We start from the raw sequence: 70,151 nt of genomic DNA, 5'->3' as shown, positions 1-70,151 counted from the left end.
TTCAGCAGAGGCGATTTTGCTACCACACGTCAGCAGCTCCTCTCCCTCAGAGTGCTGTTCCTGCGTAGACTAGGAAAAGCCACCACGTTCCCAGCTTAGGAGAGGCTCTTTTCCTAGTTGGTTTCAACCGTGAGAGAGCCAGAAGGGCTGATCTCCACCAGTCGGGCTGCACAGCCTGAGTGCTTCGGGTAGGGCAGTCCTGAGCCAATGTGCCACCTTAGGAATGCAAGCCAAGTTTCCTTGCCACAGGAAGGCACACCGAGGCCTGGTGTTTTCTCTATGAAACTGACGTGGGCTTGAAGGGTGAGGCCTTTACAACAATGTGTATGGAGGTACTCGATTTGGGCTGCCTGGTGAAAGAACCTGCGCTCACCAGCACCCTGAGTACCTTTCCTGAACTTTGATTCCTAGCTGGGTGAACTCGCCCTTCGGTGGCTAGATGGGACCAAACGTGTTAAGCTTGTGGGGAAAGCCTTTGACCAATGGCCAATATGCTTGTGCTTGTGCGAGGGTTACGCATGCACTTGCCAACACAGGGTTTTTACCTTACCATAAGCTGTCCCTTTGGGCTGAAGCAGGCGGCGTGTGTGGATCACAGCCAGGGAAGCAGGACCTCAGGGGAGTCTGCCAACAGACTGCCCTCCAGTATAGCCAGCTGAGAAAAGGTGGCAAGGCTGATGGATCCCGCTTACAACGAAATGTTTTTCTTCAGCAGAGGAGATTTTGCTACCACACGTCAGCAGCTCCTCTCCCTCAGAGTGCTGTTCCTGGGTAGACTAGGAAAAGCCACCACGTTCCCAGCTTAGGAGAGGCTCTTTTCCTAGTTGGTTTCAACCGTGAGAGAGCCAGAAGGGCTGATCTCCACCAGTCGGGCTGCACAGCCTGAGTGCTTCGGGTAGGGCAGTCCTGAGCCAATGTGCCACCTTAGGAATGCAAGCCAAGTTTCCTTGGCACAGGAAGGCACACCGAGGCCTGGTGTTTTCTCTATGAAACTGACGTGGGCTTGAAGGGTGAGGCCTTTACAACAATGTGTTTGGAGGTACTCGATTTGGGCTGCCTGGTGAAAGAACCTGCGCTCACCAGCACCCTGAGTACCTTTCCTGAACTTTGATTCCTAGCTGGGTGAACTCGCCCTTCGGAAGCTAGATGGGACCAAACGTGTTAAGCTTGTGGGGAAAGCCTTTGACCAATGGCCAATATGCTTGTGCTTGTGCGAGGGTTACGCAGGCACTTGCAACACAGGGTTTTGACCTTACCATAAGCTGTCCCTTTGGGCTGAAGCAGGCGGCGTGTGTGGATCACAGCCTGGGAAGCAGGACCTCAGGGGAGTCTGCCAACAGACTGCCCTCCAGTATAGCCAGCTGAGAAAAGGTGGCAAGGCTGATGGATCCCGCTTACAACGAAATGTTTCTCTTCAGCAGAGGAGATTTTGCTACCACACGTCAGCAGCTCCTCTCCCTCAGAGTGCTGTTCCTGGGTAGGCTAGGAAAAGCCACCACGTTCCCAGCTTAGGAGAGGCTCTTTTCCTAGTTGGTTTCAACCGTGAGAGAGCCAGAAGGGCTGATCTCCACCAGTCGGGCTGCACAGCCTGAGTGCTTCGGGTAGGGCAGTCCTGAGCCAATGTGCCACCTTAGGAATGCAAGCCAAGTTTCCTTGCCACAGGAAGGCACACCGAGGCCTGGTGTTTTCTCTATGAAACTGACGTGGGCATGAAGGGTGAGGCCTTTACAACAATGTGTATGGAGGTACTCGATTTGGGCTGCCTGGTGAAAGAACCTGCGCTCACCAGCACCCTGAGTACCTTTCCTGAACTTTGATTCCTAGCTAGGTGAACTCGCCCTTCGGAGGCTAGATGGGACCAAACGTGTTAAGCTTGTGGGGAAAGCCTTTGACCAATGGCCAATATGCTTGTGCTTGTGCGAGGGTTACGCAGGCACTTGCAACACAGGGTTTTGACCTTACCATAAGCTGTCCCTTTGGGCTGAAGCAGGCGGCGTGTGTGGATCACAGCCTGGGAAGCAGGACCTCAGGGGAGTCTGCCAACAGACTGCCCTCCAGTATAGCCAGCTGAGAAAAGGTGGCAAGGCTGATGGATCCCGCTTACAACGAAATGTTTCTCTTCAGCAGAGGAGATTTTGCTACCACACGTCAGCAGCTCCTCTCCCTCAGAGTGCTGTTCCTGGGTAGACTAGGAAAAGCCACCACGTTCCCAGCTTAGGAGAGGCTCTTTTCCTAGTTGGTTTCAACCGTGAGAGAGCCAGAAGGGCTGATCTCCACCAGTCGGGCTGCACAGCCTGAGTGCTTCGGGTAGGGCAGTCCTGAGCCAATGTGCCACCTTAGGAATGCAAGCCAAGTTTCCTTGCCACAGGAAGGCACACCGAGGCCTGGTGTTTTCTCTATGAAACTGACGTGGGCTTGAAGGGTGAGGCCTTTACAACAATGTGTATGGAGGTACTCGATTTGGGCTGCCTGGTGAAAGAACCTGCGCTCACCAGCACCCTGAGTACCTTTCCTGAACTTTGATTCCTAGCTAGGTGAACTCGCCCTTCGGAGGCTAGATGGGACCAAACGTGTTAAGCTTGTGGGGAAAGCCTTTGACCAATGGCCAATATGCTTGTGCTTGTGCGAGGGTTACGCAGGCACTTGCAACACAGGGTTTTGACCTTACCATAAGCTGTCCCTTTGGGCTGAAGCAGGCGGCGTGTGTGGATCACAGCCTGGGAAGCAGGACCTCAGGGGAGTCTGCCAACAGACTGCCCTCCAGTATAGCCAGCTGAGAAAAGGTGGCAAGGCTGATGGATCCCGCTTACAACGAAATGTTTCTCTTCAGCAGAGGAGATTTTGCTACCACACGTCAGCAGCTCCTCTCCCTCAGAGTGCTGTTCCTGGGTAGACTAGGAAAAGCCACCACGTTCCCAGCTTAGGAGAGGCTCTTTTCCTAGTTGGTTTCAACCGTGAGAGAGCCAGAAGGGCTGATCTCCACCAGTCGGGCTGCACAGCCTGAGTGCTTCGGGTAGGGCAGTCCTGAGCCAATGTGCCACCTTAGGAATGCAAGCCAAGTTTCCTTGCCACAGGAAGGCACACCGAGGCCTGGTGTTTTCTCTATGAAACTGACGTGGGCTTGAAGGGTGAGGCCTTTACAACAATGTGTATGGAGGTACTCGATTTGGGCTGCCTGGTGAAAGAACCTGCGCTCACCAGCACCCTGAGTACCTTTCCTGAACTTTGATTCCTAGCTAGGTGAACTCGCCCTTCGGTGGCTAGATGGGACCAAACGTGTTAAGCTTGTGGGGAAAGCCTTTGACCAATGGCCAATATGCTTGTGCTTGTGCGAGGGTTACGCATGCACTTGCCAACACACGGTTTTTACCTTACCATAAGCTGTCCCTTTGGGCTGAAGCAGGCGGCGTGTGTGGATCACAGCCAGGGAAGCAGGACCTCAGGGGAGTCTGCCAACAGACTGCCCTCCAGTATAGCCAGCTGAAAACAGGTGGCAAGGCTGATGGAACCCGCTTACAACGAAATGTTTCTCTTCAGCAGAGGAGATTTTGCTACCACACGTCAGCAGCTCCTCTCCCTCAGAGTGCTGTTCCTGGGTAGGCTAGGAAAAGCCACCACGTTCCCAGCTTAGGAGAGGCTCTTTTCCTAGTTGGTTTCAACCGTGAGAGAGCCAGAAGGGCTGATCTCCACCAGTCGGGCTGCACAGCCTGAGTGCTTCGGGTAGGGCACTCCTGAGCCAATGTGCCACCTTAGGAATGCAAGCCAAGTTTCCTTGCCACAGGAAGGCACACCGAGGCCTGGTGTTTTCTCTATGAAACTGACGTGGGCTTGAAGGGTGAGGCCTTTACAACAATGTGTATGGAGGTACTCGATTTGGGCTGCCTGGTGAAAGAACCTGCGCTCACCAGCACCCTGAGTACCTTTCCTGAACTTTGATTCCTAGCTGGGTGAACTCGCCCTTCGGAGGCTAGATGGGACCAAACGTGTTAAGCTTGTGGGGAATGCCTTTGACCAATGGCCAATATGCTTGTCCTTGTGCGAGGGTTACGCAGGCACTTGCAACACAGGGTTTTGCCCTTACCATAAGCTGTCCCTTTGGGCTGAAGCAGGCGGCGTGTGTGGATCACAGCCTGGGAAGCAGGACCTCAGGGGAGTCTGCCAACAGACTGCCCTCCAGTATAGCCAGCTGAGAAAAGGTGGCAAGGCTGATGGATCCCGCTTACAACGAAATGTTTCTCTTCAGCAGAGGAGATTTTGCTACCACACGTCAGCAGCTCCTCTCCCTCAGAGTGCTGTTCCTGCGTAGACTAGGAAAAGCCACCACGTTCCCAGCTTAGGAGAGGCTCTTTTCCTAGTTGGTTTCAACCGTGAGAGAGCCAGAAGGGCTGATCTCCACCAGTCGGGCTGCACAGCCTGAGTGCTTCGGGTAGGGCAGTCCTGAGCCAATGTGCCACCTTAGGAATGCAAGCCAAGTTTCCTTGCCACAGGAAGGCACACCGAGGCCTGGTGTTTTCTCTATGAAACTGACGTGGGCTTGAAGGGTGAGGCCTTTACAACAATGTGTATGGAGGTACTCGATTTGGGCTGCCTGGTGAAAGAACCTGCGCTCACCAGCACCCTGAGTACCTTTCCTGAACTTTGATTCCTAGCTGGGTGAACTCGCCCTTCGGTGGCTAGATGGGACCAAACGTGTTAAGCTTGTGGGGAAAGCCTTTGACCAATGGCCAATATGCTTGTGCTTGTGCGAGGGTTACGCATGCACTTGCCAACACAGGGTTTTTACCTTACCATAAGCTGTCCCTTTGGGCTGAAGCAGGCGGCGTGTGTGGATCACAGCCAGGGAAGCAGGACCTCAGGGGAGTCTGCCAACAGACTGCCCTCCAGTATAGCCAGCTGAAAACAGGTGGCAAGGCTGATGGATCCCGCTTACAACGAAATGTTTCTCTTCAGCAGAGGAGATTTTGCTACCACACGTCAGCAGCTCCTCTCCCTCAGAGTGCTGTTCCTGGGTAGACTAGGAAAAGCCACCACGTTCCCAGCTTAGGAGAGGCTCTTTTCCTAGTTGGTTTCAACCGTGAGAGAGCCAGAAGGGCTGATCTCCACCAGTCGGGCTGCACAGCCTGAGTGCTTCGGGTAGGGCAGTCCTGAGCCAATGTGCCACCTTAGGAATGCAAGCCAAGTTTCCTTGGCACAGGAAGGCACACCGAGGCCTGGTGTTTTCTCTATGAAACTGACGTGGGCTTGAAGGGTGAGGCCTTTACAACAATGTGTATGGAGGTACTCGATTTGGGCTGCCTGGTGAAAGAACCTGCGCTCACCAGCACCCTGAGTACCTTTCCTGAACTTTGATTCCTAGCTGGGTGAACTCGCCCTTCGGAGGCTAGATGGGACCAAACGTGTTAAGCTTGTGGGGAATGCCTTTGACCAATGGCCAATATGCTTGTGCTTGTGCGAGGGTTACGCAGGCACTTGCAACACAGGGTTTTGACCTTACCATAAGCTGTCCCTTTGGGCTGAAGCAGGCGGCGTGTGTGGATCACAGCCTGGGAAGCAGGACCTCAGGGGAGTCTGCCAACAGACTGCCCTCCAGTATAGCCAGCTGAGAAAAGGTGGCAAGGCTGATGGATCCCGCTTACAACGAAATGTTTTTCTTCAGCAGAGGAGATTTTGCTACCACACGTCAGCAGCTCCTCTCCCTCAGAGTGCTGTTCCTGGGTAGACTAGGAAAAGCCACCACGTTCCCAGCTTAGGAGAGGCTCTTTTCCTAGTTGGTTTCAACCGTGAGAGAGCCAGAAGGGCTGATCTCCACCAGTCGGGCTGCACAGCCTGAGTGCTTCGGGTAGGGCAGTCCTGAGCCAATGTGCCACCTTAGGAATGCAAGCCAAGTTTCCTTGGCACAGGAAGGCACACCGAGGCCTGGTGTTTTCTCTATGAAACTGACGTGGGCTTGAAGGGTGAGGCCTTTACAACAATGTGTTTGGAGGTACTCGATTTGGGCTGCCTGGTGAAAGAACCTGCGCTCACCAGCACCCTGAGTACCTTTCCTGAACTTTGATTCCTAGCTGGGTGAACTCGCCCTTCGGAGGCTAGATGGGACCAAACGTGTTAAGCTTGTGGGGAAAGCCTTTGACCAATGGCCAATATGCTTGTGCTTGTGCGAGGGTTACGCAGGCACTTGCAACACAGGGTTTTGACCTTACCATAAGCTGTCCCTTTGGGCTGAAGCAGGCGGCGTGTGTGGATCACAGCCTGGGAAGCAGGACCTCAGGGGAGTCTGCCAACAGACTGCCCTCCAGTATAGCCAGCTGAGAAAAGGTGGCAAGGCTGATGGATCCCGCTTACAACGAAATGTTTCTCTTCAGCAGAGGAGATTTTGCTACCACACGTCAGCAGCTCCTCTCCCTCAGAGTGCTGTTCCTGGGTAGGCTAGGAAAAGCCACCACGTTCCCAGCTTAGGAGAGGCTCTTTTCCTAGCTGGTTTCAACCGTGAGAGAGCCAGAAGGGCTGATCTCCACCAGTCGGGCTGCACAGCCTGAGTGCTTCGGGTAGGGCAGTCCTGAGCCAATGTGCCACCTTAGGAATGCAAGCCAAGTTTCCTTGCCACAGGAAGGCACACCGAGGCCTGGTGTTTTCTCTATGAAACTGACGTGGGCTTGAAGGGTGAGGCCTTTACAACAATGTGTATGGAGGTACTCGATTTGGGCTGCCTGGTGAAAGAACCTGCGCTCACCAGCACCCTGAGTACCTTTCCTGAACTTTGATTCCTAGCTGGGTGAACTCGCCCTTCGGTGGCTAGATGGGACCAAACGTGTTAAGCTTGTGGGGAAAGCCTTTGACCAATGGCCAATATGCTTGTGCTTGTGCGAGGGTTACGCATGCACTTGCCAACACAGGGTTTTTACCTTACCATAAGCTGTCCCTTTGGGCTGAAGCAGGCGGCGTGTGTGGATCACAGCCAGGGAAGCAGGACCTCAGGGGAGTCTGCCAACAGACTGCCCTCCAGTATAGCCAGCTGAAAACAGGTGGCAAGGCTGATGGATCCCGCTTACAACGAAATGTTTCTCTTCAGCAGAGGAGATTTTGCTACCACACGTCAGCAGCTCCTCTCCCTCAGAGTGCTGTTCCTGGGTAGACTAGGAAAAGCCACCACGTTCCCAGCTTAGGAGAGGCTCTTTTCCTAGTTGGTTTCAACCGTGAGAGAGCCAGAAGGGCTGATCTCCACCAGTCGGGCTGCACAGCCTGAGTGCTTCGGGTAGGGCAGTCCTGAGCCAATGTGCCACCTTAGGAATGCAAGCCAAGTTTCCTTGGCACAGGAAGGCACACCGAGGCCTGGTGTTTTCTCTATGAAACTGACGTGGGCTTGAAGGGTGAGGCCTTTACAACAATGTGTTTGGAGGTACTCGATTTGGGCTGCCTGGTGAAAGAACCTGCGCTCACCAGCACCCTGAGTACCTTTCCTGAACTTTGATTCCTAGCTGGGTGAACTCGCCCTTCGGAGGCTAGATGGGACCAAACGTGTTAAGCTTGTGGGGAAAGCCTTTGACCAATGGCCAATATGCTTGTGCTTGTGCGAGGGTTACGCAGGCACTTGCAACACAGGGTTTTGACCTTACCATAAGCTGTCCCTTTGGGCTGAAGCAGGCGGCGTGTGTGGATCACAGCCTGGGAAGCAGGACCTCAGGGGAGTCTGCCAACAGACTGCCCTCCAGTATAGCCAGCTGAGAAAAGGTGGCAAGGCTGATGGATCCCGCTTACAACGAAATGTTTCTCTTCAGCAGAGGAGATTTTGCTACCACACGTCAGCAGCTCCTCTCCCTCAGAGTGCTGTTCCTGGGTAGGCTAGGAAAAGCCACCACGTTCCCAGCTTAGGAGAGGCTCTTTTCCTAGTTGGTTTCAACCGTGAGAGAGCCAGAAGGGCTGATCTCCACCAGTCGGGCTGCACAGCCTGAGTGCTTCGGGTAGGGCAGTCCTGAGCCAATGTGCCACCTTAGGAATGCAAGCCAAGTTTCCTTGCCACAGGAAGGCACACCGAGGCCTGGTGTTTTCTCTATGAAACTGACGTGGGCTTGAAGGGTGAGGCCTTTACAACAATGTGTATGGAGGTACTCGATTTGGGCTGCCTGGTGAAAGAACCTGCGCTCACCAGCACCCTGAGTACCTTTCCTGAACTTTGATTCCTAGCTAGGTGAACTCGCCCTTCGGAGGCTAGATGGGACCAAACGTGTTAAGCTTGTGGGGAAAGCCTTTGACCAATGGCCAATATGCTTGTGCTTGTGCGAGGGTTACGCAGGCACTTGCAACACAGGGTTTTGACCTTACCATAAGCTGTCCCTTTGGGCTGAAGCAGGCGGCGTGTGTGGATCACAGCCTGGGAAGCAGGACCTCAGGGGAGTCTGCCAACAGACTGCCCTCCAGTATAGCCAGCTGAGAAAAGGTGGCAAGGCTGATGGATCCCGCTTACAACGAAATGTTTCTCTTCAGCAGAGGAGATTTTGCTACCACACGTCAGCAGCTCCTCTCCCTCAGAGTGCTGTTCCTGGGTAGACTAGGAAAAGCCACCACGTTCCCAGCTTAGGAGAGGCTCTTTTCCTAGTTGGTTTCAACCGTGAGAGAGCCAGAAGGGCTGATCTCCACCAGTCGGGCTGCACAGCCTGAGTGCTTCGGGTAGGGCAGTCCTGAGCCAATGTGCCACCTTAGGAATGCAAGCCAAGTTTCCTTGCCACAGGAAGGCACACCGAGGCCTGGTGTTTTCTCTATGAAACTGACGTGGGCTTGAAGGGTGAGGCCTTTACAACAATGTGTATGGAGGTACTCGATTTGGGCTGCCTGGTGAAAGAACCTGCGCTCACCAGCACCCTGAGTACCTTTCCTGAACTTTGATTCCTAGCTAGGTGAACTCGCCCTTCGGAGGCTAGATGGGACCAAACGTGTTAAGCTTGTGGGGAAAGCCTTTGACCAATGGCCAATATGCTTGTGCTTGTGCGAGGGTTACGCAGGCACTTGCAACACAGGGTTTTGACCTTACCATAAGCTGTCCCTTTGGGCTGAAGCAGGCGGCGTGTGTGGATCACAGCCTGGGAAGCAGGACCTCAGGGGAGTCTGCCAACAGACTGCCCTCCAGTATAGCCAGCTGAGAAAAGGTGGCAAGGCTGATGGATCCCGCTTACAACGAAATGTTTCTCTTCAGCAGAGGAGATTTTGCTACCACACGTCAGCAGCTCCTCTCCCTCAGAGTGCTGTTCCTGGGTAGACTAGGAAAAGCCACCACGTTCCCAGCTTAGGAGAGGCTCTTTTCCTAGTTGGTTTCAACCGTGAGAGAGCCAGAAGGGCTGATCTCCACCAGTCGGGCTGCACAGCCTGAGTGCTTCGGGTAGGGCAGTCCTGAGCCAATGTGCCACCTTAGGAATGCAAGCCAAGTTTCCTTGCCACAGGAAGGCACACCGAGGCCTGGTGTTTTCTCTATGAAACTGACGTGGGCTTGAAGGGTGAGGCCTTTACAACAATGTGTATGGAGGTACTCGATTTGGGCTGCCTGGTGAAAGAACCTGCGCTCACCAGCACCCTGAGTACCTTTCCTGAACTTTGATTCCTAGCTAGGTGAACTCGCCCTTCGGTGGCTAGATGGGACCAAACGTGTTAAGCTTGTGGGGAAAGCCTTTGACCAATGGCCAATATGCTTGTGCTTGTGCGAGGGTTACGCATGCACTTGCCAACACACGGTTTTTACCTTACCATAAGCTGTCCCTTTGGGCTGAAGCAGGCGGCGTGTGTGGATCACAGCCAGGGAAGCAGGACCTCAGGGGAGTCTGCCAACAGACTGCCCTCCAGTATAGCCAGCTGAAAACAGGTGGCAAGGCTGATGGAACCCGCTTACAACGAAATGTTTCTCTTCAGCAGAGGAGATTTTGCTACCACACGTCAGCAGCTCCTCTCCCTCAGAGTGCTGTTCCTGGGTAGGCTAGGAAAAGCCACCACGTTCCCAGCTTAGGAGAGGCTCTTTTCCTAGTTGGTTTCAACCGTGAGAGAGCCAGAAGGGCTGATCTCCACCAGTCGGGCTGCACAGCCTGAGTGCTTCGGGTAGGGCACTCCTGAGCCAATGTGCCACCTTAGGAATGCAAGCCAAGTTTCCTTGCCACAGGAAGGCACACCGAGGCCTGGTGTTTTCTCTATGAAACTGACGTGGGCTTGAAGGGTGAGGCCTTTACAACAATGTGTATGGAGGTACTCGATTTGGGCTGCCTGGTGAAAGAACCTGCGCTCACCAGCACCCTGAGTACCTTTCCTGAACTTTGATTCCTAGCTGGGTGAACTCGCCCTTCGGAGGCTAGATGGGACCAAACGTGTTAAGCTTGTGGGGAATGCCTTTGACCAATGGCCAATATGCTTGTGCTTGTGCGAGGGTTACGCAGGCACTTGCAACACAGGGTTTTGCCCTTACCATAAGCTGTCCCTTTGGGCTGAAGCAGGCGGCGTGTGTGGATCACAGCCTGGGAAGCAGGACCTCAGGGGAGTCTGCCAACAGACTGCCCTCCAGTATAGCCAGCTGAGAAAAGGTGGCAAGGCTGATGGATCCCGCTTACAACGAAATGTTTCTCTTCAGCAGAGGAGATTTTGCTACCACACGTCAGCAGCTCCTCTCCCTCAGAGTGCTGTTCCTGCGTAGACTAGGAAAAGCCACCACGTTCCCAGCTTAGGAGAGGCTCTTTTCCTAGTTGGTTTCAACCGTGAGAGAGCCAGAAGGGCTGATCTCCACCAGTCGGGCTGCACAGCCTGAGTGCTTCGGGTAGGGCAGTCCTGAGCCAATGTGCCACCTTAGGAATGCAAGCCAAGTTTCCTTGCCACAGGAAGGCACACCGAGGCCTGGTGTTTTCTCTATGAAACTGACGTGGGCTTGAAGGGTGAGGCCTTTACAACAATGTGTATGGAGGTACTCGATTTGGGCTGCCTGGTGAAAGAACCTGCGCTCACCAGCACCCTGAGTACCTTTCCTGAACTTTGATTCCTAGCTGGGTGAACTCGCCCTTCGGTGGCTAGATGGGACCAAACGTGTTAAGCTTGTGGGGAAAGCCTTTGACCAATGGCCAATATGCTTGTGCTTGTGCGAGGGTTACGCATGCACTTGCCAACACAGGGTTTTTACCTTACCATAAGCTGTCCCTTTGGGCTGAAGCAGGCGGCGTGTGTGGATCACAGCCAGGGAAGCAGGACCTCAGGGGAGTCTGCCAACAGACTGCCCTCCAGTATAGCCAGCTGAAAACAGGTGGCAAGGCTGATGGATCCCGCTTACAACGAAATGTTTCTCTTCAGCAGAGGAGATTTTGCTACCACACGTCAGCAGCTCCTCTCCCTCAGAGTGCTGTTCCTGGGTAGACTAGGAAAAGCCACCACGTTCCCAGCTTAGGAGAGGCTCTTTTCCTAGTTGGTTTCAACCGTGAGAGAGCCAGAAGGGCTGATCTCCACCAGTCGGGCTGCACAGCCTGAGTGCTTCGGGTAGGGCAGTCCTGAGCCAATGTGCCACCTTAGGAATGCAAGCCAAGTTTCCTTGGCACAGGAAGGCACACCGAGGCCTGGTGTTTTCTCTATGAAACTGACGTGGGCTTGAAGGGTGAGGCCTTTACAACAATGTGTATGGAGGTACTCGATTTGGGCTGCCTGGTGAAAGAACCTGCGCTCACCAGCACCCTGAGTACCTTTCCTGAACTTTGATTCCTAGCTGGGTGAACTCGCCCTTCGGAGGCTAGATGGGACCAAACGTGTTAAGCTTGTGGGGAATGCCTTTGACCAATGGCCAATATGCTTGTGCTTGTGCGAGGGTTACGCAGGCACTTGCAACACAGGGTTTTGACCTTACCATAAGCTGTCCCTTTGGGCTGAAGCAGGCGGCGTGTGTGGATCACAGCCTGGGAAGCAGGACCTCAGGGGAGTCTGCCAACAGACTGCCCTCCAGTATAGCCAGCTGAGAAAAGGTGGCAAGGCTGATGGATCCCGCTTACAACGAAATGTTTTTCTTCAGCAGAGGAGATTTTGCTACCACACGTCAGCAGCTCCTCTCCCTCAGAGTGCTGTTCCTGGGTAGACTAGGAAAAGCCACCACGTTCCCAGCTTAGGAGAGGCTCTTTTCCTAGTTGGTTTCAACCGTGAGAGAGCCAGAAGGGCTGATCTCCACCAGTCGGGCTGCACAGCCTGAGTGCTTCGGGTAGGGCAGTCCTGAGCCAATGTGCCACCTTAGGAATGCAAGCCAAGTTTCCTTGGCACAGGAAGGCACACCGAGGCCTGGTGTTTTCTCTATGAAACTGACGTGGGCTTGAAGGGTGAGGCCTTTACAACAATGTGTTTGGAGGTACTCGATTTGGGCTGCCTGGTGAAAGAACCTGCGCTCACCAGCACCCTGAGTACCTTTCCTGAACTTTGATTCCTAGCTGGGTGAACTCGCCCTTCGGAGGCTAGATGGGACCAAACGTGTTAAGCTTGTGGGGAAAGCCTTTGACCAATGGCCAATATGCTTGTGCTTGTGCGAGGGTTACGCAGGCACTTGCAACACAGGGTTTTGACCTTACCATAAGCTGTCCCTTTGGGCTGAAGCAGGCGGCGTGTGTGGATCACAGCCTGGGAAGCAGGACCTCAGGGGAGTCTGCCAACAGACTGCCCTCCAGTATAGCCAGCTGAGAAAAGGTGGCAAGGCTGATGGATCCCGCTTACAACGAAATGTTTCTCTTCAGCAGAGGAGATTTTGCTACCACACGTCAGCAGCTCCTCTCCCTCAGAGTGCTGTTCCTGGGTAGGCTAGGAAAAGCCACCACGTTCCCAGCTTAGGAGAGGCTCTTTTCCTAGTTGGTTTCAACCGTGAGAGAGCCAGAAGGGCTGATCTCCACCAGTCGGGCTGCACAGCCTGAGTGCTTCGGGTAGGGCAGTCCTGAGCCAATGTGCCACCTTAGGAATGCAAGCCAAGTTTCCTTGCCACAGGAAGGCACACCGAGGCCTGGTGTTTTCTCTATGAAACTGACGTGGGCTTGAAGGGTGAGGCCTTTACAACAATGTGTATGGAGGTACTCGATTTGGGCTGCCTGGTGAAAGAACCTGCGCTCACCAGCACCCTGAGTACCTTTCCTGAACTTTGATTCCTAGCTAGGTGAACTCGCCCTTCGGAGGCTAGATGGGACCAAACGTGTTAAGCTTGTGGGGAAAGCCTTTGACCAATGGCCAATATGCTTGTGCTTGTGCGAGGGTTACGCAGGCACTTGCAACACAGGGTTTTGACCTTACCATAAGCTGTCCCTTTGGGCTGAAGCAGGCGGCGTGTGTGGATCACAGCCTGGGAAGCAGGACCTCAGGGGAGTCTGCCAACAGACTGCCCTCCAGTATAGCCAGCTGAGAAAAGGTGGCAAGGCTGATGGATCCCGCTTACAACGAAATGTTTCTCTTCAGCAGAGGAGATTTTGCTACCACACGTCAGCAGCTCCTCTCCCTCAGAGTGCTGTTCCTGGGTAGACTAGGAAAAGCCACCACGTTCCCAGCTTAGGAGAGGCTCTTTTCCTAGTTGGTTTCAACCGTGAGAGAGCCAGAAGGGCTGATCTCCACCAGTCGGGCTGCACAGCCTGAGTGCTTCGGGTAGGGCAGTCCTGAGCCAATGTGCCACCTTAGGAATGCAAGCCAAGTTTCCTTGCCACAGGAAGGCACACCGAGGCCTGGTGTTTTCTCTATGAAACTGACGTGGGCTTGAAGGGTGAGGCCTTTACAACAATGTGTATGGAGGTACTCGATTTGGGCTGCCTGGTGAAAGAACCTGCGCTCACCAGCACCCTGAGTACCTTTCCTGAACTTTGATTCCTAGCTAGGTGAACTCGCCCTTCGGAGGCTAGATGGGACCAAACGTGTTAAGCTTGTGGGGAAAGCCTTTGACCAATGGCCAATATGCTTGTGCTTGTGCGAGGGTTACGCAGGCACTTGCAACACAGGGTTTTGACCTTACCATAAGCTGTCCCTTTGGGCTGAAGCAGGCGGCGTGTGTGGATCACAGCCTGGGAAGCAGGACCTCAGGGGAGTCTGCCAACAGACTGCCCTCCAGTATAGCCAGCTGAGAAAAGGTGGCAAGGCTGATGGATCCCGCTTACAACGAAATGTTTCTCTTCAGCAGAGGAGATTTTGCTACCACACGTCAGCAGCTCCTCTCCCTCAGAGTGCTGTTCCTGGGTAGACTAGGAAAAGCCACCACGTTCCCAGCTTAGGAGAGGCTCTTTTCCTAGTTGGTTTCAACCGTGAGAGAGCCAGAAGGGCTGATCTCCACCAGTCGGGCTGCACAGCCTGAGTGCTTCGGGTAGGGCAGTCCTGAGCCAATGTGCCACCTTAGGAATGCAAGCCAAGTTTCCTTGCCACAGGAAGGCACACCGAGGCCTGGTGTTTTCTCTATGAAACTGACGTGGGCTTGAAGGGTGAGGCCTTTACAACAATGTGTATGGAGGTACTCGATTTGGGCTGCCTGGTGAAAGAACCTGCGCTCACCAGCACCCTGAGTACCTTTCCTGAACTTTGATTCCTAGCTGGGTGAACTCGCCCTTCGGAGGCTAGATGGGACCAAACGTGTTAAGCTTGTGGGGAATGCCTTTGACCAATGGCCAATATGCTTGTGCTTGTGCGAGGGTTACGCAGGCACTTGCAACACAGGGTTTTGCCCTTACCATAAGCTGTCCCTTTGGGCTGAAGCAGGCGGCGTGTGTGGATCACAGCCTGGGAAGCAGGACCTCAGGGGAGTCTGCCAACAGACTGCCCTCCAGTATAGCCAGCTGAGAAAAGGTGGCAAGGCTGATGGATCCCGCTTACAACGAAATGTTTCTCTTCAGCAGAGGAGATTTTGCTACCACACGTCAGCAGCTCCTCTCCCTCAGAGTGCTGTTCCTGCGTAGACTAGGAAAAGCCACCACGTTCCCAGCTTAGGAGAGGCTCTTTTCCTAGTTGGTTTCAACCGTGAGAGAGCCAGAAGGGCTGATCTCCACCAGTCGGGCTGCACAGCCTGAGTGCTTCGGGTAGGGCAGTCCTGAGCCAATGTGCCACCTTAGGAATGCAAGCCAAGTTTCCTTGCCACAGGAAGGCACACCGAGGCCTGGTGTTTTCTCTATGAAACTGACGTGGGCTTGAAGGGTGAGGCCTTTACAACAATGTGTATGGAGGTACTCGATTTGGGCTGCCTGGTGAAAGAACCTGCGCTCACCAGCACCCTGAGTACCTTTCCTGAACTTTGATTCCTAGCTGGGTGAACTCGCCCTTCGGTGGCTAGATGGGACCAAACGTGTTAAGCTTGTGGGGAAAGCCTTTGACCAATGGCCAATATGCTTGTGCTTGTGCGAGGGTTACGCATGCACTTGCCAACACAGGGTTTTGACCTTACCATAAGCTGTCCCTTTGGGCTGAAGCAGGCGGCGTGTGTGGATCACAGCCAGGGAAGCAGGACCTCAGGGGAGTCTGCCAACAGACTGCCCTCCAGTATAGCCAGCTGAAAACAGGTGGCAAGGCTGATGGATCCCGCTTACAACGAAATGTTTCTCTTCAGCAGAGGAGATTTTGCTACCACACGTCAGCAGCTCCTCTCCCTCAGAGTGCTGTTCCTGGGTAGACTAGGAAAAGCCACCACGTTCCCAGCTTAGGAGAGGCTCTTTTCCTAGTTGGTTTCAACCGTGAGAGAGCCAGAAGGGCTGATCTCCACCAGTCGGGCTGCACAGCCTGAGTGCTTCGGGTAGGGCAGTCCTGAGCCAATGTGCCACCTTAGGAATGCAAGCCAAGTTTCCTTGGCACAGGAAGGCACACCGAGGCCTGGTGTTTTCTCTATGAAACTGACGTGGGCTTGAAGGGTGAGGCCTTTACAACAATGTGTTTGGAGGTACTCGATTTGGGCTGCCTGGTGAAAGAACCTGCGCTCACCAGCACCCTGAGTACCTTTCCTGAACTTTGATTCCTAGCTGGGTGAACTCGCCCTTCGGAGGCTAGATGGGACCAAACGTGTTAAGCTTGTGGGGAAAGCCTTTGACCAATGGCCAATATGCTTGTGCTTGTGCGAGGGTTACGCAGGCACTTGCAACACAGGGTTTTGACCTTACCATAAGCTGTCCCTTTGGGCTGAAGCAGGCGGCGTGTGTGGATCACAGCCTGGGAAGCAGGACCTCAGGGGAGTCTGCCAACAGACTGCCCTCCAGTATAGCCAGCTGAGAAAAGGTGGCAAGGCTGATGGATCCCGCTTACAACGAAATGTTTCTCTTCAGCAGAGGAGATTTTGCTACCACACGTCAGCAGCTCCTCTCCCTCAGAGTGCTGTTCCTGGGTAGGCTAGGAAAAGCCACCACGTTCCCAGCTTAGGAGAGGCTCTTTTCCTAGTTGGTTTCAACCGTGAGAGAGCCAGAAGGGCTGATCTCCACCAGTCGGGCTGCACAGCCTGAGTGCTTCGGGTAGGGCAGTCCTGAGCCAATGTGCCACCTTAGGAATGCAAGCCAAGTTTCCTTGCCACAGGAAGGCACACCGAGGCCTGGTGTTTTCTCTATGAAACTGACGTGGGCTTGAAGGGTGAGGCCTTTACAACAATGTGTATGGAGGTACTCGATTTGGGCTGCCTGGTGAAAGAACCTGCGCTCACCAGCACCCTGAGTACCTTTCCTGAACTTTGATTCCTAGCTAGGTGAACTCGCCCTTCGGAGGCTAGATGGGACCAAACGTGTTAAGCTTGTGGGGAAAGCCTTTGACCAATGGCCAATATGCTTGTGCTTGTGCGAGGGTTACGCAGGCACTTGCAACACAGGGTTTTGACCTTACCATAAGCTGTCCCTTTGGGCTGAAGCAGGCGGCGTGTGTGGATCACAGCCTGGGAAGCAGGACCTCAGGGGAGTCTGCCAACAGACTGCCCTCCAGTATAGCCAGCTGAGAAAAGGTGGCAAGGCTGATGGATCCCGCTTACAACGAAATGTTTCTCTTCAGCAGAGGAGATTTTGCTACCACACGTCAGCAGCTCCTCTCCCTCAGAGTGCTGTTCCTGGGTAGACTAGGAAAAGCCACCACGTTCCCAGCTTAGGAGAGGCTCTTTTCCTAGTTGGTTTCAACCGTGAGAGAGCCAGAAGGGCTGATCTCCACCAGTCGGGCTGCACAGCCTGAGTGCTTCGGGTAGGGCAGTCCTGAGCCAATGTGCCACCTTAGGAATGCAAGCCAAGTTTCCTTGCCACAGGAAGGCACACCGAGGCCTGGTGTTTTCTCTATGAAACTGACGTGGGCTTGAAGGGTGAGGCCTTTACAACAATGTGTATGGAGGTACTCGATTTGGGCTGCCTGGTGAAAGAACCTGCGCTCACCAGCACCCTGAGTACCTTTCCTGAACTTTGATTCCTAGCTAGGTGAACTCGCCCTTCGGAGGCTAGATGGGACCAAACGTGTTAAGCTTGTGGGGAAAGCCTTTGACCAATGGCCAATATGCTTGTGCTTGTGCGAGGGTTACGCAGGCACTTGCAACACAGGGTTTTGACCTTACCATAAGCTGTCCCTTTGGGCTGAAGCAGGCGGCGTGTGTGGATCACAGCCTGGGAAGCAGGACCTCAGGGGAGTCTGCCAACAGACTGCCCTCCAGTATAGCCAGCTGAGAAAAGGTGGCAAGGCTGATGGATCCCGCTTACAACGAAATGTTTCTCTTCAGCAGAGGAGATTTTGCTACCACACGTCAGCAGCTCCTCTCCCTCAGAGTGCTGTTCCTGGGTAGACTAGGAAAAGCCACCACGTTCCCAGCTTAGGAGAGGCTCTTTTCATAGTTCGTTTCAACCGTGAGAGAGCCAGAAGGGCTGATCTCCACCAGTCGGGCTGCACAGCCTGAGTGCTTCGGGTAGGGCAGTCCTGAGCCAATGTGCCACCTTAGGAATGCAAGCCAAGTTTCCTTGCCACAGGAAGGCACACCGAGGCCTGGTGTTTTCTCTATGAAACTGACGTGGGCTTGAAGGGTGAGGCCTTTACAACAATGTGTATGGAGGTACTCGATTTGGGCTGCCTGGTGAAAGAACCTGCGCTCACCAGCACCCTGAGTACCTTTCCTGAACTTTGATTCCTAGCTGGGTGAACTCGCCCTTCGGTGGCTAGATGGGACCAAACGTGTTAAGCTTGTGGGGAAAGCCTTTGACCAATGGCCAATATGCTTGTGCTTGTGCGAGGGTTACGCATGCACTTGCCAACACACGGTTTTTACCTTACCATAAGCTGTCCCTTTGGGCTGAAGCAGGCGGCGTGTGTGGATCACAGCCAGGGAAGCAGGACCTCAGGGGAGTCTGCCAACAGACTGCCCTCCAGTATAGCCAGCTGAAAACAGGTGGCAAGGCTGATGGAACCCGCTTACAACGAAATGTTTCTCTTCAGCAGAGGAGATTTTGCTACCACACGTCAGCAGCTCCTCTCCCTCAGAGTGCTGTTCCTGGGTAGGCTAGGAAAAGCCACCACGTTCCCAGCTTAGGAGAGGCTCTTTTCCTAGTTGGTTTCAACCGTGAGAGAGCCAGAAGGGCTGATCTCCACCAGTCGGGCTGCACAGCCTGAGTGCTTCGGGTAGGGCACTCCTGAGCCAATGTGCCACCTTAGGAATGCAAGCCAAGTTTCCTTGCCACAGGAAGGCACACCGAGGCCTGGTGTTTTCTCTATGAAACTGACGTGGGCTTGAAGGGTGAGGCCTTTACAACAATGTGTATGGAGGTACTCGATTTGGGCTGCCTGGTGAAAGAACCTGCGCTCACCAGCACCCTGAGTACCTTTCCTGAACTTTGATTCCTAGCTGGGTGAACTCGCCCTTCGGAGGCTAGATGGGACCAAACGTGTTAAGCTTGTGGGGAAAGCCTTTGACCAATGGCCAATATGCTTGTGCTTGTGCGAGGGTTACGCAGGCACTTGCAACACAGGGTTTTGCCCTTACCATAAGCTGTCCCTTTGGGCTGAAGCAGGCGGCGTGTGTGGATCACAGCCTGGGAAGCAGGACCTCAGGGGAGTCTGCCAACAGACTGCCCTCCAGTATAGCCAGCTGAGAAAAGGTGGCAAGGCTGATGGATCCCGCTTACAACGAAATGTTTCTCTTCAGCAGAGGAGATTTTGCTACCACACGTCAGCAGCTCCTCTCCCTCAGAGTGCTGTTCCTGCGTAGACTAGGAAAAGCCACCACGTTCCCAGCTTAGGAGAGGCTCTTTTCCTAGTTGGTTTCAACCGTGAGAGAGCCAGAAGGGCTGATCTCCACCAGTCGGGCTGCACAGCCTGAGTGCTTCGGGTAGGGCAGTCCTGAGCCAATGTGCCACCTTAGGAATGCAAGCCAAGTTTCCTTGCCACAGGAAGGCACACCGAGGCCTGGTGTTTTCTCTATGAAACTGACGTGGGCTTGAAGGGTGAGGCCTTTACAACAATGTGTATGGAGGTACTCGATTTGGGCTGCCTGGTGAAAGAACCTGCGCTCACCAGCACCCTGAGTACCTTTCCTGAACTTTGATTCCTAGCTGGGTGAACTCGCCCTTCGGTGGCTAGATGGGACCAAACGTGTTAAGCTTGTGGGGAAAGCCTTTGACCAATGGCCAATATGCTTGTGCTTGTGCGAGGGTTACGCATGCACTTGCCAACACAGGGTTTTTACCTTACCATAAGCTGTCCCTTTGGGCTGAAGCAGGCGGCGTGTGTGGATCACAGCCAGGGAAGCAGGACCTCAGGGGAGTCTGCCAACAGACTGCCCTCCAGTATAGCCAGCTGAAAACAGGTGGCAAGGCTGATGGATCCCGCTTACAACGAAATGTTTCTCTTCAGCAGAGGAGATTTTGCTACCTCACGTCAGCAGCTCCTCTCCCTCAGAGTGCTGTTCCTGGGTAGACTAGGAAAAGCCACCACGTTCCCAGCTTAGGAGAGGCTCTTTTCCTAGTTGGTTTCAACCGTGAGAGAGCCAGAAGGGCTGATCTCCACCAGTCGGGCTGCACAGCCTGAGTGCTTCGGGTAGGGCAGTCCTGAGCCAATGTGCCACCTTAGGAATGCAAGCCAAGTTTCCTTGGCACAGGAAGGCACACCGAGGCCTGGTGTTTTCTCTATGAAACTGACGTGGGCTTGAAGGGTGAGGCCTTTACAACAATGTGTATGGAGGTACTCGATTTGGGCTGCCTGGTGAAAGAACCTGCGCTCACCAGCACCCTGAGTACCTTTCCTGAACTTTGATTCCTAGCTGGGTGAACTCGCCCTTCGGAGGCTAGATGGGACCAAACGTGTTAAGCTTGTGGGGAATGCCTTTGACCAATGGCCAATATGCTTGTGCTTGTGCGAGGGTTACGCAGGCACTTGCAACACAGGGTTTTGACCTTACCATAAGCTGTCCCTTTGGGCTGAAGCAGGCGGCGTGTGTGGATCACAGCCTGGGAAGCAGGACCTCAGGGGAGTCTGCCAACAGACTGCCCTCCAGTATAGCCAGCTGAGAAAAGGTGGCAAGGCTGATGGATCCCGCTTACAACGAAATGTTTTTCTTCAGCAGAGGAGATTTTGCTACCACACGTCAGCAGCTCCTCTCCCTCAGAGTGCTGTTCCTGGGTAGACTGGGAAAAGCCACCACGTTCCCAGCTTAGGAGAGGCTCCTTTCCTAGTTGGTTTCAACCGTGAGAGAGCCAGAAGGGCTGATCTCCACCAGTCGGGCTGCACAGCCTGAGTGCTTCGGGTAGGGCAGTCCTGAGCCAATGTGCCACCTTAGGAATGCAAGCCAAGTTTCCTTGGCACAGGAAGGCACACCGAGGCCTGGTGTTTTCTCTATGAAACTGACGTGGGCTTGAAGGGTGAGGCCTTTACAACAATGTGTTTGGAGGTACTCGATTTGGGCTGCCTGGTGAAAGAACCTGCGCTCACCAGCACCCTGAGTACCTTTCCTGAACTTTGATTCCTAGCTGGGTGAACTCGCCCTTCGGAGGCTAGATGGGACCAAACGTGTTAAGCTTGTGGGGAAAGCCTTTGACCAATGGCCAATATGCTTGTGCTTGTGCGAGGGTTACGCAGGCACTTGCAACACAGGGTTTTGACCTTACCATAAGCTGTCCCTTTGGGCTGAAGCAGGCGGCGTGTGTGGATCACAGCCTGGGAAGCAGGACCTCAGGGGAGTCTGCCAACAGACTGCCCTCCAGTATAGCCAGCTGAGAAAAGGTGGCAAGGCTGATGGATCCCGCTTACAACGAAATGTTTCTCTTCAGCAGAGGAGATTTTGCTACCACACGTCAGCAGCTCCTCTCCCTCAGAGTGCTGTTCCTGGGTAGGCTAGGAAAAGCCACCACGTTCCCAGCTTAGGAGAGGCTCTTTTCCTAGTTGGTTTCAACCGTGAGAGAGCCAGAAGGGCTGATCTCCACCAGTCGGGCTGCACAGCCTGAGTGCTTCGGGTAGGGCAGTCCTGAGCCAATGTGCCACCTTAGGAATGCAAGCCAAGTTTCCTTGGCACAGGAAGGCACACCGAGGCCTGGTGTTTTCTCTATGAAACTGACGTGGGCTTGAAGGGTGAGGCCTTTACAACAATGTGTATGGAGGTACTCGATTTGGGCTGCCTGGTGAAAGAACCTGCGCTCACCAGCACCCTGAGTACCTTTCCTGAACTTTGATTCCTAGCTAGGTGAACTCGCCCTTCGGAGGCTAGATGGGACCAAACGTGTTAAGCTTGTGGGGAAAGCCTTTGACCAATGGCCAATATGCTTGTGCTTGTGCGAGTGTTACGCAGGCACTTGCAACACAGGGTTTTGACCTTACCATAAGCTGTCCCTTTGGGCTGAAGCAGGCGGCGTGTGTGGATCACAGCCTGGGAAGCAGGACCTCAGGGGAGTCTGCCAACAGACTGCCCTCCAGTATAGCCAGCTGAGAAAAGGTGGCAAGGCTGATGGATCCCGCTTACAACGAAATGTTTCTCTTCAGCAGAGGAGATTTTGCTACCACACGTCAGCAGCTCCTCTCCCTCAGAGTGCTGTTCCTGGGTAGACTAGGAAAAGCCACCACGTTCCCAGCTTAGGAGAGGCTCTTTTCCTAGTTGGTTTCAACCGTGAGAGAGCCAGAAGGGCTGATCTCCACCAGTCGGGCTGCACAGCCTGAGTGCTTCGGGTAGGGCAGTCCTGAGCCAATGTGCCACCTTAGGAATGCAAGCCAAGTTTCCTTGCCACAGGAAGGCACACCGAGGCCTGGTGTTTTCTCTATGAAACTGACGTGGGCTTGAAGGGTGAGGCCTTTACAACAATGTGTATGGAGGTACTCGATTTGGGCTGCCTGGTGAAAGAACCTGCGCTCACCAGCACCCTGAGTACCTTTCCTGAACTTTGATTCCTAGCTAGGTGAACTCGCCCTTCGGAGGCTAGATGGGACCAAACGTGTTAAGCTTGTGGGGAAAGCCTTTGACCAATGGCCAATATGCTTGTGCTTGTGCGAGGGTTACGCAGGCACTTGCAACACAGGGTTTTGACCTTACCATAAGCTGTCCCTTTGGGCTGAAGCAGGCGGCGTGTGTGGATCACAGCCTGGGAAGCAGGACCTCAGGGGAGTCTGCCAACAGACTGCCCTCCAGTATAGCCAGCTGAGAAAAGGTGGCAAGGCTGATGGATCCCGCTTACAACGAAATGTTTCTCTTCAGCAGAGGAGATTTTGCTACCACACGTCAGCAGCTCCTCTCCCTCAGAGTGCTGTTCCTGGGTAGACTAGGAAAAGCCACCACGTTCCCAGCTTAGGAGAGGCTCTTTTCCTAGTTGGTTTCAACCGTGAGAGAGCCAGAAGGGCTGATCTCCACCAGTCGGGCTGCACAGCCTGAGTGCTTCGGGTAGGGCACTCCTGAGCCAATGTGCCACCTTAGGAATGCAAGCCAAGTTTCCTTGCCACAGGAAGGCACACCGAGGCCTGGTGTTTTCTCTATGAAACTGACGTGGGCTTGAAGGGTGAGGCCTTTACAACAATGTGTATGGAGGTACTCGATTTGGGCTGCCTGGTGAAAGAACCTGCGCTCACCAGCACCCTGAGTACCTTTCCTGAACTTTGATTCCTAGCTGGGTGAACTCGCCCTTCGGAGGCTAGATGGGACCAAACGTGTTAAGCTTGTGGGGAATGCCTTTGACCAATGGCCAATATGCTTGTGCTTGTGCGAGGGTTACGCAGGCACTTGCAACACAGGGTTTTGCCCTTACCATAAGCTGTCCCTTTGGGCTGAAGCAGGCGGCGTGTGTGGATCACAGCCTGGGAAGCAGGACCTCAGGGGAGTCTGCCAACAGACTGCCCTCCAGTATAGCCAGCTGAGAAAAGGTGGCAAGGCTGATGGATCCCGCTTACAACGAAATGTTTCTCTTCAGCAGAGGAGATTTTGCTACCACACGTCAGCAGCTCCTCTCCCTCAGAGTGCTGTTCCTGCGTAGACTAGGAAAAGCCACCACGTTCCCAGCTTAGGAGAGGCTCTTTTCCTAGTTGGTTTCAACCGTGAGAGAGCCAGAAGGGCTGATCTCCACCAGTCGGGCTGCACAGCCTGAGTGCTTCGGGTAGGGCAGTCCTGAGCCAATGTGCCACCTTAGGAATGCAAGCCAAGTTTCCTTGCCACAGGAAGGCACACCGAGGCCTGGTGTTTTCTCTATGAAACTGACGTGGGCTTGAAGGGTGAGGCCTTTACAACAATGTGTATGGAGGTACTCGATTTGGGCTGCCTGGTGAAAGAACCTGCGCTCACCAGCACCCTGAGTACCTTTCCTGAACTTTGATTCCTAGCTGGGTGAACTCGCCCTTCGGAGGCTAGATGGGACCAAACGTGTTAAGCTTGTGGGGAAAGCCTTTGACCAATGGCCAATATGCTTGTGCTTGTGCGAGGGTTACGCAGGCACTTGCCAACACAGGGTTTTTACCTTACCATAAGCTGTCCCTTTGGGCTAAAGCAGGCGGCGTGTGTGGATCACAGCCTGGGAAGCAGGACCTCAGTGGAGTCTGCCAACAGACTGCCCTCCAGTATAGCCAGCTGAGAAAAGGTGGCAAGGCTGATGGAACCCGCTTACAACGAAATGTTTCTCTTCAGCAGAGGAGATTTTGCTACCACACGTCAGCAGCTCCTCTCCCTCAGAGTGCTGTTCCTGGGTAGGCTAGGAAAAGCCACCACGTTCCCAGCTTAGGAGAGGCTCTTTTCCTAGTTGGTTTCAACCGTGAGAGAGCCAGAAGGGCTGATCTCCACCAGTCGGGCTGCACAGCCTGAGTGCTTCGGGTAGGGCAGTCCTGAGCCAATGTGCCACCTTAGGAATGCAAGCCAAGTTTCCTTGGCACAGGAAGGCACACCGAGGCCTGGTGTTTTCTCTATGAAACTGACGTGGGCTTGAAGGGTGAGGCCTTTACAACAATGTGTATGGAGGTACTCGATTTGGGCTGCCTGGTGAAAGAACCTGCGCTCACCAGCACCCTGAGTACCTTTCCTGAACTTTGATTCCTAGCTGGGTGAACTCGCCCTTCGGAGGCTAGATGGGACCAAACGTGTTAAGCTTGTGGGGAATGCCTTTGACCAATGGCCAATATGCTTGTGCTTGTGCGAGGGTTACGCAGGCACTTGCAACACAGGGTTTTGACCTTACCATAAGCTGTCCCTTTGGGCTGAAGCAGGCGGCGTGTGTGGATCACAGCCTGGGAAGCAGGACCTCAGGGGAGTCTGCCAACAGACTGCCCTCCAGTATAGCCAGCTGAGAAAAGGTGGCAAGGCTGATGGATCCCGCTTACAACGAAATGTTTTTCTTCAGCAGAGGAGATTTTGCTACCACACGTCAGCAGCTCCTCTCCCTCAGAGTGCTGTTCCTGGGTAGACTAGGAAAAGCCACCACGTTCCCAGCTTAGGAGAGGCTCTTTTCCTAGTTGGTTTCAACCGTGAGAGAGCCAGAAGGGCTGATCTCCACCAGTCGGGCTGCACAGCCTGAGTGCTTCGGGTAGGGCAGTCCTGAGCCAATGTGCCACCTTAGGAATGCAAGCCAAGTTTCCTTGGCACAGGAAGGCACACCGAGGCCTGGTGTTTTCTCTATGAAACTGACGTGGGCTTGAAGGGTGAGGCCTTTACAACAATGTGTTTGGAGGTACTCGATTTGGGCTGCCTGGTGAAAGAACCTGCGCTCACCAGCACCCTGAGTACCTTTCCTGAACTTTGATTCCTAGCTGGGTGAACTCGCCCTTCGGAGGCTAGATGGGACCAAACGTGTTAAGCTTGTGGGGAATGCCTTTGACCAATGGCCAATATGCTTGTGCTTGTGCGAGGGTTACGCAGGCACTTGCAACACAGGGTTTTGACCTTACCATAAGCTGTCCCTTTGGGCTGAAGCAGGCGGCGTGTGTGGATCACAGCCTGGGAAGCAGGACCTCAGGGGAGTCTGCCAACAGACTGCCCTCCAGTATAGCCAGCTGAGAAAAGGTGGCAAGGCTGATGGATCCCGCTTACAACGAAATGTTTCTCTTCAGCAGAGGAGATTTTGCTACCACACGTCAGCAGCTCCTCTCCCTCAGAGTGCTGTTCCTGGGTAGGCTAGGAAAAGCCACCACGTTCCCAGCTTAGGAGAGGCTCTTTTCCTAGTTGGTTTCAACCGTGAGAGAGCCAGAAGGGCTGATCTCCACCAGTCGGGCTGCACAGCCTGAGTGCTTCGGGTAGGGCAGTCCTGAGCCAATGTGCCACCTTAGGAATGCAAGCCAAGTTTCCTTGCCACAGGAAGGCTCACCGAGGCCTGGTGTTTTCTCTATGAAACTGACGTGGGCTTGAAGGGTGAGGCCTTTACAACAATGTGTATGGAGGTACTCGATTTGGGCTGCCTGGTGAAAGAACCTGCGCTCACCAGCACCCTGAGTACCTTTCCTGAACTTTGATTCCTAGCTGGGTGAACTCGCCCTTCGGAGGCTAGATGGGACCAAACGTGTTAAGCTTGTGGGGAAAGCCTTTGACCAATGGCCAATATGCTTGTGCTTGTGCGAGGGTTACGCAGGCACTTGCCAACACAGGGTTTTTACCTTACCATAAGCTGTCCCTTTGGGCTGAAGCAGGCGGCTTGTGTGGATCACAGCCTGGGAAGCAGGACCTCAGGGGAGTCCGCCAACAGACTGCCCTCCAGTATAGCCAGCTGAGAAAAGGTGGCAAGGCTGATGGATCCCGCTTACAACGAAATGTTTCTCTTCAGCAGAGGAGATTTTGCTACCACACGTCAGCAGCTCCTCTCCCTCAGAGTGCTGTTCCTGGGTAGGCTAGGAAAAGCCACCACGTTCCCAGCTTAGGAGAGACTCTTTTCCTAGCTGGTTTCAACCGTGAGAGAGCCAGAAGGGCTGATCTCCACCAGTCGGGCTGCACAGCCTGAGTGCTTCGGGTAGGGCAGTCCTGAGCCAATGTGCCACCTTAGGAATGCAAGCCAAGTTTCCTTGCCACAGGAAGGCACACCGAGGCCTGGTGTTTTCTCTATGAAACTGACGTGGGCTTGAAGGGTGAGGCCTTTACAACAATGTGTATGGAGGTACTCGATTTGGGCTGCCTGGTGAAAGAACCTGCGCTCACCAGCACCCTGAGTACCTTTCCTGAACTTTGATTCCTAGCTGGGTGAACTCGCCCTTCGGAGGCTAGATGGGACCAAACGTGTTAAGCTTGTGGGGAAAGCCTTTGACCAATGGCCAATATGCTTCTGCTTGTGCGAGGGTTACGCAGGCACTTGCCAACACAGGGTTTTGACCTTACCATAAGCTGTCCCTTTGGGCTGAAGCAGGCGGCGTGTGTGGATCACAGCCTGGGAAGCAGGACCTCAGGGGAGTCTGCCAACAGACTGCCCTCCAGTATAGCCAGCTGAGAAAAGGTGGCAAGGCTGATGGAACCCGCTTACAACTAAATGTTTCTCTTCAGCAGAGGAGATTTTGCTACCACACGTCAGCAGCTCCTCTCCCTCAGAGTGCTGTTCCTGGGTAGGCTAGGAAAAGCCACCACGTTCCCAGCTTAGGAGAGGCTCTTTTCCTAGTTGGTTTCAACCGTGAGAGAGCCAGAAGGGCTGATCTCCACCAGTCGGGCTGCACAGCCTGAGTGCTTCGGGTAGGGCAGTCCTGAGCCAATGTGCCACCTTAGGAATGCAAGCCAAGTTTCCTTGCCACAGGAAGGCACACCGAGGCCTGGTGTTTTCTCTATGAAACTGACGTGGGCTTGAAGGGTGAGGCCTTTACAACAATGTGTTTGGAGGTACTCGATTTGGGCTGCCTGGTGAAAGAACCTGCGCTCACCAGCACCCTGAGTACCTTTCCTGAACTTTGATTCCTAGCTGGGTGAACTCGCCCTTCGGAGGCTAGATGGGACCAAACGTGTTAAGCTTGTGGGGAAAGCCTTTGACCAATGGCCAATATGCTTGTGCTTGTGCGAGGGTTACGCAGGCACTTGCAACACAGGGTTTTGACCTTACCATAAGCTGTCCCTTTGGGCTGAAGCAGGCGGCGTGTGTGGATCACAGCCTGGGAAGCAGGACCTCAGGGGAGTCTGCCAACAGACTGCCCTCCAGTATAGCCAGCTGAGAAAAGGTGGCAAGGCTGATGGATCCCGCTTACAACGAAATGTTTCTCTTCAGCAGAGGAGATTTTGCTACCACACGTCAGCAGCTCCTCTCCCTCAGAGTGCTGTTCCTGGGTAGACTAGGAAAAGCCACCACGTTCCCAGCTTAGGAGAGGCTCTTTTCCTAGTTGGTTTCAACCGTGAGAGAGCCAGAAGGGCTGATCTCCACCAGTCGGGCTGCACAGCCTGAGTGCTTCGGGTAGGGCAGTCCTGAGCCAATGTGCCACCTTAGGAATGCAAGCCAAGTTTCCTTGCCACAGGAAGGCACACCGAGGCCTGGTGTTTTCTCTATGAAACTGACGTGGGCTTGAAGGGTGAGGCCTTTACAACAATGTGTATGGAGGTACTCGATTTGGGCTGCCTGGTGAAAGAACCTGCGCTCACCAGCACCCTGAGTACCTTTCCTGAACTTTGATTCCTAGCTGGGTGAACTCGCCCTTCGGTGGCTAGATGGGACCAAACGTGTTAAGCTTGTGGGGAAAGCCTTTGACCAATGGCCAATATGCTTGTGCTTGTGCGAGGGTTACGCATGCACTTGCCAACACACGGTTTTTACCTTACCATAAGCTGTCCCTTTGGGCTGAAGCAGGCGGCGTGTGTGGATCACAGCCAGGGAAGCAGGACCTCAGGGGAGTCTGCCAACAGACTGCCCTCCAGTATAGCCAGCTGAAAACAGGTGGCAAGGCTGATGGAACCCGCTTACAACGAAATGTTTCTCTTCAGCAGAGGAGATTTTGCTACCACACGTCAGCAGCTCCTCTCCCTCAGAGTGCTGTTCCTGGGTAGGCTAGGAAAAGCCACCACGTTCCCAGCTTAGGAGAGGCTCTTTTCCTAGTTGGTTTCAACCGTGAGAGAGCCAGAAGGGCTGATCTCCACCAGTCGGGCTGCACAGCCTGAGTGCTTCGGGTAGGGCACTCCTGAGCCAATGTGCCACCTTAGGAATGCAAGCCAAGTTTCCTTGCCACAGGAAGGCACACCGAGGCCTGGTGTTTTCTCTATGAAACTGACGTGGGCTTGAAGGGTGAGGCCTTTACAACAATGTGTATGGAGGTACTCGATTTGGGCTGCCTGGTGAAAGAACCTGCGCTCAGCAGCACCCTGAGTACCTTTCCTGAACTTTGATTCCTAGCTGGGTGAACTCGCCCTTCGGAGGCTAGATGGGACCAAACGTGTTAAGCTTGTGGGGAATGCCTTTGACCAATGGCCAATATGCTTGTGCTTGTGCGAGGGTTACGCAGGCACTTGCAACACAGGGTTTTGCCCTTACCATAAGCTGTCCCTTTGGGCTGAAGCAGGCGGCGTGTGTGGATCACAGCCTGGGAAGCAGGACCTCAGGGGAGTCTGCCAACAGACTGCCCTCCAGTATAGCCAGCTGAGAAAAGGTGGCAAGGCTGATGGATCCCGCTTACAACGAAATGTTTCTCTTCAGCAGAGGAGATTTTGCTACCACACGTCAGCAGCTCCTCTCCCTCAGAGTGCTGTTCCTGCGTAGACTAGGAAAAGCCACCACGTTCCCAGCTTAGGAGAGGCTCTTTTCCTAGTTGGTTTCAACCGTGAGAGAGCCAGAAGGGCTGATCTCCACCAGTCGGGCTGCACAGCCTGAGTGCTTCGGGTAGGGCAGTCCTGAGCCAATGTGCCACCTTAGGAATGCAAGCCAAGTTTCCTTGCCACAGGAAGGCACACCGAGGCCTGGTGTTTTCTCTATGAAACTGACGTGGGCTTGAAGGGTGAGGCCTTTACAACAATGTGTATGGAGGTACTCGATTTGGGCTGCCTGGTGAAAGAACCTGCGCTCACCAGCACCCTGAGTACCTTTCCTGAACTTTGATTCCTAGCTGGGTGAACTCGCCCTTCGGAGGCTAGATGGGACCAAACGTGTTAAGCTTGTGGGGAAAGCCTTTGACCAATGGCCAATATGCTTGTGCTTGTGCGAGGGTTACGCAGGCACTTGCCAACACAGGGTTTTTACCTTACCATAAGCTGTCCCTTTGGGCTAAAGCAGGCGGCGTGTGTGGATCACAGCCTGGGAAGCAGGACCTCAGTGGAGTCTGCCAACAGACTGCCCTCCAGTATAGCCAGCTGAGAAAAGGTGGCAAGGCTGATGGAACCCGCTTACAACGAAATGTTTCTCTTCAGCAGAGGAGATTTTGCTACCACACGTCAGCAGCTCCTCTCCCTCAGAGTGCTGTTCCTGGGTAGGCTAGGAAAAGCCACCACGTTCCCAGCTTAGGAGAGGCTCTTTTCCTAGTTGGTTTCAACCGTGAGAGAGCCAGAAGGGCTGATCTCCACCAGTCGGGCTGCACAGCCTGAGTGCTTCGGGTAGGGCAGTCCTGAGCCAATGTGCCACCTTAGGAATGCAAGCCAAGTTTCCTTGGCACAGGAAGGCACACCGAGGCCTGGTGTTTTCTCTATGAAACTGACGTGGGCTTGAAGGGTGAGGCCTTTACAACAATGTGTATGGAGGTACTCGATTTGGGCTGCCTGGTGAAAGAACCTGCGCTCACCAGCACCCTGAGTACCTTTCCTGAACTTTGATTCCTAGCTGGGTGAACTCGCCCTTCGGAGGCTAGATGGGACCAAACGTGTTAAGCTTGTGGGGAATGCCTTTGACCAATGGCCAATATGCTTGTGCTTGTGCGAGGGTTACGCAGGCACTTGCAACACAGGGTTTTGACCTTACCATAAGCTGTCCCTTTGGGCTGAAGCAGGCGGCGTGTGTGGATCACAGCCTGGGAAGCAGGACCTCAGGGGAGTCTGCCAACAGACTGCCCTCCAGTATAGCCAGCTGAGAAAAGGTGGCAAGGCTGATGGATCCCGCTTACAACGAAATGTTTTTCTTCAGCAGAGGAGATTTTGCTACCACACGTCAGCAGCTCCTCTCCCTCAGAGTGCTGTTCCTGGGTAGACTAGGAAAAGCCACCACGTTCCCAGCTTAGGAGAGGCTCTTTTCCTAGTTGGTTTCAACCGTGAGAGAGCCAGAAGGGCTGATCTCCACCAGTCGGGCTGCACAGCCTGAGTGCTTCGGGTAGGGCAGTCCTGAGCCAATGTGCCACCTTAGGAATGCAAGCCAAGTTTCCTTGGCACAGGAAGGCACACCGAGGCCTGGTGTTTTCTCTATGAAACTGACGTGGGCTTGAAGGGTGAGGCCTTTACAACAATGTGTTTGGAGGTACTCGATTTGGGCTGCCTGGTGAAAGAACCTGCGCTCACCAGCACCCTGAGTACCTTTCCTGAACTTTGATTCCTAGCTGGGTGAACTCGCCCTTCGGAGGCTAGATGGGACCAAACGTGTTAAGCTTGTGGGGAATGCCTTTGACCAATGGCCAATATGCTTGTGCTTGTGCGAGGGTTACGCAGGCACTTGCAACACAGGGTTTTGACCTTACCATAAGCTGTCCCTTTGGGCTGAAGCAGGCGGCGTGTGTGGATCACAGCCTGGGAAGCAGGACCTCAGGGGAGTCTGCCAACAGACTGCCCTCCAGTATAGCCAGCTGAGAAAAGGTGGCAAGGCTGATGGATCCCGCTTACAACGAAATGTTTCTCTTCAGCAGAGGAGATTTTGCTACCACACGTCAGCAGCTCCTCTCCCTCAGAGTGCTGTTCCTGGGTAGGCTAGGAAAAGCCACCACGTTCCCAGCTTAGGAGAGGCTCTTTTCCTAGTTGGTTTCAACCGTGAGAGAGCCAGAAGGGCTGATCTCCACCAGTCGGGCTGCACAGCCTGAGTGCTTCGGGTAGGGCAGTCCTGAGCCAATGTGCCACCTTAGGAATGCAAGCCAAGTTTCCTTGCCACAGGAAGGCTCACCGAGGCCTGGTGTTTTCTCTATGAAACTGACGTGGGCTTGAAGGGTGAGGCCTTTACAACAATGTGTATGGAGGTACTCGATTTGGGCTGCCTGGTGAAAGAACCTGCGCTCACCAGCACCCTGAGTACCTTTCCTGAACTTTGATTCCTAGCTGGGTGAACTCGCCCTTCGGAGGCTAGATGGGACCAAACGTGTTAAGCTTGTGGGGAAAGCCTTTGACCAATGGCCAATATGCTTGTGCTTGTGCGAGGGTTACGCAGGCACTTGCCAACACAGGGTTTTTACCTTACCATAAGCTGTCCCTTTGGGCTGAAGCAGGCGGCGTGTGTGGATCACAGCCTGGGAAGCAGGACCTCAGGGGAGTCTGCCAACAGACTGCCCTCCAGTATAGCCAGCTGAGAAAAGGTGGCAAGGCTGATGGAACCCGCTTACAACTAAATGTTTCTCTTCAGCAGAGGAGATTTTGCTACCACACGTCAGCAGCTCCTCTCCCTCAGAGTGCTGTTCCTGGGTAGGCTAGGAAAAGCCACCACGTTCCCAGCTTAGGAGAGGCTCTTTTCCTAGTTGGTTTCAACCGTGAGAGAGCCAGAAGGGCTGATCTCCACCAGTCGGGCTGCACAGCCTGAGTGCTTCGGGTAGGGCAGTCCTGAGCCAATGTGCCACCTTAGGAATGCAAGCCAAGTTTCCTTGGCACAGGAAGGCACACCGAGGCCTGGTGTTTTCTCTATGAAACTGACGTGGGCTTGAAGGGTGAGGCCTTTACAACAATGTGTTTGGAGGTACTCGATTTGGGCTGCCTGGTGAAAGAACCTGCGCTCACCAGCACCCTGAGTACCTTTCCTGAACTTTGATTCCTAGCTGGGTGAACTCGCCCTTCGGAGGCTAGATGGGACCAAACGTGTTAAGCTTGTGGGGAAAGCCTTTGACCAATGGCCAATATGCTTGTGCTTGTGCGAGGGTTACGCAGGCACTTGCAACACAGGGTTTTGACCTTACCATAAGCTGTCCCTTTGGGCTGAAGCAGGCGGCGTGTGTGGATCACAGCCTGGGAAGCAGGACCTCAGGGGAGTCTGCCAACAGACTGCCCTCCAGTATAGCCAGCTGAGAAAAGGTGGCAAGGCTGATGGATCCCGCTTACAACGAAATGTTTCTCTTCAGCAGAGGAGATTTTGCTACCACACGTCAGCAGCTCCTCTCCCTCAGAGTGCTGTTCCTGGGTAGACTAGGAAAAGCCACCACGTTCCCAGCTTAGGAGAGGCTCTTTTCCTAGTTGGTTTCAACCGTGAGAGAGCCAGAAGGGCTGATCTCCACCAGTCGGGCTGCACAGCCTGAGTGCTTCGGGTAGGGCAGTCCTGAGCCAATGTGCCACCTTAGGAATGCAAGCCAAGTTTCCTTGGCACAGGAAGGCTCACCGAGGCCTGGTGTTTTCTCTATGAAACTGACGTGGGCGTGAAGGGTGAGGCCTTTACAACAATGTGTATGGAGGTACTCGATTTGGGCTGCCTGGTGAAAGAACCTGCGCTCACCAGCACCCTGAGTACCTTTCCTGAACTTTGATTCCTAGCTGGGTGAACTCGCCCTTCGGAGGCTAGATGGGACCAAACGTGTTAAGCTTGTGGGGAATGCCTTTGACCAATGGCCAATATGCTTGTGCTTGTGCGAGGGTTACGCAGGCACTTGCAACACAGGGTTTTGACCTTACCATAAGCTGTCCCTTTGGGCTGAAGCAGGCGGCGTGTGTGGATCACAGCCTGGGAAGCAGGACCTCAGGGGAGTCTGCCAACAGACTGCCCTCCAGTATAGCCAGCTGAGAAAAGGTGGCAAGGCTGATGGATCCCGCTTACAACGAAATGTTTCTCTTCAGCAGAGGAGATTTTGCTACCACACGTCAGCAGCTCCTCTCCCTCAGAGTGCTGTTCCTGGGTAGACTAGGAAAAGCCACCACGTTCCCAGCTTAGGAGAGGCTCTTTTCCTAGTTGGTTTCAACCGTGAGAGAGCCAGAAGGGCTGATCTCCACCAGTCGGGCTGCACAGCCTGAGTGCTTCGGGTAGGGCAGTCCTGAGCCAATGTGCCACCTTAGGAATGCAAGCCAAGTTTCCTTGCCACAGGAAGGCACACCGAGGCCTGGTGTTTTCTCTATGAAACTGACGTGGGCTTGAAGGGTGAGGCCTTTACAACAATGTGTTTGGAGGTACTCGATTTGGGCTGCCTGGTGAAAGAACCTGCGCTCACCAGCACCCTGAGTACCTTTCCTGAACTTTGATTCCTAGCTGGGTGAACTCGCCCTTCGGAGGCTAGATGGGACCAAACGTGTTAAGCTTGTGGGGAATGCCTTTGACCATTGGCCAATATGCTTGTGCTTGTGCGAGGGTTACGCAGGCACTTGCAACACAGGGTTTTGACCTTACCATAAGCTGTCCCTTTGGGCTGAAGCAGGCGGCGTGTGTGGATCACAGCCTGGGAAGCAGGACCTCAGGGGAGTCTGCCAACAGACTGCCCTCCAGTATAGCCAGCTGAGAAAAGGTGGCAAGGCTGATGGATCCCGCTTACAACGAAATGTTTCTCTTCAGCAGAGGAGATTTTGCTACCACACGTCAGCAGCTCCTCTCCCTCAGAGTGCTGTTCCTGGGTAGGCTAGGAAAAGCCACCACGTTCCCAGCTTAGGAGAGGCTCTTTTCCTAGCTGGTTTCAACCGTGAGAGAGCCAGAAGGGCTGATCTCCACCAGTCGGGCTGCACAGCCTGAGTGCTTCGGGTAGGGCAGTCCTGAGCCAATGTGCCACCTTAGGAATGCAAGCCAAGTTTCCTTGCCACAGGAAGGCACACCGAGGCCTGGTGTTTTCTCTATGAAACTGACGTGGGCTTGAAGGGTGAGGCCTTTACAACAATGTGTATGGAGGTACTCGATTTGGGCTGCCTGGTGAAAGAACCTGCGCTCACCAGCACCCTGAGTACCTTTCCTGAACTTTGATTCCTAGCTGGGTGAACTCGCCCTTCGGTGGCTAGATAGGACCAAACGTGTTAAGCTTGTGGGGAAAGCCTTTGACCAATGGCCAATATGCTTGTGCTTGTGCGAGGGTTACGCATGCACTTGCCAACACACGGTTTTTACCTTACCATAAGCTGTCCCTTTGGGCTGAAGCAGGCGGCGTGTGTGGATCACAGCCTGGGAAGCAGGACCTCAGGGGAGTCTGCCAACAGACTGCCCTCCAGTATAGCCAGCTGAGAAAAGGTGGCAAGGCTGATGGATCCCGCTTACAACGAAATGTTTCTCTTCAGCAGAGGAGATTTTGCTACCACACGTCAGCAGCTCCTCTCCCTCAGAGTGCTGTTCCTGGGTAGGCTAGGAAAAGCCACCACGTTCCCAGCTTAGGAGAGGCTCTTTTCCTAGTTGGTTTCAACCGTGAGAGAGCCAGAAGGGCTGATCTCCACCAGTCGGGCTGCACAGCCTGAGTGCTTCGGGTAGGGCAGTCCTGAGCCAATGTGCCACCTTAGGAATGCAAGCCAAGTTTCCTTGCCACAGGAAGGCACACCGAGGCCTGGTGTTTTCTCTATGAAACTGACGTGGGCTTGAAGGGTGAGGCCTTTACAACAATGTGTTTGGAGGTACTCGATTTGGGCTGCCTGGTGAAAGAACCTGCGCTCACCAGCACCCTGAGTACCTTTCCTGAACTTTGATTCCTAGCTGGGTGAACTCGCCCTTCGGAGGCTAGATGGGACCAAACGTGTTAAGCTTGTGGGGAAAGCCTTTGACCAATGGCCAATATGCTTGTGCTTGTGCGAGGGTTACGCAGGCACTTGCAACACAGGGTTTTGACCTTACCATAAGCTGTCCCTTTGGGCTGAAGCAGGCGGCGTGTGTGGATCACAGCCTGGGAAGCAGGACCTCAGGGGAGTCTGCCAACAGACTGCCCTCCAGTATAGCCAGCTGAGAAAAGGTGGCAAGGCTGATGGATCCCGCTTACAACGAAATGTTTTTCTTCAGCAGAGGAGATTTTGCTACCACACGTCAGCAGCTCCTCTCCCTCAGAGTGCTGTTCCTGCGTAGACTAGGAAAAGCCACCACGTTCCCAGCTTAGGAGAGGCTCTTTTCCTAGTTGGTTTCAACCGTGAGAGAGCCAGAAGGGCTGATCTCCACCAGTCGGGCTGCACAGCCTGAGTGCTTCGGGTAGGGCAGTCCTGAGCCAATGTGCCACCTTAGGAATGCAAGCCAAGTTTCCTTGCCACAGGAAGGCACACCGAGGCCTGGTGTTTTCTCTATGAAACTGACGTGGGCTTGAAGGGTGAGGCCTTTACAACAATGTGTATGGAGGTACTCGATTTGGGCTGCCTGGTGAAAGAACCTGCGCTCACCAGCACCCTGAGTACCTTTCCTGAACTTTGATTCCTAGCTGGGTGAACTCGCCCTTCGGTGGCTAGATGGGACCAAACGTGTTAAGCTTGTGGGGAAAGCCTTTGACCAATGGCCAATATGCTTGTGCTTGTGCGAGGGTTACGCAGGCACTTGCCAACACAGGGTTTTTACCTTACCATAAGCTGTCCCTTTGGGCTGAAGCAGGCGGCGTGTGTGGATCACAGCCTGGGAAGCAGGACCTCAGTGGAGTCTGCCAACAGACTGCCCTCCAGTATAGCCAGCTGAGAAAAGGTGGCAAGGCTGATGTTACCCGCTTACAACGAAATGTTTCTCTTCAGCAGAGGAGATTTTGCTACCACACGTCAGCAGCTCCTCTCCCTCAGAGTGCTGTTCCTGGGTAGGCTAGGAAAAGCCACCACGTTCCCAGCTTAGGAGAGGCTCTTTTCCTAGTTGGTTTCAACCGTGAGAGAGCCAGAAGGGCTGATCTCCACCAGTCGGGCTGCACAGCCTGAGTGCTTCGGGTAGGGCAGTCCTGAGCCAATGTGCCACCTTAGGAATGCAAGCCAAGTTTCCTTGCAACAGGAAGGCACACCGAGGCCTGGTGTTTTCTCTATGAAACTGACGTGGGCTTGAAGGGTGAGGCCTTTACAACAATGTGTTTGGAGGTACTCGATTTGGGCTGCCTGGTGAAAGAACCTGCGCTCACCAGCACACTGAGTACCTTTCCTGAACTTTGATTCCTAGCTGGGTGAACTCGCCCTTCGGAGGCTAGATGGGACCAAACGTGTTAAGCTTGTGGGGAATGCCTTTGACCAATGGCCAATATGCTTGTGCTTGTGCGAGGGTTACGCAGGCACTTGCAACACAGGGTTTTGACCTTACCATAAGCTGTCCCTTTGGGCTGAAGCAGGCGGCGTGTGTGGATCACAGCCTGGGAAGCAGGACCTCAGGGGAGTCTGCCAACAGACTGCCCTCCAGTATAGCCAGCTGAGAAAAGGTGGCAAGGCTGATGGATCCCGCTTACAACGAAATGTTTCTCTTCAGCAGAGGAGATTTTGCTACCACACGTCAGCAGCTCCTCTCCCTCAGAGTGCTGTTCCTGGGTAGACTAGGAAAAGCCACCACGTTCCCAGCTTAGGAGAGGCTCTTTTCCTAGTTGGTTTCAACCGTGAGAGAGCCAGAAGGGCTGATCTCCACCAGTCGGGCTGCACAGCCTGAGTGCTTCGGGTAGGGCAGTCCTGAGCCAATGTGCCACCTTAGGAATGCAAGCCAAGTTTCCTTGCCACAGGAAGGCACACCGAGGCCTGGTGTTTTCTCTATGAAACTGACGTGGGCTTGAAGGGTGAGGCCTTTACAACAATGTGTATGGAGGTACTCGATTTGGGCTGCCTGGTGAAAGAACCTGCGCTCACCAGCACCCTGAGTACCTTTCCTGAACTTTGATTCCTAGCTGGGTGAACTCGCCCTTCGGAGGCTAGATGGGACCAAACGTGTTAAGCTTGTGGGGAATGCCTTTGACCATTGGCCAATATGCTTGTGCTTGTGCGAGGGTTACGCAGGCACTTGCAACACAGGGTTTTGACCTTACCATAAGCTGTCCCTTTGGGCTGAAGCAGGCGGCGTGTGTGGATCACAGCCTGGGAAGCAGGACCTCAGGGGAGTCTGCCAACAGACTGCCCTCCAGTATAGCCAGCTGAGAAAAGGTGGCAAGGCTGATGGATCCCGCTTACAACGAAATGTTTCTCTTCAGCAGAGGAGATTTTGCTACCACACGTCAGCAGCTCCTCTCCCTCAGAGTGCTGTTCCTGGGTAGGCTAGGAAAAGCCACCACGTTCCCAGCTTAGGAGAGGCTCTTTTCCTAGCTGGTTTCAACCGTGAGAGAGCCAGAAGGGCTGATCTCCACCAGTCGGGCTGCACAGCCTGAGTGCTTCGGGTAGGGCAGTCCTGAGCCAATGTGCCACCTTAGGAATGCAAGCCAAGTTTCCTTGCCACAGGAAGGCACACCGAGGCCTGGTGTTTTCTCTATGAAACTGACGTGGGCTTGAAGGGTGAGGCCTTTACAACAATGTGTATGGAGGTACTCGATTTGGGCTGCCTGGTGAAAGAACCTGCGCTCACCAGCACCCTGAGTACCTTTCCTGAACTTTGATTCCTAGCTGGGTGAACTCGCCCTTCGGTGGCTAGATAGGACCAAACGTGTTAAGCTTGTGGGGAAAGCCTTTGACCAATGGCCAATATGCTTGTGCTTGTGCGAGGGTTACGCATGCACTTGCCAACACACGGTTTTTACCTTACCATAAGCTGTCCCTTTGGGCTGAAGCAGGCGGCGTGTGTGGATCACAGCCTGGGAAGCAGGACCTCAGGGGAGTCTGCCAACAGACTGCCCTCCAGTATAGCCAGCTGAGAAAAGGTGGCAAGGCTGATGGAACCCGCTTACAACGAAATGTTTCTCTTCAGCAGAGGAGATTTTGCTACCACACGTCAGCAGCTCCTCTCCCTCAGAGTGCTGTTCCTGGGTAGGCTAGGAAAAGCCACCACGTTCCCAGCTTAGGAGAGGCTCTTTTCCTAGTTGGTTTCAACCGTGAGAGAGCCAGAAGGGCTGATCTCCACCAGTCGGGCTGCACAGCCTGAGTGCTTCGGGTAGGGCAGTCCTGAGCCAATGTGCCACCTTAGGAATGCAAGCCAAGTTTCCTTGCCACAGGAAGGCACACCGAGGCCTGGTGTTTTCTCTATGAAACTGACGTGGGCTTGAAGGGTGAGGCCTTTACAACAATGTGTTTGGAGGTACTCGATTTGGGCTGCCTGGTGAAAGAACCTGCGCTCACCAGCACCCTGAGTACCTTTCCTGAACTTTGATTCCTAGCTGGGTGAACTCGCCCTTCGGAGGCTAGATGGGACCAAACGTGTTAAGCTTGTGGGGAAAGCCTTTGACCAATGGCCAATATGCTTGTGCTTGTGCGAGGGTTACGCAGGCACTTGCAACACAGGGTTTTGACCTTACCATAAGCTGTCCCTTTGGGCTGAAGCAGGCGGCGTGTGTGGATCACAGCCTGGGAAGCAGGACCTCAGGGGAGTCTGCCAACAGACTGCCCTCCAGTATAGCCAGCTGAGAAAAGGTGGCAAGGCTGATGGATCCCGCTTACAACGAAATGTTTTTCTTCAGCAGAGGAGATTTTGCTACCACACGTCAGCAGCTCCTCTCCCTCAGAGTGCTGTTCCTGCGTAGACTAGGAAAAGCCACCACGTTCCCAGCTTAGGAGAGGCTCTTTTCCTAGTTGGTTTCAACCGTGAGAGAGCCAGAAGGGCTGATCTCCACCAGTCGGGCTGCACAGCCTGAGTGCTTCGGGTAGGGCAGTCCTGAGCCAATGTGCCACCTTAGGAATGCAAGCCAAGTTTCCTTGCCACAGGAAGGCACACCGAGGCCTGGTGTTTTCTCTATGAAACTGACGTGGGCTTGAAGGGTGAGGCCTTTACAACAATGTGTATGGAGGTACTCGATTTGGGCTGCCTGGTGAAAGAACCTGCGCTCACCAGCACCCTGAGTACCTTTCCTGAACTTTGATTCCTAGCTGGGTGAACTCGCCCTTCGGTGGCTAGATGGGACCAAACGTGTTAAGCTTGTGGGGAAAGCCTTTGACCAATGGCCAATATGCTTGTGCTTGTGCGAGGGTTACGCAGGCACTTGCCAACACAGGGTTTTTACCTTACCATAAGCTGTCCCTTTGGGCTGAAGCAGGCGGCGTGTGTGGATCACAGCCTGGGAAGCAGGACCTCAGTGGAGTCTGCCAACAGACTGCCCTCCAGTATAGCCAGCTGAGAAAAGGTGGCAAGGCTGATGGAACCCGCTTACAACGAAATGTTTCTCTTCAGCAGAGGAGATTTTGCTACCACACGTCAGCAGCTCCTCTCCCTCAGAGTGCTGTTCCTGGGTAGGCTAGGAAAAGCCACCACGTTCCCAGCTTAGGAGAGGCTCTTTTCCTAGTTGGTTTCAACCGTGAGAGAGCCAGAAGGGCTGATCTCCACCAGTCGGGCTGCACAGCCTGAGTGCTTCGGGTAGGGCAGTCCTGAGCCAATGTGCCACCTTAGGAATGCAAGCCAAGTTTCCTTGCAACAGGAAGGCACACCGAGGCCTGGTGTTTTCTCTATGAAACTGACGTGGGCTTGAAGGGTGAGGCCTTTACAACAATGTGTTTGGAGGTACTCGATTTGGGCTGCCTGGTGAAAGAACCTGCGCTCACCAGCACACTGAGTACCTTTCCTGAACTTTGATTCCTAGCTGGGTGAACTCGCCCTTCGGAGGCTAGATGGGACCAAACGTGTTAAGCTTGTGGGGAATGCCTTTGACCAATGGCCAATATGCTTGTGCTTGTGCGAGGGTTACGCAGGCACTTGCAACACAGGGTTTTGACCTTACCATAAGCTGTCCCTTTGGGCTGAAGCAGGCGGCGTGTGTGGATCACAGCCTGGGAAGCAGGACCTCAGGGGAGTCTGCCAACAGACTGCCCTCCAGTATAGCCAGCTGAGAAAAGGTGGCAAGGCTGATGGATCCCGCTTACAACGAAATGTTTCTCTTCAGCAGAGGAGATTTTGCTACCACACGTCAGCAGCTCCTCTCCCTCAGAGTGCTGTTCCTGGGTAGACTAGGAAAAGCCACCACGTTCCCAGCTTAGGAGAGGCTCTTTTCCTAGCTGGTTTCAACCGTGAGAGAGCCAGAAGGGCTGATCTCCACCAGTCGGGCTGCACAGCCTGAGTGCTTCGGGTAGGGCAGTCCTGAGCCAATGTGCCACCTTAGGAATGCAAGCCAAGTTTCCTTGCCACAGGAAGGCACACCGAGGCCTGGTGTTTTCTCTATGAAACTGACGTGGGCTTGAAGGGTGAGGCCTTTACAACAATGTGTATGGAGGTACTCGATTTGGGCTGCCTGGTGAAAGAACCTGCGCTCACCAGCACCCTGAGTACCTTTCCTGAACTTTGATTCCTAGCTGGGTGAACTCGCCCTTCGGTGGCTAGCTAGGACCAAACGTGTTAAGCTTGTGGGGAAAGCCTTTGACCAATGGCCAATATGCTTGTGCTTGTGCGAGGGTTACGCATGCACTTGCCAACACACGGTTTTGACCTTACCATAAGCTGTCCCTTTGGGCTGAAGCAGGCGGCGTGTGTGGATCACAGCCTGGGAAGCAGGACCTCAGGGGAGTCTGCCAACAGACTGCCCTCCAGTATAGCCAGCTGAGAAAAGGTGGCAAGGCTGATGGAACCCGCTTACAACGAAATGTTTCTCTTCAGCAGAGGAGATTTTGCTACCACACGTCAGCAGCTCCTCTCCCTCAGAGTGCTGTTCCTGGGTAGGCTAGGAAAAGCCACCACGTTCCCAGCTTAGGAGAGGCTCTTTTCCTAGTTGGTTTCAACCGTGAGAGAGCCAGAAGGGCTGATCTCCACCAGTCGGGCTGCACAGCCTGAGTGCTTCGGGTAGGGCAGTCCTGAGCCAATGTGCCACCTTAGGAATGCAAGCCAAGTTTCCTTGCCACAGGAAGGCACACCGAGGCCTGGTGTTTTCTCTGTGAAACTGACGTGGGCTTGAAGGGTGAGGCCTTTACAACAATGTGTATGGAGGTACTCGATTTGGGCTGCCTGGTGAAAGAACCTGCGCTCACCAGCACCCTGAGTACCTTTCCTGAACTTTGATTCCTAGCTGGGTGAACTCGCCCTTCGGTGGCTAGATGGGACCAAACGTGTTAAGCTTGTGGGGAAAGCCTTTGACCAATGGCCAATATGCTTGTGCTTGTGCGAGGGTTACGCAGGCACTTGCCAACACAGGGTTTTTACCTTACCATAAGCTGTCCCTTTGGGCTGAAGCAGGCGGCGTGTGTGGATCACAGCCTGGGAAGCAGGACCTCAGTGGAGTCTGCCAACAGACTGCCCTCCAGTATAGCCAGCTGAGAAAAGGTGGCAAGGCTGATGGAACCCGCTTACAACGAAATGTTTCTCTTCAGCAGAGGAGATTTTGCTACCACACGTCAGCAGCTCCTCTCCCTCAGAGTGCTGTTCCTGGGTAGGCTAGGAAAAGCCACCACGTTCCCAGCTTAGGAGAGGCTCTTTTCCTAGTTGGTTTCAACCGTGAGAGAGCCAGAAGGGCTGATCTCCACCAGTCGGGCTGCACAGCCTGAGTGCTTCGGGTAGGGCAGTCCTGAGCCAATGTGCCACCTTAGGAATGCAAGCCAAGTTTCCTTGCAACAGGAAGGCACACCGAGGCCTGGTGTTTTCTCTATGAAACTGACGTGGGCTTGAAGGGTGAGGCCTTTACAACAATGTGTTTGGAGGTACTCGATTTGGGCTGCCTGGTGAAAGAACCTGCGCTCACCAGCACCCTGAGTACCTTTCCTGAACTTTGATTCCTAGCTGGGTGAACTCGCCCTTCGGAGGCTAGATGGGACCAAACGTGTTAAGCTTGTGGGGAATGCCTTTGACCAATGGCCAATATGCTTGTGCTTGTGCGAGGGTTACGCAGGCACTTGCAACACAGGGTTTTGACCTTACCATAAGCTGTCCCTTTGGGCTGAAGCAGGCGGCGTGTGTGGATCACAGCCTGGGAAGCAGTACCTCAGGGGAGTCTGCCAACAGACTGCCCTCCAGTATAGCCAGCTGAGAAAAGGTGGCAAGGCTGATGGATCCCGCTTACAACGAAATGTTTCTCTTCAGCAGAGGAGATTTTGCTACCACACGTCAGCAGCTCCTCTCCCTCAGAGTGCTGTTCCTGGGTAGACTAGGAAAAGCCACCACGTTCCCAGCTTAGGAGAGGCTCTTTTCCTAGTTGGTTTCAACCGTGAGAGAGCCAGAAGGGCTGATCTCCACCAGTCGGGCTGCACAGCCTGAGTGCTTCGGGTAGGGCAGTCCTGAGCCAATGTGCCACCTTAGGAATGCAAGCCAAGTTTCCTTGCCACAGGAAGGCACACCGAGGCCTGGTGTTTTCTCTATGAAACTGACGTGGGCTTGAAGGGTGAGGCCTTTACAACAATGTGTTTGGAGGTACTCGATTTGGGCTGCCTGGTGAAAGAACCTGCGCTCACCAGCACCCTGAGTACCTTTCCTGAACTTTGATTCCTAGCTGGGTGAACTCGCCCTTCGGAGGCTAGATGGGACCAAACGTGTTAAGCTTGTGGGGAAAGCCTTTGACCAATGGCCAATATGCTTGTGCTTGTGTGAGGGTTACGCAGGCACTTGCAACACAGGGTTTTGACCTTACCATAAGCTGTCCCTTTGGGCTGAAGCAGGCGGCGTGTGTGGATCACAGCCTGGGAAGCAGGACCTCAGGGGAGTCTGCCAACAGACTGCCCTCCAGTATAGCCAGCTGAGAAAAGGTGGCAAGGCTGATGGATCCCGCTTACAACGAAATGTTTTTCTTCAGCAGAGGAGATTTTGCTACCACACGTCAGCAGCTCCTCTCCCTCAGAGTGCTGTTCCTGCGTAGACTAGGAAAAGCCACCACGTTCCCAGCTTAGGAGAGGCTCTTTTCCTAGTTGGTTTCAACCGTGAGAGAGCCAGAAGGGCTGATCTCCACCAGTCGGGCTGCACAGCCTGAGTGCTTCGGGTAGGGCAGTCCTGAGCCAATGTGCCACCTTAGGAATGCAAGCCAAGTTTCCTTGCCACAGGAAGGCACACCGAGGCCTGGTGTTTTCTCTATGAAACTGACGTGGGCTTGAAGGGTGAGGCCTTTACAACAATGTGTATGGAGGTACTCGATTTGGGCTGCCTGGTGAAAGAACCTGCGCTCACCAGCACCCTGAGTACCTTTCCTGAACTTTGATTCCTAGCTGGGTGAACTCGCCCTTCGGTGGCTAGATGGGACCAAACGTGTTAAGCTTGTGGGGAAAGCCTTTGACCAATGGCCAATATGCTTGTGCTTGTGCGAGGGTTACGCAGGCACTTGCCAACACAGGGTTTTTACCTTACCATAAGCTGTCCCTTTGGGCTGAAGCAGGCGGCGTGTGTGGATCACAGCCTGGGAAGCAGGACCTCAGTGGAGTCTGCCAACAGACTGCCCTCCAGTATAGCCAGCTGAGAAAAGGTGGCAAGGCTGATGGAACCCGCTTACAACTAAATGTTTCTCTTCAGCAGAGGAGATTTTGCTACCACACGTCAGCAGCTCCTCTCCCTCAGAGTGCTGTTCCTGGGTAGGCTAGGAAAAGCCACCACGTTCCCAGCTTAGGAGAGGCTCTTTTCCTAGTTGGTTTCAACCGTGAGAGAGCCAGAAGGGCTGATCTCCACCAGTCGGGCTGCACAGCCTGAGTGCTTCGGGTAGGGCAGTCCTGAGCCAATGTGCCACCTTAGGAATGCAAGCCAAGTTTCCTTGCAACAGGAAGGCACACCGAGGCCTGGTGTTTTCTCTATGAAACTGACGTGGGCTTGAAGGGTGAGGCCTTTACAACAATGTGTTTGGAGGTACTCGATTTGGGCTGCCTGGTGAAAGAACCTGCGCTCACCAGCACACTGAGTACCTTTCCTGAACTTTGATTCCTAGCTGGGTGAACTCGCCCTTCGGAGGCTAGATGGGACCAAACGTGTTAAGCTTGTGGGGAATGCCTTTGACCAATGGCCAATATGCTTGTGCTTGTGCGAGGGTTACGCAGGCACTTGCAACACAGGGTTTTGACCTTACCATAAGCTGTCCCTTTGGGCTGAAGCAGGCGGCGTGTGTGGATCACAGCCTGGGAAGCAGTACCTCAGGGGAGTCTGCCAACAGACTGCCCTCCAGTATAGCCAGCTGAGAAAAGGTGGCAAGGCTGATGGATCCCGCTTACAACGAAATGTTTCTCTTCAGCAGAGGAGATTTTGCTACCACACGTCAGCAGCTCCTCTCCCTCAGAGTGCTGTTCCTGGGTAGACTAGGAAAAGCCACCACGTTCCCAGCTTAGGAGAGGCTCTTTTCCTAGTTGGTTTCAACCGTGAGAGAGCCAGAAGGGCTGATCTCCACCAGTCGGGCTGCACAGCCTGAGTGCTTCGGGTAGGGCAGTCCTGAGCCAATGTGCCACCTTAGGAATGCAAGCCAAGTTTCCTTGGCACAGGAAGGCACACCGAGGCCTGGTGTTTTCTCTATGAAACTGACGTGGGCTTGAAGGGTGAGGCCTTTACAACAATGTGTATGGAGGTACTCGATTTGGGCTGCCTGGTGAAAGAACCTGCGCTCACCAGCACCCTGAGTACCTTTCCTGAACTTTGATTCCTAGCTGGGTGAACTCGCCCTTCGGAGGCTAGATGGGACCAAACGTGTTAAGCTTGTGGGGAAAGCCTTTGACCAATGGCCAATATGCTTGTGCTTGTGCGAGGGTTACGCAGGCACTTGCCAACACAGGGTTTTTACCTTACCATAAGCTGTCCCTTTGGGCTGAAGCAGGCGGCTTGTGTGGATCACAGCCTGGGAAGCAGGACCTCAGGGGAGTCCGCCAACAGACTGCCCTCCAGTATAGCCAGCTGAGAAAAGGTGGCAAGGCTGATGGATCCCGCTTACAACGAAATGTTTCTCTTCAGCAGAGGAGATTTTGCTACCACACGTCAGCAGCTCCTCTCCCTCAGAGTGCTGTTCCTGGGTAGGCTAGGAAAAGCCACCACGTTCCCAGCTTAGGAGAGACTCTTTTCCTAGCTGGTTTCAACCGTGAGAGAGCCAGAAGGGCTGATCTCCACCAGTCGGGCTGCACAGCCTGAGTGCTTCGGGTAGGGCAGTCCTGAGCCAATGTGCCACCTTAGGAATGCAAGCCAAGTTTCCTTGCCACAGGAAGGCACACCGAGGCCTGGTGTTTTCTCTATGAAACTGACGTGGGCTTGAAGGGTGAGGCCTTTACAACAATGTGTATGGAGGTACTCGATTTGGGCTGCCTGGTGAAAGAACCTGCGCTCACCAGCACCCTGAGTACCTTTCCTGAACTTTGATTCCTAGCTGGGTGAACTCGCCCTTCGGAGGCTAGATGGGACCAAACGTGTTAAGCTTGTGGGGAAAGCCTTTGACCAATGGCCAATATGCTTGTGCTTGTGCGAGGGTTACGCAGGCACTTGCAACACAGGGTTTTGACCTTACCATAAGCTGTCCCTTTGGGCTGAAGCAGGCGGCGTGTGTGGATCACAGCCTGGGAAGCAGGACCTCAGGGGAGTCTGCCAACAGACTGCCCTCCAGTATAGCCAGCTGAGAAAAGGTGGCAAGGCTGATGGATCCCGCTTACAACGAAATGTTTCTCTTCAGCAGAGGAGATTTTGCTACCACACGTCAGCAGCTCCTCTCCCTCAGAGTGCTGTTCCTGGGTAGGCTAGGAAAAGCCACCACGTTCCCAGCTTAGGAGAGGCTCTTTTCCTAGTTGGTTTCAACCGTGAGAGAGCCAGAAGGGCTGATCTCCACCAGTCGGGCTGCACAGCCTGAGTGCTTCGGGTAGGGCAGTCCTGAGCCAATGTGCCACCTTAGGAATGCAAGCCAAGTTTCCTTGCCACAGGAAGGCTCACCGAGGCCTGGTGTTTTCTCTATGAAACTGACGTGGGCTTGAAGGGTGAGGCCTTTACAACAATGTGTATGGAGGTACTCGATTTGGGCTGCCTGGTGAAAGAACCTGCGCTCACCAGCACCCTGAGTACCTTTCCTGAACTTTGATTCCTAGCTGGGTGAACTCGCCCTTCGGAGGCTAGATGGGACCAAACGTGTTAAGCTTGTGGGGAAAGCCTTTGACCAATGGCCAATATGCTTGTGCTTGTGCGAGGGTTACGCAGGCACTTGCCAACACAGGGTTTTGACCTTACCATAAGCTGTCCCTTTGGGCTGAAGCAGGCGGCGTGTGTGGATCACAGCCTGGGAAGCAGGACCTCAGGGGAGTCTGCCAACAGACTGCCCTCCAGTATAGCCAGCTGAGAAAAGGTGGCAAGGCTGATGGATCCCGCTTACAACGAAATGTTTCTCTTCAGCAGAGGAGATTTTGCTACCACACGTCAGCAGCTCCTCTCCCTCAGAGTGCTGTTCCTGGGTAGGCTAGGAAAAGCCACCACGTTCCCAGCTTAGGAGAGGCTCTTTTCCTAGTTGGTTTCAACCGTGAGAGAGCCAGAAGGGCTGATCTCCACCAGTCGGGCTGCACAGCCTGAGTGCTTCGGGTAGGGCAGTCCTGAGCCAATGTGCCACCTTAGGAATGCAAGCCAAGTTTCCTTGCCACAGGAAGGCACACCGAGGCCTGGTGTTTTCTCTATGAAACTGACGTGGGCTTGAAGGGTGAGGCCTTTACAACAATGTGTTTGGAGGTACTCGATTTGGGCTGCCTGGTGAAAGAACCTGCGCTCACCAGCACCCTGAGTACCTTTCCTGAACTTTGATTCCTAGCTGGGTGAACTCGCCCTTCGGTGGCTAGATGGGACCAAACGTGTTAAGCTTGTGGGGAAAGCCTTTGACCAATGGCCAATATGCTTGTGCTTGTGCGAGGGTTACGCAGGCACTTGCCAACACAGGGTTTTTACCTTACCATAAGCTGTCCCTTTGGGCTGAAGCAGGCGGCGTGTGTGGATCACAGCCTGGGAAGCAGGACCTCAGTGGAGTCTGCCAACAGACTGCCCTCCAGTATAGCCAGCTGAGAAAAGGTGGCAAGGCTGATGGAACCCGCTTACAACGAAATGTTTCTCTTCAGCAGAGGAGATTTTGCTACCACACGTCAGCAGCTCCTCTCCCTCAGAGTGCTGTTCCTGGGTAGGCTAGGAAAAGCCACCACGTTCCCAGCTTAGGAGAGGCTCTTTTCCTAGTTGGTTTCAACCGTGAGAGAGCCAGAAGGGCTGATCTCCACCAGTCGGGCTGCACAGCCTGAGTGCTTCGGGTAGGGCAGTCCTGAGCCAATGTGCCACCTTAGGAATGCAAGCCAAGTTTCCTTGCAACAGGAAGGCACACCGAGGCCTGGTGTTTTCTCTATGAAACTGACGTGGGCTTGAAGGGTGAGGCCTTTACAACAATGTGTTTGGAGGTACTCGATTTGGGCTGCCTGGTGAAAGAACCTGCGCTCACCAGCACACTGAGTACCTTTCCTGAACTTTGATTCCTAGCTGGGTGAACTCGCCCTTCGGAGGCTAGATGGGACCAAACGTGTTAAGCTTGTGGGGAATGCCTTTGACCAATGGCCCATATGCTTGTGCTTGTGCGAGGGTTACGCAGGCACTTGCAACACAGGGTTTTGACCTTACCATAAGCTGTCCCTTTGTGCTGAAGCAGGCGGCGTGTGTGGATCACAGCCTGGGAAGCAGTACCTCAGGGGAGTCTGCCAACAGACTGCCCTCCAGTATAGCCAGCTGAGAAAAGGTGGCAAGGCTGATGGATCCCGCTTACAACGAAATGTTTTTCTTCAGCAGAGGAGATTTTGCTACCACACGTCAGCAGCTCCTCTCCCTCAGAGTGCTGTTCCTGGGTAGACTAGGAAAAGCCACCACGTTCCCAGCTTAGGAGAGGCTCTTTTCCTAGTTGGTTTCAACCGTGAGAGAGCCAGAAGGGCTGATCTCCACCAGTCGGGCTGCACAGCCTGAGTGCTTCGGGTAGGGCAGTCCTGAGCCAATGTGCCACCTTAGGAATGCAAGCCAAGTTTCCTTGCCACAGGAAGGCACACCGAGGCCTGGTGTTTTCTCTATGAAACTGACGTGGGCTTGAAGGGTGAGGCCTTTACAACAATGTGTTTGGAGGTACTCGATTTGGGCTGCCTGGTGAAAGAACCTGCGCTCACCAGCACCCTGAGTACCTTTCCTGAACTTTGATTCCTAGCTGGGTGAACTCGCCCTTCGGAGGCTAGATGGGACCAAACGTGTTAAGCTTGTGGGGAAAGCCTTTGACCAATGGCCAATATGCTTGTGCTTGTGCGAGGGTTACGCAGGCACTTGCAACACAGGGTTTTGACCTTACCATAAGCTGTCCCTTTGGGCTGAAGCAGGCGGCGTGTGTGGATCACAGCCTGGGAAGCAGGACCTCAGGGGAGTCTGCCAACAGACTGCCCTCCAGTATAGCCAGCTGAGAAAAGGTGGCAAGGCTGATGGATCCCGCTTACAACGAAATGTTTTTCTTCAGCAGAGGAGATTTTGCTACCACACGTCAGCAGCTCCTCTCCCTCAGAGTGCTGTTCCTGCGTAGACTAGGAAAAGCCACCACGTTCCCAGCTTAGGAGAGGCTCTTTTCCTAGTTGGTTTCAACCGTGAGAGAGCCAGAAGGGCTGATCTCCACCAGTCGGGCTGCACAGCCTGAGTGCTTCGGGTAGGGCAGTCCTGAGCCAATGTGCCACCTTAGGAATGCAAGCCAAGTTTCCTTGCCACAGGAAGGCACACCGAGGCCTGGTGTTTTCTCTATGAAACTGACGTGGGCTTGAAGGGTGAGGCCTTTACAACAATGTGTATGGAGGTACTCGATTTGGGCTGCCTGGTGAAAGAACCTGCGCTCACCAGCACCCTGAGTACCTTTCCTGAACTTTGATTCCTAGCTGGGTGAACTCGCCCTTCGGTGGCTAGATGGGACCAAACGTGTTAAGCTTGTGGGGAAAGCCTTTGACCAATGGCCAATATGCTTGTGCTTGTGCGAGGGTTACGCAGGCACTTGCCAACACAGGGTTTTTACCTTACCATAAGCTGTCCCTTTGGGCTGAAGCAGGCGGCGTGTGTGGATCACAGCCTGGGAAGCAGGACCTCAGTGGAGTCTGCCAACAGACTGCCCTCCAGTATAGCCAGCTGAGAAAAGGTGGCAAGGCTGATGGAACCCGCTTACAACTAAATGTTTCTCTTCAGCAGAGGAGATTTTGCTACCACACGTCAGCAGCTCCTCTCCCTCAGAGTGCTGTTCCTGGGTAGGCTAGGAAAAGCCACCACGTTCCCAGCTTAGGAGAGGCTCTTTTCCTAGTTGGTTTCAACCGTGAGAGAGCCAGAAGGGCTGATCTCCACCAGTCGGGCTGCACAGCCTGAGTGCTTCGGGTAGGGCAGTCCTGAGCCAATGTGCCACCTTAGGAATGCAAGCCAAGTTTCCTTGCCACAGGAAGGCACACCGAGGCCTGGTGTTTTCTCTATGAAACTGACGTGGGCTTGAAGGGTGAGGCCTTTACAACAATGTGTTTGGAGGTACTCGATTTGGGCTGCCTGGTGAAAGAACCTGCGCTCACCAGCACACTGAGTACCTTTCCTGAACTTTGATTCCTAGCTGGGTGAACTCGCCCTTCGGAGGCTAGATGGGACCAAACGTGTTAAGCTTGTGGGGAATGCCTTTGACCAATGGCCAATATGCTTGTGCTTGTGCGAGGGTTACGCAGGCACTTGCAACACAGGGTTTTGACCTTACCATAAGCTGTCCCTTTGGGCTGAAGCAGGCGGCGTGTGTGGATCACAGCCTGGGAAGCAGTACCTCAGGGGAGTCTGCCAACAGACTGCCCTCCAGTATAGCCAGCTGAGAAAAGGTGGCAAGGCTGATGGATCCCGCTTACAACGAAATGTTTTTCTTCAGCAGAGGAGATTTTGCTACCACACGTCAGCAGCTCCTCTCCCTCAGAGTGCTGTTCCTGGGTAGACTAGGAAAAGCCACCACGTTCCCAGCTTAGGAGAGGCTCTTTTCCTAGTTGGTTTCAACCGTGAGAGAGCCAGAAGGGCTGATCTCCACCAGTCGGGCTGCACAGCCTGAGTGCTTCGGGTAGGGCAGTCCTGAGCCAATGTGCCACCTTAGGAATGCAAGCCAAGTTTCCTTGGCACAGGAAGGCACACCGAGGCCTGGTGTTTTCTCTATGAAACTGACGTGGGCTTGAAGGGTGAGGCCTTTACAACAATGTGTATGGAGGTACTCGATTTGGGCTGCCTGGTGAAAGAACCTGCGCTCACCAGCACCCTGAGTACCTTTCCTGAACTTTGATTCCTAGCTGGGTGAACTCGCCCTTCGGAGGCTAGATGGGACCAAACGTGTTAAGCTTGTGGGGAAAGCCTTTGACCAATGGCCAATATGCTTGTGCTTGTGCGAGGGTTACGCAGGCACTTGCCAACACAGGGTTTTTACCTTACCATAAGCTGTCCCTTTGGGCTGAAGCAGGCGGCGTGTGTGGATCACAGCCTGGGAAGCAGGACCTCAGGGGAGTCCGCCAACAGACTGCCCTCCAGTATAGCCAGCTGAGAAAAGGTGGCAAGGCTGATGGATCCCGCTTACAACGAAATGTTTCTCTTCAGCAGAGGAGATTTTGCTACCACACGTCAGCAGCTCCTCTCCCTCAGAGTGCTGTTCCTGGGTAGGCTAGGAAAAGCCACCACGTTCCCAGCTTAGGAGAGACTCTTTTCCTAGCTGGTTTCAACCGTGAGAGAGCCAGAAGAGCTGATCTCCACCAGTCGGGCTGCACAGCCTGAGTGCTTCGGGTAGGGCAGTCCTGAGCCAATGTGCCACCTTAGGAATGCAAGCCAAGTTTCCTTGCCACAGGAAGGCACACCGAGGCCTGGTGTTTTCTCTATGAAACTGACGTGGGCTTGAAGGGTGAGGCCTTTACAACAATGTGTATGGAGGTACTCGATTTGGGCTGCCTGGTGAAAGAACCTGCGCTCACCAGCACCCTGAGTACCTTTCCTGAACTTTGATTCCTAGCTGGGTGAACTCGCCCTTCGGAGGCTAGATGGGACCAAACGTGTTAAGCTTGTGGGGAAAGCCTTTGACCAATGGCCAATATGCTTGTGCTTGTGCGAGGGTTACGCAGGCACTTGCAACACAGGGTTTTGACCTTACCATAAGCTGTCCCTTTGGGCTGAAGCAGGCGGCGTGTGTGGATCACAGCCTGGGAAGCAGGACCTCAGGGGAGTCCGCCAACAGACTGCCCTCCAGTATAGCCAGCTGAGAAAAGGTGGCAAGGCTGATGGATCCCGCTTACAACGAAATGTTTCTCTTCAGCAGAGGAGATTTTGCTACCACACGTCAGCAGCTCCTCTCCCTCAGAGTGCTGTTCCTGGGTAGGCTAGGAAAAGCCACCACGTTCCCAGCTTAGGAGAGACTCTTTTCCTAGCTGGTTTCAACCGTGAGAGAGCCAGAAGGGCTGATCTCCACCAGTCGGGCTGCACAGCCTGAGTGCTTCGGGTAGGGCAGTCCTGAGCCAATGTGCCACCTTAGGAATGCAAGCCAAGTTTCCTTGCCACAGGAAGGCACACCGAGGCCTGGTGTTTTCTCTATGAAACTGACGTGGGCTTGAAGGGTGAGGCCTTTACAACAATGTGTATGGAGGTACTCGATTTGGGCTGCCTGGTGAAAGAACCTGCGCTCACCAGCACCCTGAGTACCTTTCCTGAACTTTGATTCCTAGCTGGGTGAACTCGCCCTTCGGAGGCTAGATGGGACCAAACGTGTTAAGCTTGTGGGGAAAGCCTTTGACCAATGGCCAATATGCTTGTGCTTGTGCGAGGGTTACGCAGGCACTTGCCAACACAGGGTTTTTACCTTACCATAAGCTGTCCCTTTGGGCTGAAGCAGGCGGCTTGTGTGGATCACAGCCTGGGAAGCAGGACCTCAGGGGAGTCCGCCAACAGACTGCCCTCCAGTATAGCCAGCTGAGAAAAGGTGGCAAGGCTGATGGATCCAGCTTACAACGAAATGTTTCTCTTCAGCAGAGGAGATTTTGCTACCACACGTCAGCAGCTCCTCTCCCTCAGAGTGCTGTTCCTGGGTAGGCTAGGAAAAGCCACCACGTTCCCAGCTTAGGAGAGACTCTTTTCCTAGCTGGTTTCAACCGTGAGAGAGCCAGAAGGGCTGATCTCCACCAGTCGGGCTGCACAGCCTGAGTGCTTCGGGTAGGGCAGTCCTGAGCCAATGTGCCACCTTAGGAATGCAAGCCAAGTTTCCTTGCCACAGGAAGGCACACCGAGGCCTGGTGTTTTCTCTATGAAACTGACGTGGGCTTGAAGGGTGAGGCCTTTACAACAATGTGTATGGAGGTACTCGATTTGGGCTGCCTGGTGAAAGAACCCGCGCTCACCAGCACCCTGAGTACCTTTCCTGAACTTTGATTCCTAGCTGGGTGAACTCGCCCTTCGGAGGCTAGATGGGACCAAACGTGTTAAGCTTGTGGGGAAAGCCTTTGACCAATGGCCAATATGCTTGTGCTTGTGCGAGGGTTACGCAGGCACTTGCAACACAGGGTTTTGACCTTACCATAAGCTGTCCCTTTGGGCTGAAGCAGGCGGCGTGTGTGGATCACAGCCTGGGAAGCAGGACCTCAGGGGAGTCTGCCAACAGACTGCCCTCCAGTATAGCCAGCTGAGAAAAGGTGGCAAGGCTGATGGATCCCGCTTACAACGAAATGTTTCTCTTCAGCAGAGGAGATTTTGCTACCACACGTCAGCAGCTCCTCTCCCTCAGAGTGCTGTTCCTGGGTAGGCTAGGAAAAGCCACCACGTTCCCAGCTTAGGAGAGACTCTTTTCCTAGCTGGTTTCATCCGTGAGAGAGCCAGAAGGGCTGATCTCCACCAGTCGGGCTGCACAGCCTGAGTGCTTCGGGTAGGGCAGTCCTGAGCCAATGTGCCACCTTAGGAATGCAAGCCAAGTTTCCTTGCCACAGGAAGGCTCACCGATGCCTGGTGTTTTCTCTATGAAACTGACGTGGGCTTGAAGGGTGAGGCCTTTACAACAATGTGTATGGAGGTACTCGATTTGGGCTGCCTGGTGAAAGAACCTGCGCTCACCAGCACCCTGAGTACCTTTCCTGAACTTTGATTCCTAGGTGGGTGAACTCGCCCTTCGGAGGCTAGATGGGACCAAACGTGTTAAGTTGTGGGGAATGCCTTGGACCAATGGCCAATATGCTTGTGCTTGTGCGAGGGTTAGGCAGGCACTTGCAACACAGGGTTTTTACCTTACCATAAGCTGTCCCTTTGGGCTGAAGCAGGCGGCGTGTGTGGATCACAGCCTGGGAAGCAGGACCTCAGGGGAGTCTGCCAACAGACTGCCCTCCAGTATAGCCAGCTGAGAAAAGGTGGCAAGGCTGATGGATCCCGCTTACAACGAAATGTTTCTCTTCAGCAGAGGAGATTTTGCTACCACACGTCAGCAGCTCCTCTCCCTCAGAGTGCTGTTCCTGGGTAGACTAGGAAAAGCCACCACGTTCCCAGCTTAGGAGAGGCTCTTTTCCTAGTTGGTTTCAACCGTGAGAGAGCCAGAAGGGCTGATCTCCACCAGTCTGGCTGCACAGCCTGAGTGCTTCGGGTAGGGCAGTCCTGAGCCAATGTGCCACCTTAGGAATGCAAGCCAAGTTTCCTTGGCACAGGAAGGCACACTGAGGCCTGGTGTTTTCTCTATGAAACTGACGTGGGCTTGAAGGGTGAGGCCTTTACAACAATGTGTATGGAGGTACTCGATTTGGGCTGCCTGGTGAAAGAACCTGCGCTCACCAGCACCCTGAGTACCTTTCCTGAACTTTGATTCCTAGCTGGGTGAACTCGCCCTTCGGAGGCTAGATGGGACCAAACGTGTTAAGCTTGTGGGGAAAGCCTTTGACCAATGGCCAATATGCTTGTGCTTGTGCGAGGGTTACGCAGGCACTTGCCAACACAGGGTTTTTACCTTACCATAAGCTGTCCCTTTGGGCTGAAGCAGGCGGCGTGTGTGGATCACAGCCTGGGAAGCAGGACCTCAGGGGAGTCTGCCAACAGACTGCCCTCCAGTATAGCCAGCTGAGAAAAGGTGGCAAGGCTGATGGAACCCGCTTACAACGAAATGTTTCTCTTCAGCAGAGGAGATTTTGCTACCACACGTCAGCAGCTCCTCTCCCTCAGAGTGCTGTTCCTGGGTAGACTAGGAAAAGCCACCACGTTCCCAGCTTAGGAGAGGCTCTTTTCCTAGCTGGTTTCAACCGTGAGAGAGCCAGAAGGGCTGATCTCCACCAGTCGGGCTGCACAGCCTGAGTGCTTCGGGTAGGGCAGTCCTGAGCCAATGTGCCACCTTAGGAATGCAAGCCAAGTTTCCTTGCCACAGGAAGGCTCACCGAGGCCTGGTGTTTTCTCTATGAAACTGACGTGGGCTTGAAGGGTGAGGCCTTTACAACAATGTGTTTGGAGGTACTCGATTTGGGCTGCCTGGTGAAAGAACCTGCGCTCACCAGCACCCTGAGTACCTTTCCTGAACTTTGATTCCTAGCTAGGTGAACTCGCCCTTCGGAGGCTAGATGGGACCAAACGTGTTAAGCTTGTGGGGAATGCCTTTGACCAATGGCCAATATGCTTGTGCTTGTGCGAGGGTTACGCAGGCACTTGCAACACAGGGTTTTGACCTTACCATAAGCTGTCCCTTTGGGCTGAAGCAGGCGGCGTGTGTGGATCACAGCCTGGGAAGCAGGACCTCAGGGGAGTCCGCCAACAGACTGCCCTCCAGTATAGCCAGCTGAGAAAAGGTGGCAAGGCTGATGGATCCAGCTTACAACGAAATGTTTCTCTTCAGCAGAGGAGATTTTGCTACCACACGTCAGCAGCTCCTCTCCCTCAGAGTGCTGTTCCTGGGTAGGCTAGGAAAAGCCACCACGTTCCCAGCTTAGGAGAGACTCTTTTCCTAGCTGGTTTCAACCGTGAGAGAGCCAGAAGGGCTGATCTCCACCAGTCGGGCTGCACAGCCTGAGTGCTTCGGGTAGGGCAGTCCTGAGCCAATGTGCCACCTTAGGAATGCAAGCCAAGTTTCCTTGCCACAGGAAGGCACACCGAGGCCTGGTGTTTTCTCTATGAAACTGACGTGGGCTTGAAGGGTGAGGCCTTTACAACAATGTGTATGGAGGTACTCGATTTGGGCTGCCTGGTGAAAGAACCCGCGCTCACCAGCACCCTGAGTACCTTTCCTGAACTTTGATTCCTAGCTGGGTGAACTCGCCCTTCGGAGGCTAGATGGGACCAAACGTGTTAAGCTTGTGGGGAAAGCCTTTGACCAATGGCCAATATGCTTGTGCTTGTGCGAGGGTTACGCAGGCACTTGCAACACAGGGTTTTGACCTTACCATAAGCTGTCCCTTTGGGCTGAAGCAGGCGGCGTGTGTGGATCACAGCCTGGGAAGCAGGACCTCAGGGGAGTCTGCCAACAGACTGCCCTCCAGTATAGCCAGCTGAGAAAAGGTGGCAAGGCTGATGGATCCCGCTTACAACGAAATGTTTCTCTTCAGCAGAGGAGATTTTGCTACCACACGTCAGCAGCTCCTCTCCCTCAGAGTGCTGTTCCTGGGTAGGCTAGGAAAAGCCACCACGTTCCCAGCTTAGGAGAGACTCTTTTCCTAGCTGGTTTCATCCGTGAGAGAGCCAGAAGGGCTGATCTCCACCAGTCGGGCTGCACAGCCTGAGTGCTTCGGGTAGGGCAGTCCTGAGCCAATGTGCCACCTTAGGAATGCAAGCCAAGTTTCCTTGCCACAGGAAGGCTCACCGATGCCTGGTGTTTTCTCTATGAAACTGACGTGGGCTTGAAGGGTGAGGCCTTTACAACAATGTGTATGGAGGTACTCGATTTGGGCTGCCTGGTGAAAGAACCTGCGCTCACCAGCACCCTGAGTACCTTTCCTGAACTTTGATTCCTAGGTGGGTGAACTCGCCCTTCGGAGGCTAGATGGGACCAAACGTGTTAAGTTGTGGGGAATGCCTTGGACCAATGGCCAATATGCTTGTGCTTGTGCGAGGGTTAGGCAGGCACTTGCAACACAGGGTTTTTACCTTACCATAAGCTGTCCCTTTGGGCTGAAGCAGGCGGCGTGTGTGGATCACAGCCTGGGAAGCAGGACCTCAGGGGAGTCTGCCAACAGACTGCCCTCCAGTATAGCCAGCTGAGAAAAGGTGGCAAGGCTGATGGATCCCGCTTACAACGAAATGTTTCTCTTCAGCAGAGGAGATTTTGCTACCACACGTCAGCAGCTCCTCTCCCTCAGAGTGCTGTTCCTGGGTAGACTAGGAAAAGCCACCACGTTCCCAGCTTAGGAGAGGCTCTTTTCCTAGTTGGTTTCAACCGTGAGAGAGCCAGAAGGGCTGATCTCCACCAGTCTGGCTGCACAGCCTGAGTGCTTCGGGTAGGGCAGTCCTGAGCCAATGTGCCACCTTAGGAATGCAAGCCAAGTTTCCTTGGCACAGGAAGGCACACTGAGGCCTGGTGTTTTCTCTATGAAACTGACGTGGGCTTGAAGGGTGAGGCCTTTACAACAATGTGTATGGAGGTACTCGATTTGGGCTGCCTGGTGAAAGAACCTGCGCTCACCAGCACCCTGAGTACCTTTCCTGAACTTTGATTCCTAGCTGGGTGAACTCGCCCTTCGGAGGCTAGATGGGACCAAACGTGTTAAGCTTGTGGGGAAAGCCTTTGACCAATGGCCAATATGCTTGTGCTTGTGCGAGGGTTACGCAGGCACTTGCCAACACAGGGTTTTTACCTTACCATAAGCTGTCCCTTTGGGCTGAAGCAGGCGGCGTGTGTGGATCACAGCCTGGGAAGCAGGACCTCAGGGGAGTCTGCCAACAGACTGCCCTCCAGTATAGCCAGCTGAGAAAAGGTGGCAAGGCTGATGGAACCCGCTTACAACGAAATGTTTCTCTTCAGCAGAGGAGATTTTGCTACCACACGTCAGCAGCTCCTCTCCCTCAGAGTGCTGTTCCTGGGTAGACTAGGAAAAGCCACCACGTTCCCAGCTTAGGAGAGGCTCTTTTCCTAGCTGGTTTCAACCGTGAGAGAGCCAGAAGGGCTGATCTCCACCAGTCGGGCTGCACAGCCTGAGTGCTTCGGGTAGGGCAGTCCTGAGCCAATGTGCCACCTTAGGAATGCAAGCCAAGTTTCCTTGCCACAGGAAGGCTCACCGAGGCCTGGTGTTTTCTCTATGAAACTGACGTGGGCTTGAAGGGTGAGGCCTTTACAACAATGTGTTTGGAGGTACTCGATTTGGGCTGCCTGGTGAAAGAACCTGCGCTCACCAGCACCCTGAGTACCTTTCCTGAACTTTGATTCCTAGCTAGGTGAACTCGCCCTTCGGAGGCTAGATGGGACCAAACGTGTTAAGCTTGTGGGGAATGCCTTTGACCAATGGCCAATATGCTTGTGCTTGTGCGAGGGTTACGCAGGCACTTGCAACACAGGGTTTTGACCTTACCATAAGCTGTCCCTTTGGGCTGAAGCAGGCGGCGTGTGTGGATCACAGCCTGGGAAGCAGGACCTCAGGGGAGTCTGCCAACAGACTGCCCTCCAGTATAGCCAGCTGAGAAAAGGTGGCAAGGCTGATGGATCCCGCTTACAATGAAATGTTTCTCTTCAGCAGAGGAGATTTTGCTACCACACGTCAGCAGCTCCACTCCCTCAGAGTGCTGTTCCTGGGTAGACTAGGAAAAGCCACCACGTTCCCAGCTTAGGAGAGGCTCTTTTCCTAGCTGGTTTCAACCGTGAGAGAGCCAGAAGGGCTGATCTCCACCAGTCGGGCTGCACAGCCTGAGTGCTTCGGGTAGGGCAGTCCTGAGCCAATGTGCCACCTTAGGAATGCAAGCCAAGTTTCCTTGCCACAGGAAGGCACACCGAGGCCTGGTGTTTTCTCTATGAAACTGATGTGGGCTTGAAGGGTGAGGCCTTTACAACAATGTGTATGGAGGTACTCGATTTGGGCTGCCAGGTGAAAGAACCTGCGCTCACCAGCACCCTGAGTACCTTTCCTGAACTTTGATTCCTAGCTGGGTGAACTCGCCCTTCGGAGGCTAGATGGGACCAAACGTGTTAAGCTTGTGGGGAATGCCTTTGACCAATGGCCAATATGCTTGTGCTTGTGCGAGGGTTACGCAGGCACTTGCAACACAGGGTTTTGCCCTTACCATAAGCTGTCCCTTTGGGCTGAAGCAGGCGGCGTGTGTGGATCACAGCCTGGGAAGCAGGACCTCAGGGGAGTCTGCCAACAGACTGCCCTCCAGTATAGCCAGCTGAGAAAAGGTGGCAAGGCTGATGGATCCCGCTTACAACGAAATGTTTCTCTTCAGCAGAGGAGATTTTGCTACCACACGTCAGCAGCTCCTCTCCCTCAGAGTGCTGTTCCTGGGTAGACTAGGAAAAGCCACCACGTTCCCAGCTTAGGAGAGGCTCTTTTCCTAGTTGGTTTCAACCGTGAGAGAGCCAGAAGGGCTGATCTCCACCAGTCGGGCTGCACAGCCTGAGTGCTTCGGGTAGGGCAGTCCTGAGCCAATGTGCCACCTTAGGAATGCAAGCCAAGTTTCCTTGCCACAGGAAGGCACACCGAGGCCTGGTGTTTTCTCTATGAAACTGACGTGGGCTTGAAGGGTGAGGCCTTTACAACAATGTGTATGGAGGTACTCGATTTGGGCTGCCTGGTGAAAGAACCTGCGCTCACCAGCACCCTGAGTACCTTTCCTGAACTTTGATTCCTAGCTGGGTGAACTCGCCCTTCGGAGGCTAGATGGGACCAAACGTGTTAAGCTTGTGGGGAATGCCTTTGACCAATGGCCAATATGCTTGTGCTTGTGCGAGGGTTACGCAGGCACTTGCAACACAGGGTTTTGACCTTACCATAAGCTGTCCCTTTGGGCTGAAGCAGGCGGCGTGTGTGGATCACAGCCTGGGAAGCAGGACCTCAGGGGAGTCTGCCAACAGACTGCCCTCCAGTATAGCCAGCTGAGAAAAGGTGGCAAGGCTGATGGATCCCTCTTACAACGAAATGTTTCTCTTCAGCAGACGAGATTTTGCTACCACACGTCAGCAGCTCCTCTCCCTCAGAGTGCTGTTCCTGGGTAGGCTAGGAAAAGCCACCACGTTCCCAGCTTAGGAGAGGCTCTTTTCCTAGTTGGTTTCAACCGTGAGAGAGCCAGAAGGGCTGATCTCCACCAGTCGGGCTGCACAGCCTGAGTGCTTCGGGTAGGGCAGTCCTGAGCCAATGTGCCACCTTACGAATGCAAGCCAAGTTTCCTTGCCACAGGAAGGCTCACCGAGGCCTGGTGTTTTCTCTATGAAACTGACGTGGGCTTGAAGGGTGAGGCCTTTACATCAATGTGTTTGGAGGTACTCGATTTGGCTGCCCGGTGAAAGAACCTGCGCTCACCAGCACCCTGAGTACCTTTCCTGAACTTTGATTCCTAGCTGGGTGAACTCGCCCTTCGGAGGCTAGATGGGACCAAACGTGTTAAGGTTGTGGGGAAAGCCTTTGACCAATGGCCAATATGCTTGTGCTTGTGCGAGGGTTACGCAGGCACTTGCAACACAGGGTTTTGACCTTACCATAAGCTGTCCCTTTGGGCTGAAGCAGGCGGCGTGTGTGGATCACAGCCTGGGAAGCAGGACCTCAGGGGAGTCTGCCAACAGACTGCCCTCCAGTATAGCCAGCTGAGAAAAGGTGGCAAGGCTGATGGATCCCGCTTACAACGAAATGTTTCTCTTCAGCAGAGGAGATTTTGCTACCACACGTCAGCAGCTCCTCTCCCTCAGAGTGCTGTTCCTGGGTAGACTAGGAAAAGCCACCACGTTCCCAGCTTAGGAGAGGCTCTTTTCCTAGTTGGTTTCAACCGTGAGAGAGCCAGAAGGGCTGATCTCCACCAGTCGGGCTGCACAGCCTGAGTGCTTCGGGTAGGGCAGTCCTGAGCCAATGTGCCACCTTAGGAATGCAAGCCAAGTTTCCTTGCCACAGGAAGGCACACCGAGGCCTGGTGTTTTCTCTATGAAACTGACGTGGGCTTGAAGGGTGAGGCCTTTACAACAATGTGTATGGAGGTACTCGATTTGGGCTGCCTGGTGAAAGAACCTGCGCTCACCAGCACCCTGAGTACCTTTCCTGAACTTTGATTCCTAGCTGGGTGAACTCGCCCTTCGGAGGCTAGATGGGACCAAACGTGTTAAGCTTGTGGGGAAAGCCTTTGACCAACGGCCAATATGCTTGTGCTTGTGCGAGGGTTACGCAGGCACTTGCCAACACAGGGTTTTTACCTTACCATAAGCTGTCCCTTTGGGCTGAAGCAGGCGGCGTGTGTGGATCACAGCCTGGGAAGCAGGACCTCAGGGGAGTCTGCCAACAGACTGCCCTCCAGTATAGCCAGCTGAGAAAAGGTGGCAAGGCTGATGGAACCCGCTTACAACGAAATGTTTCTCTTCAGCAGAGGAGATTTTGCTACCACACGTCAGCAGCTCCTCTCCCTCAGAGTGCTGTTCCTGGGTAGGCTAGGAAAAGCCACCACGTTCCCAGCTTAGGAGAGGCTCTTTTCCTAGCTGGTTTCAACCGTGAGAGAGCCAGAAGGGCTGATCTCCACCAGTCGGGCTGCACAGCCTGAGTGCTTCGGGTAGGGCAGTCCTGAGCCAATGTGCCACCTTAGGAATGCAAGCCAAGTTTCCTTGCCACAGGAAGGCTCACCGAGGCCTGGTGTTTTCTCTATGAAACTGACGTGGGCTTGAAGGGTGAGGCCTTTACAACAATGTGTATGGAGGTACTCGATTTGGGCTGCCTGGTGAAAGAACCTGCGCTCACCAGCACCCTGAGTACCTTTCCTGAACTTTGATTCCTAGCTGGGTGAACTCGCCCTTCGGAGGCTAGATGGGACCAAACGTGTTAAGCTTGTGGGGAATGCCTTTGACCAATGGCCAATATGCTTGTGCTTGTGCGAGGGTTACGCAGGCACTTGCAACACAGGGTTTTGACCTTACCATAAGCTGTCCCTTTGGGCTGAAGCAGGCGGCGTGTGTGGATCACAGCCTGGGAAGCAGGACCTCAGGGGAGTCTGCCAACAGACTGCCCTCCAGTATAGCCAGCTGAGAAAAGGTGGCAAGGCTGATGGATCCCGCTTACAACGAAATGTTTCTCTTCAGCAGAGGAGATTTTGCTACCACACGTCAGCAGCTCCTCTCCCTCAGAGTGCTGTTCCTGGGTAGGCTAGGAAAAGCCACCACGTTCCTAGCTTAGGAGAGGCTCTTTTCCTAGTTGGTTTCAACCGTGAGAGAGCCAGAAGGGCTGATCTCCACCAGTCGGGCTGCACAGCCTGAGTGCTTCGGGTAGGGCAGTCCTGAGCCAATGTGCCACCTTAGGAATGCAAGCCAAGTTTCCTTGCCACAGGAAGGCTCACCGAGGCCTGGTGTTTTCTCTATGAAACTGACGTGGGCTTGAAGGGTGAGGCCTTTACATCAATGTGTTTGGAGGTACTCGATTTGGCTGCCCGGTGAAAGAACCTGCGCTCACCAGCACCCTGAGTACCTTCCTGAACTTTGATTCCTAGTTGGGTGAACTCGCCCTTCGGAGGCTAGATGGGACCAAACGTGTTAAGCTTGTGGGGAAAGCCTTTGACCAATGGCCAATATGCTTGTGCTTGTGCGAGGGTTACGCAGGCACTTGCAACACAGGGTTTTGACCTTACCATAAGCTGTCCCTTTGGGCTGAAGCAGGCGGCGTGTGTGGATCACAGCCTGGGAAGCAGGACCTCAGGGGAGTCTGCCAACAGACTGCCCTCCAGTATAGCCAGCTGAGAAAAGGTGGCAAGGCTGATGGATCCCGCTTACAACGAAATGTTTCTCTTCAGCAGAGGAGATTTTGCTACCACACGTCAGCAGCTCCTCTCCCTCAGAGTGCTGTTCCTGGGTAGGCTAGGAAAAGCCACCACGTTCCCCAGCTTAGGAGAGACTCTTTTCCTAGTTGGTTTCATCCGTGAGAGAGCCAGAAGGGCTGATCTCCACCAGTCGGGCTGCACAGCCTGAGTCCTGGGGTAGGCCAGTCCTGAGCCAATGTGCCACCTGAAGAATGAAAGCCAAGTTTCCTTGCCACAGGAAAGCACACCGAGGCCTGGTGTTTTCTCTATGAAATTGACGTGGGCTTGAAGGGTGAGGCCTATACCGCATTGTGGAAAAGCTCGGGGTTACGGCTCTCTTTCTCCCTCTCTCGGTCCCATACCCAGGGCTCAGCCGAGTGGGAATGCAGAGTGGCAGAGACTTCCTCTCTGCCGGACTCAGAAGGCTTCTTCCCTTTAGGGCAATGCCGTTTGTGCCTTACTTCGTGGAGGAGGAATGAGGGCCCCCTGAGATATTCTGACATGAAATACCTAACGACAGAGGATCTGGAGGAGCTGGTTTCTGGGCGGAAGGAGCCAAAAAGCCTGCATTGCTAAGGTCTCTTTGAGAGCTGCCAGACACTCTGCCGTCCTAGGCCTCAGAATTGGACATTGTGACGGCATGGCAACACTTGGAATCCTAGGACCCAGTGGAAGCACGACTCGCAAACTGGATGGAAGAAGTTTCCAAGCACAGTGTTCTTTCATGTACCAAAGAGAACGCTAGTGTCTGAGGCTGGTAGCCTTGTTGCTAGAGAGAACTGGCATCCCCGTGGGCCTGTTGGCTACTTTCCTGTTTCCGACCCTCTCAGGAAACTCCTCCAAAAAGCCTTTGGGACCCGCTTAGAGAGAACAGCTGCCAAGTGGATGCACAGAACATTAACCTAGCTCCCAGCCCAGGGTCCCAAGTATCCATCTTTCTCTGGACGGTACGTACCCCACCCAGGGATTCAAGCAGGGAGTTGGCCTTCTACAACTTACACAGGAAACTGGGAGGAGGTGTAGGGCCACTCTACTTGCGCTCACACTACGTGGCCCGGAGAAGTTATCACGCAGCAGAATTCAACCCCCTTCCTCTACACGTGCGTACCCCAAAGAAGCGCTGGGCAGTGGGTGTTCTCAGGCCAAGAGCAGTCCTTGTTCTGGGCTGCACCTGCTCTGTGGTTCGAAGGATCTCTGACTCTGCTCCTTCGGAAGCATTTCAGGGCTGACGCTATCCCTGGGCTGCCGAAGCAAAGAGGCATAGAGGCCTTTCACACGGAAGGCATGGGCTTGTATCCCCTGAAGAAAGTGTAGGTCGCCCCTCCCTGGCCGGAGGCGTGTAAGTTGACACCATTTGCTCTGCCCATGGAAAATGCAAGGAGGTGGACTCGATTTGGGCTGCCTGGTGAAAGAACCTGCAGTCACCAGCCCCCTGAGTACCTTTCCTGAACTTTGATTCCTAGCTAGGTCAACTCAGCCTTCGGAGGCTAGATGGGACCAAACGTGTTAAGCTTGTGGGGAAAGCCTTTGACCAATGGCCAATATGCTTGTCCCTGTGCGAGGGTTAGGCAGGAACTTGCCAGCACAGGGTTTTGACCTTACCATAAGCTGTCCCTTTGGGCTGAAGCCGGCGGTGTGTGTGTATCACAGCCTGGGAAGCAGGGCCTCAGGGGAATCTGCCAACAGACTGCCCTCCATGATAGCCAGCTGAGAAAAGGTGGCAAGGCTGATGGAATCCGCTTACAATGAAATGTTTCTCTTCAGCAGAGGAGATTTTGCTACCACACGTCAGCAGCTCCTCTCCCTCAGAGTGCTGTTCCTGGGTAGACTAGGAAAAGCCACCACGTTCCCAGCTTAGGAGAGGCTCTTTTCCTAGTTGGTTTCAACCGTGAGAGAGCCAGAAGGGCTTATCTCCACCAGTCGGGCTGCACAGCCTGAGAGCTTCGGGTAGGGCAGTCCTGAGCCAATGTGCCACCTTAGGAATGCAAGCCAAGTTTCCTTGCCACAGGAAGGCTCACCGAGGCCTGGTGTTTTCTCTATGAAACTGACGTGGGCTTGAAGGGTGAGGCCTTTACAACAATGTGTTTGGAGGTACTCGATTTGGGCTGCCTGGTGAAAGAACCTGCGCTCACCAGCACCCTGAGTACCTTTCCTGAACTTTGATTCCTAGCTGGGTGAACTCGCCCTTCGGAGGCTAGATGGGACCAAACGTGTTAAGCTTGTGGGGAAAGCCTTTGACCAATGGCCAATATGCTTGTGCTTGTGCGAGGGTTACGCAGGCACTTGCCAACACAGGGTTTTTACCTTACCATAAGCTGTCCCTTTGGGCTGAAGCAGGCGGCGTGTGTGGATCACAGCCTGGGAAGCAGGACCTCAGGGGAGTCTGCCAACAGACTGCCCTCCAGTATAGCCAGCTGAGAAAAGGTGGCAAGGCTGATGGAACCCGCTTACAACGAAATGTTTCTCTTCAGCAGAGGAGATTTTGCTACCACACGTCAGCAGCTCCTCTCCCTCAGAGTGCTGTTCCTGGGTAGGCTAGGAAAAGCCACCACGTTCCCAGCTTAGGAGAGTCTCTTTTCCTAGCTGGTTTCAACCGTGAGAGAGCCAGAAGGGCTGATCTCCACCAGTCGGGCTGCACAGCCTGAGTGCTTCGGGTAGGGCAGTCCTGAGCCAATGTGCCACCTTAGGAATGCAAGCCAAGTTTCCTTGCCACAGGAAGGCTCACCGAGGCCTGGTGTTTTCTCTATGAAACTGACGTGGGCTTGAAGGGTGAAGCCTATACCGCATTGTGGAAAAGCTCGGGGTTACGGCTCTCTTTCTCCCTCTCTCGGTCCCATACCCAGGGCTCAGCCGAGTGGGAATGCAGAGTGGCAGAGACTTCCTCTCTGCCGGACTCAGAAGGCTTCTTCCCTTTAGGGCAATGCCGTTTGTGCCTTACTTCGTGGAGGAGGAATGAGGGCCCCCTGAGATATTCTGACATGAAATACCTAACGACAGAGGATCTGGAGGAGCTGGTTTCTGGGCGGAAGGAGCCAAAAAGCCTGCATTGCTAAGGTCTCTTTGAGAGCTGCCAGACACTCTGCCGTCCTAGGCCTCAGAATTGGACATTGTGACGGCATGGCAACACTTGGAATCCTAGGACGCAGTGGAAGCGCGACTCGCAAACTGGATGGAAGAAGTTTCCAAGCACAGTGTTCTTTCATGTACCAAAGAGAACGCTAGTGTCTGAGGCTGGTAGCCTTGTTGCTAGAGAGAACTGGCATCCCCGTGGGCCTGTTGGCTACTTTCCTGTTTCCGACCCTCTCAGGAAACTCCTCCAAAAAGCCTTTGGGACCCGCTTAGAGAGAACAGCTGCCAAGTGGATGCACAGAACATTAACCTAGCTCCCGGCCCAGGGTCCCAAGCATCCATCTTTCTCTGGACGGTACCTACCCCACCCAGGGATTCAAGCAGGGAGTTGGCCTTCTACAACTTACACAGGAAACTGGGAGGAGATGTAGGGCCACTCTACTTGCGCTCACACTACGTGGCCCGGAGAAGTTATCACGCAGCAGAATTCAACCCCCTTCCTCTACACGTGCGTACCCCAAAGAAGCGCTGGGCAGTGGGTGTTCTCAGGCCAAGAGCAGTCCTTGTTCTGGGCTGCACCTGCTCTGTGGTTCGAAGGATCTCTGACTCTGCTCCTTCGGAAGCATTTAAGGGCTGACGCTATCCCTGGGCTGCCGAAGCAAAGAGGCATAGAGGCCTTTCACACGGAAGGCATGGGCTTGTATCCCCTGAAGAAAGTGTAGGTCGCCCCTCCCTGGCCGGAGGCGTCTAAGTTGACACCATTTGCTCTGCCCATGGAAAAAGCAAGGAGGTGGACTCGATTTGGGCTGCCTGGTGAAAGAACCTGCAGTCACCAGCCCCCTGAGTACCTTTCCTGAACTTTGATTCCTAGCTAGGTCAACTCGGCCTTCGGAGGCTAGATGGGACCAAACGTGTTAAGCTTGTGGGGAAAGCCTTTGACCAATGGCCAATATGCTTGTCCCTGTGCGAGGGTTAGGCAGGAACTTGCCAGCACAGGGTTTTGACCTTACCATAAGCTGTCCCTTTGGGCTGAAGCAGGCGGTGTGTGTGTATCACAGCCTGGGAAGCAGGGCCTCAGGGGAATCTGCCAACAGACTGCCCTCCATGATAGCCAGCTGAGAAAAGGTGGCAAGGCTGATGGAATCCGCTTACAATGAAATGTTTCTCTTCAGCAGAGGAGATTTTGCTACCACACGTCAGCAGCTCCTCTCCCTCAGAGTGCTGTTCCTGGGTAGACTAGGAAAAGCCACCACGTTCCCAGCTTAGGAGAGGCTCTTTTCCTAGTTGGTTTCAACCGTGAGAGAGCCAGAAGGGCTGATCTCCACCAGTCGGGCTGCACAGCCTGAGAGCTTCGGGTAGGGCAGTCCTGAGCCAATGTGCCACCTTAGGAATGCAAGCCAAGTTTCCTTGCCACAGGAAGGCTCACCGAGGCCTGGTGTTTTCTCTATGAAACTGACGTGGGCTTGAAGGGTGAGGCCTTTACAACAATGTGTTTGGAGGTACTCGATTTGGGCTGCCTGGTGAAAGAACCTGCGCTCACCAGCACCCTGAGTACCTTTCCTGAACTTTGATTCCTAGCTGGGTGAACTCGCCCTTCGGAGGCTAGATGGGACCAAACGTGTTAAGCTTGTGGGGAAAGCCTTTGACCAATGGCCAATATGCTTGTGCTTGTGCGAGGGTTACGCAGGCACTTGCCAACACAGGGTTTTTACCTTACCATAAGCTGTCCCTTTGGGCTGAAGCAGGCGGCGTGTGTGGATCACAGCCTGGGAAGCAGGACCTCAGGGGAGTCTGCCAACAGACTGCCCTCCAGTATAGCCAGCTGAGAAAAGGTGGCAAGGCTGATGGAACCCGCTTACAACGAAATGTTTCTCTTCAGCAGAGGAGATTTTGCTACCACACGTCAGCAGCTCCTCTCCCTCAGAGTGCTGTTCCTGGGTAGGCTAGGAAAAGCCACCACGTTCTCAGCTTAGGAGAAGCTCTTTTCCTAGCTAGTTTCAACCGTGAGAGAGCCAGAAGGGCTGATCTCCACCAGTCGGGCTGCACAGCCTGAGTGCTTCGGGTAGGGCAGTCCTGAGCCAATGTGCCACCTTAGGAATGCAAGCCAAGTTTCCTTGCCACAGGAAGGCTCACCGAGGCCTGGTGTTTTCTCTATGAAACTGACTTGGGCTTGAAGGGTGAGGCCTTTACAACAATGTGTTTGGAGGTACTCGATTTGGGCTGCCCGGTGAAAGAACCTGCGCTCACCAGCACCCTGAGTACCTTTCCTGAACTTTGATTCCTAGCTGGGTGAACTCGCCCTTCGGAGGCTAGATGGGACCAAACGTGTTAAGCTTGTGGGGAAAGCCTTTGACCAATGGCCAATATGCTTGTGCTTGTGCGAGGGTTACGCAGGCACTTGCAACACAGGGTTTTGACCTTACCATAAGCTGTCCCTTTGGGCTGAAGCAGGCGGCGTGTGTGGATCACAGCCTGGGAAGCAGGACCTCAGGGGAGTCTGCCAACAGACTGCCCTCCAGTATAGCCAGCTGAGAAAAGGTGGCAAGGCTGATGGATCCCGCTTACAACGAAATGTTTCTCTTCAGCAGAGGAGACTTTGCTACCACACGTCAGCAGCTCCTCTCCCTCAGAGCGCTGTTCCTGTGTAGACTAGGAAAAGCCACCACGTTCCCCAGCTTAGGGGAGGCTCTTTTCCTAGTTGGTTTCATCCGTGAGAGAGCCAGAAGGGCTGATCTCAACCAGTCGGGCTGCACAGCCTGAGTCCTTGGGGTAGGGCAGTCCTGAGCCAGTAGGCCACCTAAGGAATGACAGCAAAGTTTCCTTGCCACAGGAAAGCACACCGAGGCCTGGTGTTTTCTCTATGAAATTGACGTGGGCTTGAAGGGTGAAGCCTATACCGCATTGTGGAAAAGCTCGGGGTTACGGCTCTCTTTCTCCCTCTCTTGGTCCCATACCCAGGGCTCAGCCGAGTGGGAATGCAGAGTGGCAGAGACTTCCTCTCTGCCGGACTCAGAAGGCTTCTTCCCTTTAGGGCAATGCCGTTTGTGCCTTACTTCGTGGAGGAGGAATGAGGGCCCCCTGAGATATTCTGACATGAAATACCTAACGACAGAGGATCTGGAGGAGCTGGTTTCTGGGCGGAAGGAGCCAAAAAGCCTGCATTGCTAAGGTCTCTTTGAGAGCTGCCAGACACTCTGCCGTCCTAGGCCTCAGAATTGGACATTGTGACGGCATGGCAACACTTGGAATCCTAGGACGCAGTGGAAGCGCGACTCGCAAACTGGATGGAAGAAGTTTCCAAGCACAGTGTTCTTTCATGTACCAAAGAGAACGCTAGTGTCTGAGGCTGGTAGCCTTGTTGCTAGAGAGAACTGGCATCCCCGTGGGCCTGTTGGCTACTTTCCTGTTTCCGACCCTCTCAGGAAACTCCTCCAAAAAGCCTTTGGGACCCGCTTAGAGAGAACAGCTGCCAAGTGGATGCACAGAACATTAACCTAGCTCCCGGCCCAGGGTCCCAAGCATCCATCTTTCTCTGGACGGTACCTACCCCACCCAGGGATTCAAGCAGGGAGTTGGCCTTCTACAACTTACACAGGAAACTGGGAGGAGATGTAGGGCCACTCTACTTGCGCTCACACTACGTGGCCCGGAGAAGTTATCACGCAGCAGAATTCAACCCCCTTCCTCTACACGTGCGTACCCCAAAGAAGCGCTGGGCAGTGGGTGTTCTCAGGCCAAGAGCAGTCCTTGTTCTGGGCTGCACCTGCTCTGTGGTTCGAAGGATCTCTGACTCTGCTCCTTCGGAAGCATTTCAGGGCTGACGCTATCCCTGGGCTGCCGAAGCAAAGAGGCATAGAGGCCTTTCACACGGAAGGCATGGGCTTGTATCCCCTGAAGAAAGTGTAGGTCGCCCCTCCCTGGCCGGAGGCGTGTAAGTTGACACCATTTGCTCTGCCCATGGAAAATGCAAGGAGGTGGACTCGATTTGGGCTGCCTGGTGAAACAACCTGCAGTCACCAGCCCCCTGAGTACCTTTCCTGAACTTTGATTCCTAGCTAGGTCAACTCGGCCTTCGGAGGCTAGATGGGACCAAACGTGTTAAGCTTGTGGGGAAAGCCTTTGACCAATGGCCAATATGCTTGTCCCTGTGCGAGGGTTAGGCAGGAACTTGCCAGCACAGGGTTTTGACCTTACCATAAGCTGTCCCTTTGGGCTGAAGCAGGCGGCGTGTGTGGATCACAGCCTGGGAAGCAGGGCCTCAGGGGAATCTGCCAACAGACTGCCCTCCATGATAGCCAGCTGAGAAAAGGTGGCAAGGCTGATGGAATCCGCTTACAATGAAATGTTTCTCTTCAGCAGAGGAGATTTTGCTACCACACGTCAGCAGCTCCTCTCCCTCAGAGTGCTGTTCCTGGGTAGACTAGGAAAAGCCACCACGTTCCCCAGCTTAGGAGAGGCTCTTTTCCTAGTTGGTTTCAACCGTGAGAGAGCCAGAAGGGCTGATCTCAACCAGTCGGGCTGCACAGCCTGAGTCCTGGGGTAGGCCAGTCCTGAGCCAATGTGCCACCTGAAGAATGAAAGCCAAGTTTCCTTGCCACAGGAAAGCACACCGAGGCCTGGTGTTTTCTCTATGAAATTGACGTGGGCTTGAAGGGTGAGGCCTATACCGCATTGTGGAAAAGCTCGGGGTTACGGCTCTCTTTCTCCCTCTCTCGGTCCCATACCCAGGGCTCAGCCGAGTGGGAATGCAGAGTGGCAGAGACTTCCTCTCTGCCGGACTCAGAAGGCTTCTTCCCTTTAGGGCAATGCCGTTTGTGCCTTACTTCGTGGAGGAGGAATGAGGGCCCCCTGAGATATTCTGACATGAAATACCTAACGACAGAGGATCTGGAGGAGCTGGTTTCTGGGCGGAAGGAG

Source organism: Eubalaena glacialis, chromosome 18 (assembly GCF_028564815.1).
Source record: "Eubalaena glacialis isolate mEubGla1 chromosome 18, mEubGla1.1.hap2.+ XY, whole genome shotgun sequence".
Taxonomy (NCBI): domain Eukaryota; kingdom Metazoa; phylum Chordata; class Mammalia; order Artiodactyla; family Balaenidae; genus Eubalaena; species Eubalaena glacialis.
The sequence above is the reverse complement of the archived record's forward strand: the minus strand, read 5'-3'. Positions refer to the sequence as shown.